Below are 72,089 nucleotides of genomic sequence, written 5' to 3'. Positions count from 1 at the left end.
AGAGATTGAAAGGCAGCTAGAGCAGAACGGAGTGACTATTTCCCGGGCGCGCTTGTGGCACGTACCTCTTCCTCCTGCACTTAAATGGGATACATTATGAAATCGAAGTCTACACGGCTATTTTTTTTTCTCTTAAAATGACTTGGAATATCCTTATTAAAGCATGTACCCTCTAAAGAAGGAAACACATTTCAGTCAGCTGAGAAAGAAGTCCCATTTATTGCACAATGTCAATGAAACAGAAATGCAGATTTTCATAAAATCAGAGGATATTGTTTTAAAAATTGAATAACACTTTCCTTATTGATGATTGTTGCTAACGGTTTGATTCTGATACATTAACTAATGAAAGAAGAGAGAATGCTGGTATCCAAATCTCATGAACCTTCATGAAATAATAGTAACAGGAGAGAGTGCTGTTTTGAAGTATTTCTAGAAAACCTCTATAAAGAGTTTTCTTTATCCTGCCCGCTCCTCTCTTTTGTCTGGGCTTAACACTTTTTTGGGGGGACTGCTAGATTTCAAGAGCTGCACAAAGGTGGGATAACAGGTAATAATTAAGGCTGTACCAGGTGTTTTGAGTGCCAGGTGCTTTTCTAAACGGTGGCAGGGCTACTCCACCCTTGTGTTTCGGCTGCTGCTGAGGCTTTCACCTGATTTTTTTTTTTTTTAAAGATTTTATTTATTTATTTGAGAGAGAGAATGAGATAGAGAGAGCGCATGAGAGGGGAGAGGGTCAGAGGGAGAAGCAGACTCCCCGCCGAGCAGGGAGCCTGATGTGGGACTCGATCCCAGGACTCCGGGATCATGACCTGAGCCGAAGGCAGTCGCCTAACCACCCAGGCGCCCGAGGCTTTCACCTGGTTAAGTGGGCCTGCTGGCGATGGCATGTTGCAGAGCTTCTGCAGTGCTCAGACCGGGCTTGGTGCAAGAGCCAAGGGAACGCGACGGTGCCAGGAAGGCCTTGCTCACCTCTTTTCCCAGTTTCAAAATTCTTAGCCTGTGTTCGTTTGTATGGCTGATTTGTGGGTGATGAGTTCTAGAAAGAGCTTTGATCATCTCGGTAAGGACCTTTGATGTCATCTGTTAAAATTGAGGTTTTCCCCATCAGGAGTGAGGGCAAAATTACTTGATAAATGTTTCTGCCCTTTAAGGAGAGCAGCATCATAGATCTGGAAACAAATGAATTTGCAGAGACTAGCAGTTTGGTTCACAGTGTGAGTCTGTGGACTTGGACAAGTTCCTTAAACTTTAGCCTCTTCATCTTTTAAATGTATGTACTAACCCCCATTGGGTTGTTTTAGGGATTAACTAAACTGTTACATGCAGATTGCTTAGCATAGTATCTAATGGATTCGTAAGCACTCATCTGTTACACATGAAAGGCATAGTTATTTAAGCCTTGGTAACCTATGGGAGGAGTGATTTAAATGAGTAAAATTTGACAAATGCTAAGAATGAAGTCATATTCTTTTTCTGTTGAATTTCAGATGTACTGGCGAAGAATTTTTGCTAAACCAGGGCATCGATCTCTCCCCTTGGGGCCTGTGGAAGAATCACGTAGCCTTGGCATGTATGATTGTTATCTTCCTTATAATTGCCTACCTAAAATTGTTATTTCTTAAAAAATATTCTTAAATTCCTCTTTAATTTACATGATTGATCCACACATTAAAAAGGGAGGATCTTGATTTTTTTTAAATATTCCGAAGTGTTTTTGTTGTCTTTTCTTTTGGCATCATACTGTTCAGCAAGAATTATTTTCAGCAAAGACATTCACAGAAACCATGATGAACTGAATTACACACGAAAGAACCCAAGTCATAAACTAGTGCTCTTATGAACTGCGTATTAGTTCATCTAGTCATACAGTAACCCTGGGGGAGGCATCTAGTTTAATTTATTGACCTAAAAAAGAATTGAATTCTAGGAACTTGTGACAAGTTCTGAACATCTCTGATAGCAGTTTCCTCATCTTTAAAAGGAGTAGAGGGTTTGTTGCCCTCCAGCTCCAGTATCATAAGAATCTACGATCTGCCATTATTTAGTAAATAATAACAACAACTATACAGATGCAGTAGTGGAAGTACGAAATCTAAACCATGTTGGAAAAACCCAGTGTGATTCATAGGGTAAAAAAAGCCATTCTGAGAGAAGAAGCTTTGCTGGGCCTTTTAAGGTTATTAGAACTTACTGAGATTTCTCTGTTGTGGACTCAGAACACCACAGGGGGTCTGCTGGCCTCTGGACGAGGTGTGGAGGGTGCTTAGCTGCGCTGGGGCATTCAGGGGTCTGTGGTCTGGATGCGCGTCACAACCTCCCGGGGCACTTGGCTCCAATGCACAGTGCGCCCGGCTGCGTCAGCATCTCCAGGGCTGCTTCAGAAAGAATGGGCCACGCCAGGACCCAGGAACTAACAAGATGCTTCCTGGCTCCGAACACTTAGATCTGTGATACTGTAACTGTCACAACTGCCCCCATACAGACGTCTTTGCTCCTACATAGACATCTCTTATTGACAGATTTTCTCTTCGTTCTAACCTTTATCGGAACTAGGGAAGTATTTCTTAACTTCTTTTTTTAATTTAAGGGTAATGCAGGGGAAAGTCTAGTCCAGTGAATTATCGTAAAAGAAACATGCCGGTGCAACTACCGACCTAGGGGCAGAAACAGGACATGACCAGCACATGGGAGCCCCCCTGGTGCCCGCTCCCCATCACTACTTCCTTCTCTCTGGGTTGTTTCTGAAATGACGCTTGCATAACTCCTCTCTGTTGCTGTTATCACACATCACAACAGCTGAGTTTTGTGTTCCCGTGTGCATAGATAACATCCTGAAAATTTAAGTCCCTCCTGCCCCCTTTTAATGAAGTATTTATTAATATGGAAAAGTTGCAAAGACAGTATTTGCCCAACTTTCCTTAACAGGAAATTGTTAACATTTATAGGCCACGGTACATATCAGAAGTAAGAGATTAACACTGTACATTAAACTATGCACTTTATTCAGATTTCACCACTTTCACACTAACATGCTTTATTCCAGGATCCATTTCGGGAGATCACATTGCAATTAATCCCCCTTTTTATAAAAGTAAACACTTTTCAGTATTAATAGGAATTAAGTGAGCCTGAGGATCACCAGTGTAGACTCCTTGTGACTGCTTATCTTGGAGTATCATTTAGTGTCAGTGGGTGCCCTGCCATTTTGGTGTGACATCAGTCATGGGACATAGCATTATATTTTTAAGAAACTTTTTTTAGATGACATTGGATTAATGCATCCTCTTGTAACGTGTTATCACACACTCTTTTTACCTGATTATTATGTGACCATCAGGGTTAATCAGTTTTTCCTGTTCTTGGTATATAACCCTGGCTTCCTTAGAGTTCTCTGTATACACTCTTCCCTCATTATATATATATATGTATATATATATGTAAAGTGTGTATACACACACACACTTTACACACAAAATACACTTAAAGAAGAAACAGAACAGCCAAATATATTAATACCTACTTTTGAAAAGAATTTAAATATATCCTGTTACAATTATCATCCCTTTATATTAGAATATCCTTTTTTACACAATTGTTTTTAATTATTATGGTAAGAAACACATAACATAAAATTTGCCATCTTCATCATTTTTGAGTTAAGGAATGTTTTTTAAAGTATAAGTAAATGTAAGTCCTATAAAGTAGAAAATGTTAATTTATAGAAATTTACTTCAGACTATGTCTATATGCTTTTGAATTTTGTTTTTATTTTCTTGGATGTCAAAAGAACCAATCTATAATGGAGAGGATGAATTAATTTGGTTTAAAATAAAAGAAACCTCAGGAATAAATGAAAAGTGTTAGCTACTACTATATTCCTTCCATTGCTCTCATGGTGGCTTGAAGTGAGTTGTTGAAGAGGCAGCGTATGTACTCATCTCTTTTCTCCATCTTGGAAGCCATTCCTCATGGTCTTTAGATTTGAACTGTATTAACCTCAGTACCTCAATATCTACATATATTTGAAAAGTGGCATTATTCATATTTATGACATCTTTAGACCACCCCAGTGCCTGCTCAATGGGCCTCAGATGAGATGAGTTGAGGTAGCTGGGACAGATACCATTCATGGGTCCAAGAGCTTGGGCTCTCACCAACACTGATGTATTAGCGGCCCCTATGGATGCCTGAGCTGTCTGAGCTCTCCATATGGTCCTGTCCTTTGACGAGAGCAGCAGGCCACTTGGTGACAAGTTGATAATATACAATAACTTTATGGTTGTCCCAGAAATCTGTGAGGATCAGTGTCTTAAGAGTATGAGTCCACTGGAGGCCTTAAATTTGTAGAAATTCTGTACTTTGTGTTTTATTTTGCATTCCCTCATGGAAGAACTGTATAGTGTTTTATGATACCTCTTGCTCTACTGTGTCTAAGGAATTTTCCTTTTGGCTGTGGCAGTAGAATTATTAGAAAGTCATCAGCTTGAGAGTACTTCCAAGTCATTGCAATGTTAAAACTTTTGGCTAGTATCCATGGTAAAAAGTATATTTCATTTTAACAACGCATTGCTTGTGTGCACACAGGTAATCCAAACAGGTTTCATGGGGTGCATTTCGAAAGTTATTTTTGAAAATAGAGTTTGAGTAAAATGATTTTATAGGCCCACCGGTATAATACAGTGAATATGTAATCAATAAATATTTTCAAAGTTATACAATTTTATATGCCCTTTACTTATTTTTAGTGTCCTGGTTTGATCAATTATATGTTTATGATGGTAATATTGCTTTACCTCCTTCAGAAAGAATTCATAAAGATTAAGTAATTCTTGATACTTATTTTTCATTTTGTTTTTTTTGTTTTCATACCTCCTTACATTCTCTGAATTCCTTCTTGCATTTGTAAAATGAGAATTTCTTTTAGCTTTAGCATTTTTTTTTTAAAGATTTTATTTATTTGACAGATAGAGACATAGCAAGAGAGGGAACACAAGCAGGCTTCCCGTGGAGCAGGGAGCCCGATGCAGGGCTTGATCCCAGGACCCTGGGACCATGACCTGAGCCGAAGGCAGAGGCTTAACGACTGAGCCACCCAGGTGCCCCTAGCTTTAGCATTTTAGGTTACATGGTTGTTTATATTGAATTGCCCATTTTTCAGCTAGCTTCAAGAAGAGCAGCCACCCAGCTTGACTTTTCAACTTCAGCTATGTGCTTTTGGTATAATCCTGTAATTTCTTTCATTAGAATTGTTATCAAAATAACTGGAATCTTATTTATGCGGATTTAGACTCAGAGTTGCTAAAATCAAGGAGGACCCTCTCTGTTTGAAAGACTGGCCTTTGACTTGTACATCTGGTTAGTTTTAAGTATTTTCTTTTTACATTCCACTTTGGTTGGTAGGGGTAGGACCGAGCAGAGTTCTTTCTTCCTGTAGACCAGGGGTTGACAGACTTTATCTGTGAAGGGATCCAAGAAATATTTTGTAGTCTTTCCCTGTTTTTTCTTTTTAAATGACCTCTTAAAAATGTAAAAATCATTCTTGAAAAATGTAAAAACTATTCTTAGCTTGATGCTATACAACTCAGTGTGAGTCAGATTTGGCCCACAGGCCATAGTTTGCAGAGACCCTTGGTGTAAACAGTTGTCACTCCTGCTTCATGTGAAACCATACTTAAAATGTTGGTGAACCAGATTTCTAAGAAATTTGCTGGTAATTTTACTAAGATATTTTTCAAGGTATTATATTGAAACCCTGTTTCTGCATAATAGAACAAATATATTGCTTCCTAATACTTGACTCTTCCTTAAGAGATCTGGCTACCACTTGAGGTCAGGCCTCATGGGGTTTGTGGGAGAGCCTGCTTTGCATGTTCAGGAATTGCACTTTTTTTTTTCCCCCAGTGCTTGTAAGGGGCATTGCTATGCTCTGAGGAATTAGTTCAAACCAGCCATCCTCAGAAGGGCGTTGGTAAGCCAGAGCACTGATTCACTAATTTAAACAGTAAAATGTTACAATAGCCATTTACTTGTGACATTCTCTCAGGTGTGAAACTAAGATCAGAGGATTCCTTGATAAAGACAAAATTAGGATTTCAGATTAATTCAGACGAGATCGAGCGTGTTCAGGGTGGTATGGCTGTAGACTCAGATTAATTCAAATAATGTCTACTACATCCATAGGAATTTGTGTCAAGCTAAGCTGAATAGTTGCAAGAGCTCATCATCACCAGGCCAGTGTAGGAGATGATCAGTACCATCCTCACCCTCACAGGTTTGGGTTTATTCTCTGTGGAATAAAGATACCAAAGGAAAGAAAACCCGGAGCCCCACCAAACCTAGTTCTACCATCTTGTTGTACCTCCTGGCCTTCTGTCTCATGGTATATACATTTAAAAAAAACAGGTGACTCACATGTTGCAGCCTACTTTTTGTCCCCACCGAGCACGATGAACACAAGATAACTTACATTCTAAGTTGAAGTAACTCTTGTTTTCTAGACTGTGAGCTTCCACATTTCTTTGCTGTTATCTAGGGTTTCCCAAGCTTCCCTGGTAAGAATCAATGATCAGCTGGGATGCTTATGTGAGGAAGGAAGGCAAGGAAAGGCTATTTTTTTCCCTCCATCTGTTGAGAAATCTCTGAGGACTGAGTCTGGGAATTCCAGGTGATTCTTTGGGATACACTGATTTAGGATTGTAATAACCAGGTAAGGCCATTTTAATTTCATTATAATTTGATCTTGATCCAATCACTGTGACAACTGCATTTCAAAGCCATATATTTTGTACGCGCCAACACATTGGAATCACATTTAGAACTAAGTGAGCTCGTTAACATCACCCGATCTTCAAACCCTTTCTAACCTGCGGGATCGTTCTTCCCCTGGCAGCCCCACATGACAGCACTGTGGGTCTCTGAGAGGGGATAGTTGGCAGAGCTGCCGCTCCACTCAAGTGAGGGTTTGGCCTCCTTTCCTTGCCAGGCAGCAGAAGCCCAGGCATCATCTCAGGAACAGAGGGCTTGGCGATACAACGTTTTTGAAAACCTCAAGCTGCTCCATCTTTTTCATTTTGCAGACGAGGAAACGAGTTTCAGAGGCAGTGACCCGCCAAAGGCCACAGGCTATTTTCTTTCTAAGATTTGGAACATACTGCACTATTCCTAGGGTAACTTGACAAATCACCTGTGGCGGGTCACTTGGGCAAATGTGCAGAAGCCAAGATGGGCACAGTGGTCTCCAGTAGAAACCAGGGAGTTGTACTTTAAAAAAGTGTTTCAGGAGCTGTGAAGCAAATATGGGGTCTTTTTATTTCTACAGTTACTCAGGCAGATGTCCCCCCTCCCCTCTTTGTCATGTTGTCATGTTCCACTCACCAGGTTTGTGGCCTTGATTAACTTACTTAGCTTCATCTGTATGTAACTTAGTCTCTTAGGCATGAAATAGGGACTCTATTAGTATCTCCCTCTGTGGAGGTGTGACGATGAAATAAGGCAATGCATGTAAAGTGCCTGGAAGTACCTGGCTTATAGGATGCCCTCAATACATTTTAGCTATTACTGCTACATCCCACAGGACATCAACACAGGTTATTAGCATCATCCTAGTGCCAGTTCATGGATGACACCCTTGGCCGGGATGAGAACACCATCCTTCCAAACCAGGGTTTGGCAAACTATGGCCTGCAGGCCAAATCCGGCCCACTGCCTGGTTTTGTAAATAAAACTTTATTGGAACATAGTCACACGCGTTTGTATTTGTATTGTCTATGGCTGCTTTTGTATTATGATGGCCAAGGAGTTGTGACAGAGACCATTATGGCCCATAAAGCCTAAAATATTTACTATCTGGCCCTTTATGGAAAGTTTGCAAGCCCCTGTAGTAAACCAAGAGTTCTTGTTCCCAGCAGTGACGGTATACAGTTATAGTATACAGGTCTACACGCCAGTGATCTTGGCCTCTCTCAGTATTATTCCCTTTAACCCAGTTGCAGAATCGATGTGTCCTGTCCGCAGCTGTTGGCTCTACTGCAGTGGGGCTCCCAGATCCTCAAGAGTTGGGGGGTGCGCGCGCGCGCGCGCGCGCACACACACACACACACACACACCTGATAATACAGTGAGGGTTCCACTGAGCCTGAAACTGTCTGCCACATACACACTTTGAGATTTGCACACCGGGGAAAGAAAGGGATCACACTGGTTATCTGTGTTAGGAGAGGCTAGACTTTACTGCTGCCTAATGGGGCAGAGAATTCACAGAGGTAGTAACCTGGTGTCTCCATGCTCAGTGGTTACCCTCAGCAGGCGGGCAGAACCACCACAGCCTGATAATGGACGAGGGCTTTGAGCCCTCAGCAATGAGGGTGTGAGCACTGTACCAAACCGGCAACGCAGCACAGCTGAAGTATTGGCCAAGACTGAGGAAACTCTAGAAAGGATGGGAGCGGAGATAAGAAATCGTTATGGCTTTGTGAGCAGCCCCAGCAATGGGGACTAGCAAGTTCCACTAACCCTCCTGAATTATACTCTCTAGAGATGCTAGCTGGCCTCCCTCAAAAAGTCCAGAGTGGACTTAATGTGGGCATGAGTGGATCTGAGTGGTACCAAGGGTGGATGAAGGAGGTGCGTTTGGTGCTCTGTGGCCCATCTCCTCTGCACCTCTGATTTTGGCGGCAGCTGTGGTGGCCAGTTCCACGTGAGCTTGGATCATGATGACAGCATCCCACCTCAAGCCTGCACCACAGATCTCTTCGCTTTGCTGCTGTGAGGTCCTCCAAAGCTGAAAGAACCTGCTTGGCCCAAGTGCAAGCATAGCCTGAAAGTGTGGGGGTGTCTAGCCCTCCAACAGGGACCAGGGCCGATGGATGAAACTGTGGCCTTACGTTATTCAGATGGAATTATGGGAGGCATTCTGTACTGTCCTCAGAGGTGGAACTGAGCTCCCGTTGCCTCCAGAGGCATCTTCCATAACACACCTGTGTACTGGCATTTCCTCCTCTCCTGGCTCACTCTCCATCTCCGGCTCCAGTTGCCTAATATCACCTCCCAAATAAACTATCTGGATTCAAGTCCTTGTTTTGGCTTTTCTTTCAGGACACTGAAACACATTCCCATTAATACCAGAAACAAAATAAGCATGTCTACTCTCACTGCTACTCCCCAACACAGTACTGTCCTTACTTACAAATGAGCTCCTCCTCTTCCCAGAAAACGCAAAGAACCAATACAGAATCTATTAGAGTTAGTAAAGGAGTTCAACATGTGTGATATATGTAAGATTAATTTATAGAACATTTGTAATTTCCCTTTATTTCAGCAATAACCAACTAGAAAATAGATTCTGTTCACAGTACCAATAAAACTATATTAAAAATGCATAAGAGGGAGGTGGGGGGATGGGTTAGCCTGGTGATGGGTATTAAAGAGGGCACGTTCTGCACGGAGCACTGGGTGTTATAACAATGAATCATGGAACACTACATCAAAAACTAATGATGTAATGTATGGTGATTAACATAACATAATAAAATAAAAAATAAAAATAAAATCTAAAAAAAAAGATAGCAGGAAGGGTAAAATGAAGGGGGTGGGAATCAAGAGGGGGAGACGAACCATGAGAGACTATGGACTCTGAGAAACAAACTGAGGGTTCTGGCGGGGGAGGGGTGGGGGGATGGTTAGCCTGGTGATGGGTATTAAAGAGGGCATGTATTGAATGGAACACTGGGTGTTATGCACAAACAATGAATCATGGAACACTACATCAAAAACTAATGATGTACTGTATGGTGATTAACATAACATTAAAAAAATAATAAAAAAATGCATGTCTTTAAGAAATTTTAAGAAACACTTAAAGGACATTAAGGAAGTTCTGAATAAAGGAAGAATTGTTTCTGATAGTGTTAAGATGTCAGTTCTCCCTAAACTTACCAGTAAATTCAATGCAATTCCAATAAAATTCCAGTGGGACCTTTTTCTCTCTGTCCACTCCTGCCCCTATAGGAACCCACTAAATTTGTTTGGACACTTGCATGGAAAAATAAAGTTTCACAAAAATAGCATAGTCAATTTAGGGGGAAAAAAAAAGACCTTACCACATACTGAACACGTACTATAAAGTCATAATAATAGAAGTTGTGCAAGAACATTCATAGATTAGTATGTAAAAGGCTAAAGAGTTAAAAAAAACACATTTATACATGAAACGGAAATGACATCATAAACTAATAAGGTAAAGTAACTTATTTAATAGAGAATATTGGCAAAACTGGCTGACTGTGTGGAGAAAATACCTGTGGGCCTTACACAAGGTTACTCTCACACAGGGTATTAAATGTGAAAGGTAAAACTGTAAGTTTAATAAATAAAAGTTTTTGACCGTACAAAGGTCTCAAAACCCCAAACACAATAAGGCAAAATAAATCGATGGATTCTTTTATATAAAAACCAAGGAAATATTGACAAACTTATCAGTTGGATGAGCGATACTAACAAGAGTCCAAACTGATAAGGGATTAATAATACTTAAACCATACAAGGAACTTGATTTGTTCATTCGCAAATCAACAAAAAAGGCCATGACCCAGTAGAAAAATAAGCAATGAACAAAAACATACGTGTTTCCCAGTAGATCAAAGTGTAAGATTTTAAAGGTTTGGACAGGCAACTTACCAAAAGGGAAACCCAAATGTTGAACAATTATATGAGGGGATGTCCAACCTTAGGAATTAGGAATCAGAGAAATGCAAAATAAGATGAAACCTTACTTTCAAACCATGCCATTAACAGAGTAGGCAGCTGCGTGGTACTGATGCCGGTGGGGGTGTGCATAAGACTGGTGATCTCACGCACACAGTGGGGCTGCAGACTGGTGTGGTTTTCCCGGAGGGCAATCTGACAATCTGAATCAAACTAAATATTCAGAGGGGCGCCTGGGTGGCTCAGGCGGTTAAGTGTCCAACTTGATTTCGGCTCGGGTCATGATCTCAGGGTCCTGGGATCAAGCCCCACCATTGGGCTCAGTGCGGAGTCTGCTTGAGATTCTCTCTCTCTGCCCCTCCCCCCTGCTCACACACACTCTCTCTGTAAAATAAATAAGTAAAATTAAAAAAATTTAAATATTTATAAACCTGGCATTCAGCACTCTGACTCCTGTTATATACCCATGGAGGAACTCATGGAAAGCCAACGAGGGAATTATGTTCAAAGATTTTGAGATAACAGAACTATCAGAGCCAGCTCTTCACTTTAGAAAACTATAAGTAAAATGTGGTGGCTGCACGGTAGGAAACTCTACACAATCCTCAGAATAACCTCCTAGAGGTACATATTGCAGAAGAAGTAATGTGTCAATCATATTGTTCTTTGGACATAAAAAAAGAAGATGCCTTTTTCAAAGTGTAAGCCTTTACTAATGAGTCTCATGATAACAAATTGCCCAGCTCCTTCTCCTTAGGAAATAGACAACTATAACATCTGTTGTTATCCCAAGTCTTTATTGAGAAGTAAAGAGCTCAATATTACACATTAATGAAATTCTCGATTGTCAAGAGCCTTGCATATGTAACATCTTCTTAATAATACAAATATAGAGGGGAAGGTGACAGGACAGGGATGAGAAGGAGTTCTCCATGACTAAAGAGAAAAAATGTAACTTACGGGTAAAAAAAGAATGTTGTAAAGTCTTCCAGGTGGAATGAGAAACAGTATAATAATAAGTATACAGAAAGACTTTCTAGTGACCATAATTGATATATGGCACGTGGTCAATACACATGGATACCACATAATGGCTGCACTTCAAATTGAAGTTTGTTTACAGGTAACAACACGGTACACAAATATAAATACATACACTCAATATCCCTGGAATGCAAACTGTAGTACCTAGTAATAAAGAACTTTGTGTAGCATATTCAAAAGAAAGTAAAGATGGAAAGAAAGCCGTGAGAAATACTGTGAAAGAAACCCAATGTGTACTTCTATAGAAGCCAGCTTAAAAAGTTCGTTTGCTCATGTTTTCATTGAAGATTTGACTGACATATTCTACCAATTACATGAACAACATGTGAATTCAGAACAAGGCACTAAAACACAGGCCTCTCTTCTATTGTTCTCCGAGTCAGAGTTAATTCACCAACACTGCATTCTCCCTTGCTCGTCCCATTAGCTCTCAAAAGGTTACCTCATTCAACACTTTTGAAAAATAAGATCAAATTGAGAAATAGATTTCTTCTCCATAAATTTGGTGAGACCCTCTCCTAAAAAAAAATCTGCTGCAAATTCAAACTTTGGCTGATACATTCTGATAATGAATTTTCAATACCAGAAACTCCTTTTGATTAAACTGAGCTCCATTTAGGTTATAAATTCTAGTTTTGAAATGCAGGATCAAGAGTATCTGAGTTCTCAGAGTGCCTGGGTGGCTCAGCTGGTTAAGTCTCCAACTCTTGATTTCGGCTCAGGCCATGATCTCAGGGTCAAGAGATCGAGCCTCATGTTGGGCTCTGTGCTGAGCATGGAGCCTGCTTAAGGTTGTCTCTCTCCCTCTTCCTCTGCCCCTCCCTCTCATAAAAAAAAAAAAGTATTTGAGTTCTATATTCTCAAAATGGCATAAAACTCAAACTTTAGTCTCACAATATTTATATGTGAATTTCAAAACTTTAAATTCTTGTGTAAAATGAACATATTTGCTGAGTTAAAACCTTCAGTACATACTTAAAACATTTAGTAAGTTGGCCTTCCCAGATTAGTTACATTAAAATCAGTTGCAAATAAGTTGGGCCACCTGGGAAGAGAATATATGGACAAATCTTTATACTAAACTAATTATTAGAGTAAGTCAAACTTAGTGATAGGGCTCCTTCCAATTTTCCCATGTTATGGTTGGAGATGACATTTTAATCCACAATCAATCTTCGGTGGCTTCATGCAGTTCAGAGCAAAAATAGTTTGAATTAAGTGAAACAGTTATTCCCACAGACATTAGATATGATACAATACCCAAAGAAAAGCACAGTATCCAACATTTATCTTAACCATTCATACAAATTCTAGCATAATGACTACATACCCATTCTATGGTTTGGAGTTCTTTTCGAGTTTATCTTTTAGAAAAGTTTACCCCGGGGAAGGTAGTTGAAACAAAAGGCTCCTTTCTTAAAAGAAAGCTATGTATTACGTCCGTGAGCTCAGCCTGCATGGGAAGGAATGCCCCTACTTTCCCTTCACACACTGGGCAAAAATGACAATACTGATTTTCATGATTGGAAATAAAACTCAGAAGCCTTTTGACGCTTCTCTCCTCACTTTAAAGGCTACTTCATTGTCAACTGAGAAGACTCATCCATGGTAGCAAGTGGGCATACCACTCCATATACTTTACAAAGACTTTTTTTCTAGACTCAATATTTACACCTAGATTTCTTACATGAGAAAAAAAAAAATCTTCTTTGATCCATGGGCAAGGTTTATCTAAAATAAATTAAAGTGCAGAAGACTTAATGGCTGGTCACAAAGACCGGCATCCTACGGTGGTCAGGGCATATAAAGAGTGTACCTGCCCTGGCAATGCAGGACACGTCAGCCCCTTTCTCACCGATTAGGAACACATACTAGCACACATCCTAGACGTGGATATTGGAACTCCCGTTTGCACCTACACCTTCCATTCCTTCTGTAGACTGGGAGGAAGAAGGGCGGGAGCTTCTGGGGCGAGCCTGACCGTTCAGTCCCATGGGTGTGCCTAGACCATGACTAGTTTGGGAAGCTGCATCATCGGATTCGCAGCGTCCCAGTTCCTCCCGTACTAGCCGCTCCATCTGCTCCCTGTGGATTTCACTGTCACGACCCAGTCTTTCATCCTAATAAAGGAAAAAGAGACCATGATGTTGGGGGTCGGGCGAGGCATACTTCTGTACTTAGAAGTTGCCCTAGGAAATTAAGGGGCCAAATTATCTGTCAGTAAGTGACTCTGGCGATTTATAGCATATACAGCAATTCTCTGAGCTACTGGAGTAACTTTTTTGCTTAATTGTACCATTCAGTTGAAGGCCGAAGCATCAGTGCATGCAGTATTACATAACACCTCCAGATTATCATCTGATGGCACGGATCTGCAGTTACACAGACATTTTCAAAAAACGTCTCAGATTTAAGGTTATAAAATATGACTATCCTGATATTTTACTGAATCAGTGTTTCTGTGTCAGATGACCACTTACCTCCGCCACCCCATCCAGCAGCCTTCCCAACACTTCCCTTCTCTTCAGTTTGGCCCGCTCCATGATCTCCAGCTTCACAATCACAGCGTCAATCTTGGACACGATGCTGCCGATGGAGTGCTCCATGCGGTCCACTCGTCTCACCAGCCTGTTGGAAACCGCAGGTGAGAGGGGTCAAAGCCACCTTGTGCAGTTGGTTGCCTTTTCAGCCCAACTGGCTTTTCAAACGGAAGTGCTAAGATTTTTTTTCTTAAACAATATGATAATCTGAAACACATTCTAAGTAGTCTCAAACTTCAGTGATAAACTCATATATTGCTGATGGGAATGCTAACTGGCACAACTTCTCTGCAAGTCAGCATTGTATTACAAGTCTTAAAAACATATGCTTGGCTTTTATTCAGATATTCCATTTTTTGAAAAATTTCTAAGGGAAATATGTATATGTGTGATTTTTTGGGCTACCAGCATACTCATTAGAGTTCTGCTTATTAATAGTGGTTCATTGAAAAATGGTTACATTAGGGGTGCCTGGGTGGCTCAGTTGGTTAAGCGTCTGCCTTGGGACTCAGGTCATGATCTTGGGGTCCTGGGGTCGAGCCCTGCATTGGGCTCCTTGTTCAGTGGGGAGCCTGCTTCTCCCTCTCCCCCTTCCCCGGCCTGTACTCTCTTTCTCTCGTTCTCTCAAATAAATGAATGTTTTTTAAAAAAAGAAAAATGGTTATTTTTATAATTAACAGAAAATTATTCAAATATGTTATTGTTCATCTATATAATGGAATTCCAAGGAGACACCAGAAATTATATGGTGATGGAATATTTAATGAAATAGTAATGTTCACAATATATTAAGTAAATAAAGTAGTTAGAAAACACTGTTCCCTAATGAGTGAATGTTTTGAATAAAATAATTTTGAATAAAATTATTCAAATAATTTTGAATAAAAAATTATGTAAATGCTTTAAAAACACAGAAATGGGAGACAACCTCTGGGATGGTGGTTTGAGGGCTCTGTAGGCACTCTCCCCAGAGAAACAACCATAACTGTTAAAAATTATTTAAAAATTTTTTTTTAAATTCTATAAATCTTTTTTTTTTTCAAAGATTTTATTTATTTATTTGACAGAGAGAGAGAGAGACAGCACAAGCAGGGGGAGCAGCAGGGAGAGGGAGAAGCAGGCTCCCGGGGGCTCGATCCCAGGACCCCGGGATCATGACCTGACCTGAAAGCAGACGCTTAACCAACTGAGCCAGCCAGGCACCCCAATTCTGTAAATCTTCTTAAGAGTATACAGCAAATGAAGAAGCATTTATTTAAGAAAATTCACTGGATTTTAGTAAGAAGAGTGAGAGTCTATGACATGTGAGCTACGGTCTGCTCCCTCTCTGTCTCCCCTAGCTCATTGTGACAGAAGGGTCACTCCAGTTGGGTTCGGCAATGGACCCAGGGCCCCCACTCCCTCCAGCTCCCAGTGGGGGCCTATGGTATCTCCCAGGGAGGAGTGGGCTGCTGCATTTCTCATCTCTATGTCTCCACCTCCAAATCCATGTTGCAGAGGATCTAATCCAGGCAAGAGTGGCTGGGAGGAATGATGTTTTCCTCCACCCAGCTGCCCACTGTAGGCTGGAGTTTCCATGCCAGGAGAGGAAAACTGAGAAGACTGAAGGCTGCCCTCCTAGCCCAGTGGCTTATTCATGAAACAGGGGTATCACGTGGGTAAGTAGACCACTGTCCCTGCACCTAGCTCTGAAGGAGTGGCACAGAGGTTTTGCCCGGGAGGAGAGTCAGGCCACAGAACAGAGAGCTCCAAGGCTTCCTCCAAGAGAACTGGCTTTTTGGAACAAAGTGCTAAGCCTAAGAGTGCTCCTCAGAACAATGGGGATTGTGGTGATAAGCCGTTAAGACAAGGCCGGTCACCTCATGAGACAAAAAAGTTAAACTGTTTCCAGCTAGTTTATCAGAAAGAACCAGGAAAAGAGACAGCTAAGAAGACTGCTAAAGACTGGCTTCAAAAACTACCCCTGCAAAGGGGCATGAATTGAATTGGATCAGAGTGTGGAACAGTTTATATCCCGAGGCTTTACTGAAAACAACAGACCCATCAGCCAACAATTAGTGGAAGCCAAGAGGTGGAAGTAATATCAACAGAGGCGGAAGGCTTCCCAGAGAGAACAGGGAAAGACAATGAGAGCCCTGCTAAGAGCACTGTCTTTTCAAAGTGACTGTGGTGGTCATGTGGTCATGTGGTCAGGCCCGTGGCCTCTGAGAAGCAGAATCAGAGGCTTCACAATGTGGGGGAAACAGACTTCATTAAAAAACAAGCATGCAAACAGCAAACAGAACAAGCCTGGGGGATAGGGGAGGAAGAAAATTAGTATTCTAAATTGCTATAATATTTATTTAATATCTCCAGTTTTCAATAAAAAAATATGAGACATGCAAAAACACCAGAAAAAAATGTGACCCATAACACATAAAGGAGGCAACAGAACTTGCCTTTGAGGGGGCCCAGAGAGATTTAGTAGACAAAAAGCTCAAAGTAGCTATTATAAATATATTCAAAGAACTAAAGAAAATCAGGCTTTAAAAGATATAGGAGAGTATGAGGACACTGTCTCATCAAATAGAGAATATCAAGAAAGAGATGCAGATTATTTCAAAGAACCTAAGAGAAATTCTGGAGTTGGAAAGTACAATGAATGAAAGGAAAAAGTCCCTAACAGGGTCTCAACAGCAGATTTGAGCTGGCAGGAGAAAGAATCAGCACACTTGAAGATAGATGGACAGAAACTATGCAATCTGAAGAGCAGAGAGAAAAAAGAGTGAAGAAAGATGTGGGATATCAGTAAGCACCCCAACATATCTAGGATAGGAGTCCCAGAAGGAAAGGAGAGAAAGCAGCAAAAAAATATTTGAGGACATAATAGTTGAAAACTTCCCAAACTTGATGAAAATATTATATATCCCAGCAGCTTAATGAACTCCAGCTAGGATGACTGCAAAGAAATCCACATCCAGACAGATCATGGTCAAAATACTGAAACACAAAGACAAAGAAAATATCTTGCAAGCAGCAAGAGAAAAGTGACCCATCACATACAAGGGAACTTAAGTAAGATTAACAGCTATCTTCTCATCAGAAATAGTGGAGACAAGAAAAAAATGAAGGAAAAATAAAAATATTCCTAGATAAAGAAAAACAGGGAATTCAAGCTAGCGGGCCTGCTTTATTTTTTATTTTTATTGTTAAAGATTTTATTTATTTGAGAGAGAGAGAGAGCGTGCACAGGCTGGGGGGAGGGGTGGAGGGAGAGGGAGACGCAGACTCCCCGCTGAGCAGGGAGCCTGACATGGGGCTTGACCTGAGATCATGACCTGAGCTGAAGGCAGACGCCTAACCGACTGAGCCACCCAGGTGCCCCAGCAGGCCTGCTTCTATTAGAAGAGATACTAAAGGAAGTTCTTCAGGCTGAAAGCAAGTGATCCAGATAGTAATTGGAATCCACATGGAAAAAACAAATAGCACTGGAACATGTTATTATGTAACTGCAAAAGACAATACAAATGCATATACCTTTTCCTTTTTTTCTCTTCACTGATTTCAAAAGCAACTGTGTAAGACCATATGTACACAATTGTATTGTTGGGCCTATAACACATATAAATGTAATAATATATTTGACAATAGCAGGACAAAGGAGGTGGGTAAGATCAAAGTTGTATTGGAATACGGAAATGACACCAGATGGTAACTTGAATCCACAGGAACAAATGAGAAGCAGAAATGGTAAGAAAAAGAATATGCTGAATTCTATAAATATATACTTTCTCTTCTTTCTTGTCTCAGCTCTTTTAAGAGACAAAATTATTGAAGTGATCATTATAACATTGTGATACTGGATTTGTAACATATAATAATGGCACAAAAAGGGGAGGAGTTAACAGAGTTATATAGGAATGATATTTCTGTATCTCCTTGGATTAAATTAATATAAATCTGAGGTAGATTTTGATAAATTTCTTTGTATATGTTAAGTCCTAGAGCAACCACTAAAAACATAACTGAAAAATGTAATGAAAAAAACTATTAAAGGAATTAAAATGTTACATTAGAAAACACCCATTTTATTTTTTTTAAAGATTTTATTTATTTATTTGACAGAGAGAGACACAGCAAGACAGGGAACACAAGCAGGGGGAGTGGGCTTCTGCCGAGCAGGGAGCCTGATGTGCGGCCCAATCCCAGGACCCTGGGATTGTGACCTGAGCCAAAGGCAGACGCTTAACGACTAAGCCCTGAAAAGTATCCATTTTATGTAAAAGAAAGCAATAAAGGAGAAAAGGAGGAACAAAAAAGACATGAGACCTATAGAAAATGAAAAATAAAATGGTAGATATAAGTCCAACTATATCAATGATAACATTAAATGTAAATGAAGTAAACATTCTAATCAAAAGGCAGAGACTATCAGACTGGATAAAAAGACCAGATCCAACTAAATGGTGTCTACAGGTGACACACTTGAGATTCAAGGATACAAATAGGTTGGAAATGAAAGAATGGAAAAAGATGTATCATGCGAAAAGGAACAATAAAAACGCTGGAGTTGCTATAGTAATATCAGACAAAAAAAGACTTTAAAACAAAAAAAATCTTACTAGAGATAAAGTAGGACATTTTATAATGAAAACAGGGTCAATCTATTAGGAAGATGTACCAATTATAAACATATATACACCTAGCAGCAGAGTGCCAAAATACACAAAGCAAAACCTTACAGAAAGGAAGGAACAGACAATTTAATAATAATAGTTGGAGACTTTAATATCCCACTTCCAAAAGCAGAAAGAACAAATAGGCAGGATGACAGGAAATAGATTTAAATAACACTATAAACCAACCAGACCTAATAAATACCTATAGAACACTCCACTTAACAACAACAAAACATATATTCGTCTCAGGTATATCTTAGGATATACCATGTGCTAAGGCCATAAAAGCATAAAAAAAAAATAAACACATGTAAATGGAGATACAAACACCAAAATGTTAATTGGCATTTTGGTTTAGTGGGAATGGGAGAGATCTTAATGTTTTGTTTTTCTTTATTTGCTGATTTTCCTATAAGGAATATAATACTGTTATCAAAAGAAAAAAACACCATTAAAAGTTATAAAAAAAAAAGAACTGATGATTAGTAATGGAAAGGATCAAATTGTGAGAGGTAGAAGAAGTGGCTTGGTCTCATTTGAACTCATCAGCCCCAATTCTGCCAATTCCTTAATACTTACACTTGAAATTCTTCATAAGAAACCCCACTGGAGATGCTTCCCCTCCTTCTGGAGCTATGCCCACTGTCTTCATCATCATCCTCCTCAGAATCATCCAGGCTTCGTGGGAAACTTCGGCTACTCATGGGACGTGGTAAAGAGCTGTGGTCCAGATCCAGGTCCTCCTGAAGAACATGGGGTCACTGAGTGAGGAGCAAGAACACCTAGTCCCCACAGAACTTCACTGTGGGCTTGGGCAGATGGGAAATGGGCATGTACCATTTAACACCGACTGTGATTCCCACACTTCTAAATTTCATGGACTGGCAAATTTTCAAAACAGATTTTAATGACCAGCAAGGAATTGCTAACTTGTTTGGACAAGAAAGAACATTAAAAATAGAACAACAACAAAAAAAGTAAATGAAGAAATATATTCTCACCTTTTCATAAAAAAACACATTTAATAACTACAAAGTAGGAAGAATATAATCTTAGAAGAAATACAGACTTGTGTAAGGTGATTTTACTCACTGTCTTCTTGTTCACATTTCACTATACCTGGTAAAATTTCCCACCTACCGACACAGTTCTGTGCAGTTTAGCGACCGCTGTTCTCTACTATCTCCTTATAGAAAAGAGATTTTTGTAGAGTATTCACCTATATTCTCTACCTCAATTACCATGGATATTTTTTGGTTTGTTTAACCATTTATTTTTAAAGTTAATGTTAAAAGCTTTTAATTATCCTTTCTGATTATAAAAGACCATTTCATAAGTATTCAAATGGAAGGCAGCTGCTAGTTTTGTTTTACTATAAATGTTAATTTATAGAGCAACTAACTTTATATCCCCTGAGAAATCTTTTCCCCACTCTCATGGACACTGTGAAGTGTGTAACTCCTAGGTTTCCCTTTTCAAGCTGATGACCAAAAAGCTTAGGGCCAAATTTGTAGCTCAGTCTTTAACAAGCATGTATATATTTTTATGGAATGCATTTTTAGCTTCACAGTCTATTTTATATTTCACTTTTGTTTTACCTCATTTTTTCATTTTGATTTTTTTACATTTATGCCAATATATATGTATTTTTACATAATGTTGTTATATATCCTTTTTGGAATATGCTGGGTACTACTACATAAATTGACGGAGACAGAGACAGAGAAAGAGGCAGAAAGACAGAGAGAGACTCTCAGTAATCCACTACTTAGCATGGTGTCTGAAACACAGGCTGAATCAAATCACGTTCTCCTACACTAGACCCACCCTCTCTTTTTCCAAGTCGTCTCTCATCTGCTGATGTTCATGTTCGGTCAGTTCTTGATCTCCATCTTGGTCATATTTTGTGAATATTGCCTCGATCTCTGCATCAGTATGGCCCTTCCTGAAATTATTGAGAGGTTACAGATGAAATCATTCATACACATGGTCTAGTGCAAACACAGAGACATCAAGATGCAGGAAGAAAGGAGAAACTGCTGAATCATCCCTCCTCTTGGGATATGTTCCAGAAAGACACCTCCTCTGAAAAAATAGTGTCTCTCTGAGTACTTGGGCCAGAAATATCCTTATCACCAAGAACTTATCTTTACATAGGAATTTCACAGGGTCTCAGAAAGTGATTCTCACCCTTTGAGATCTTGTCGAAGTTCATCAAAGTTTAACTTGCCTCCCCCTTGCCTCAGACTCTCAGAAATGTCATCCACAGCATTTTTTTTCAGTTTTAGTTTGACCAAGGCTTTATGGTAGCCCTGTTGAAATGAAAAGATTGGGTTTAGTTTACTCTCTTTTTAGTTAGTCTCTTTTTGTATGTGTTTACCATCCATTTACACGGTAGTGCAGGGCTGTCAAAATGACCTTGCAAGCCCGAACTGCGCAAGTGATGTTAATAATCAACAGGAAAAATTATGATTGCTCTGCGACCTTTAAAACATCTTATCAGGGGCGCCTGTCTGACTCAGTCAGAAAAGCATGTGACTCTTGATCTCGAGGTCATGAGTCTGAGCCCATGTTAGGTGTAGAGATTACTTAAATAAACTTAAAAAAAAACCTTTTAATCAAAGCATTAAAAACTCCCTTGGTATTGGTTATAAGTTTACAGGGAAGTTTAAAAAAACAGTAAAATGAATATTTATTTGTAAAAATTTTATCCAGGGTAGTTTGAATAGTGCTTCCCTCCTTCTTGTATAACGGATATGGAGGAAGCCTCTTTTCTATGTCTTCAGGAACTTTGATAATCCTTTCTTTATATGGATCAGCTCCAACATTTTATCCTTTGCCCTTCCAATGCTGTAAAATATTCCCAGAGTTCCTTGAATGTGACGTTGTTTGCCAGCGTCACTTCCTTGGAGACACTGTCGGTACTTTCCATCACAACCACTACCCTCATTCATGTTGATAAACTTGCCTTCACTAAGTTCTTTGACTGCATATCTATCTTTCCACAGATATTCAAGATCTTGAAGGGTAGCAGCGCCGACATTCCCACGGCCATCTACCTATTCTAGAACTCTTACATTTGTTTTGAACTTCACTTTCAGTGTTATCAGTCTTTGTTTCTTTGCTCAGCTTTCATCTTTGCTGGCCCATTCTCCCTTTCAGATATGCACTCTTGTGACACATCATGTGGGGGTTTCTCACAGGGAGAGAGAGAAGCAACACAACTACATGTTTTGTGTCTGCACTAAACAGCGGGTGCTCGGTGACCTAGCCTAGACTCTGTAAGAAGGGATGTTATTGCTCACGGGTCAGGGTACACATCAGTTATTTATGTAACGATTTATAGCCTGAAGAGCTAGCGTGAAGTTTATATGTTATGCTATTACAGTTAATATACTGTGATAACTGAAATGTTCTGTGACAACTGGAAGTTTGTACTTTATATTCTTTTTTTTTTTTTAAAGATTTTATTTATTTATTTGAGAGAGAGAGAATGAGAGATAGAAAGCCCGAGAGGGAAGAGGGTCAGAGGGAGAAGCAGACTCCCTGCTGGGCAGGGAGCCCGATGTGGGACTCAATCCCGGGACTCCAGGATCATGACCTGAGCCGAAGGCAGTCGCTTAACCAACTGAGCCACCCAGATTATTCTTAGTCAAGATACTGTGACAACTGAAATAGGAACTGTGTGGAGAGGCTGGTGTTATTTAACATGAAATAACTGAAATCTGTGCATCTCAGAACCAAAGTGCAATGTAAGGATTGCTTGTATACACCTTGGAGATTTGCTAACATGTAAGAAACTGTTTTGCAAAATTCAGGATAACCCAAATCTTAAGGCCCCATCCAGGGTTTTTTTTTTTCCTTTAAATTTTTTTATTGTTATGTTAATCACCATACATTCCATCATTAGTTTTGGATATAGCGTTCTATGATTCATTGTTTGTGCATAACACCCCGTGCTCCACGCAGAACGTGCCCTCTTGAATACCCATCACCGGGCTAACCCATGCCCCCACCCCCCTTCCCCCAAGGGGTTTTGTTTTAAGAACTGGAAGTTCTCTGTTCCTACATGATTCACAGACAACACAGTCTTAGGACTTGAACCAACAGAAAAAGATCACACAGTCAAGGAGCCACCGGTATCTTAGTAAAATGATGTTAGGGAACAGGCTGTGTACTTTAGATGTAGTTATTTGTTGTTGCTTAAGTTTTATACTTTAAACCAAATAAAGAAGTCACATGGAGAAGAACAAAGCTACCCAACTTTCCTGTCCTGCCCTTCCATTTATTTAACAACTTCCTGAGAAGGTGCGTAAGTGAAAGTTCTCAGGCCCTTACTCTGTGGCCTTTTTCCTTTGACTATTTTAAAACTTCCTTGGAAGGACAAGGATAAAGGGTGAACTACAAAATATTTGCTTCTAAAACTTTTTTTTTCTTTTTTAAAATTGTATTTGAGATAGAAAAAATGGAAATGTCTTTATATTCTTCCCTTTCAGTTTATTCTGAACTCTGGATCTGCAAGTGGCCGCCCACTAGCGGTGTCCTCAAAATAAGTAAAGGTAAAACCAGCAGCTCAGCTCTTAAGAGTCAAAAGAGATTGTGGAGAATTTAATTCTAGGGCATTAAATGATTTCCAGAATTGAAGTCCAGGCTAGCAACATACCCATCTCTAGCTCTAAGACAGAGAACATTTAAATTATTCCTGAAATGTAGCAATCTACTCTTTACTTTACACCGTAACAGTGGATCAGTGTTGATGTGTAAATCTGGCTGAAACAATGCTCACTTTATGTAGAAAATAAAACAATTCTGAGAATTAGGGCTTGTCATACCTTTTTGATAAGATCTGAGAGTTCCATTTCAGCTTTCTGCTGGGCCAAATCAGATTTAACTTCAGAGTAAGTATCATTGATGATGGCCAAAAACATATTCTGTTTGTAAATCAAAGGAAAGTTGAGATTAAAGAAGAAACCTAAATATACTTCCTAAACATCAACCCGAAATTTGACATACGCATTTTTGTTCATTTTTTTTTAATGATCTGATTTCTTAAGAAGACATAAATTAATAGTTTTGCTACTATACTCTTTGGGAAAGTTATTTTTTCCCTTAAATCATGCCAAAGGAAAAGGCAATATATTTTCTTATTTACAAACCATATATTGTGATATATTTTGCAAAAAGAGACAAGAATGAAATACAACAAAATATTGATGTATTTACCTATGGATGGTGGGATTATTTTATTTTATTATTTTTGTTTGTCTACACTTTTTTCATTTGACAGAAATTATTAGAAGTGTAGAACTCTACATAGCTCTTCAAATTTCAACAGTCAATACAGACAAGTGGAATTCTATGCTTCTTCCAAATATTGCTATACAATATTATTTGAGATTTACAGGAGCATATTTTGAAGAGTTGAAAAGATCTCTGCAAATGGGAATACAGTAGGCTTCACAGAAGATAGTCAAGAGAAGCTTAGTGAAAAGACAGACTTTGGAGTCAAGCATACTTGGGTTTCAGTCTTAGCACTGCCAAGACTATATTGTTTAAATGTTCTAATCTTTATTTTAAAATTTATTTGTTCTTACATTAACAAAATGGGAGAAATAATAGTTCCTCCCCTACAGATTTGTTGTAAGAATTAATGAGATAATCTATGTTAAGTGCTTAGGACAGGGCCTCATGCATGGTTAAGTGCTACATAATTTATAGCTATTATCATTCAGTAAAGGTTAGTTCATTTTCCTAACTTTCCCCTCCCCAAGATAATGGTTTGTATTTCCAATTTCCAACACCTGTTTCCCACAGGTTTTTTTTTTTTTTTTAAGATTTTATTTCTTTATTTGACAGAGAGAGACACAGTGAGAGAGGGAACACAAGCAGGGGGAGGGGGAGAGGGAGAGGACCCTGGGATCATGACCTGAGTCGAAGGTAGACACTTAACGACTGAGCCACCCAGGTGCGGCCCCCTCCTCCCAGGTTTTCTTGAAACGCCACACCCAACTGATCAGGTCCTTTAACACATTCCTTTCTGGCATATAGCTCTGGTTTGTGACTACAGTTATGCATTTTTTTTAAGATTTTATTTATTTATTTGAGAGAGAGACAGAGCACAAGCAGGGGGAGTGGCAGAGGGAGAGGGATGAGCAGGCTCCCCGCTGAGCAGGGAGCCGAATACGGGGCTGGATCCCAGGACCCTGAGATCATGACCCGAGCCAAAGGCAGACGCTTAACTGACTGAGCTACCCAGGCGCCCCCAGAGTTATGTATCTGATTATGTCTGTTTTCCCCACAAGTTTGTGGAACCTCTCTGAGGGCAGGGCTGGTCTGGACCCCCAGTACCTAGCACCTTGCCTGGAATATAGTGGTTCAGTAAATATTTATTGAATGATGGGGGAATGAACAAAAAGAGAGCTCTATTATTTTATTTTATTTATTTTTTTAAAGATTTTATTTATTTATTTGAGAGAGAGAGAATGAGAGATAGAGAGCACGAGAGGGAAGAGGGTCAGAGGGAGAAGCAGACTCCCCGCTGAGCAGGGAGCCCGATGTGGGACTCGATCCCGGGACTCCAGGATCATGACCTGAGCCGAAGGCAGTCGCTTAACCAACTGGGCCACCCAGGCGCCCGAGCTCTATTATTTTAATGGGCTATTAAATTGCTACAAATTAAGGAGGAATACTATTTAAGATTCTGTAGCAGAAATGAGAATAAAATATAAAACGCATGGAAGTTCCTGGCTTAATGCTCAATTCCAAGCACAGCTGGAGTAACATCTCCCACTTTCTCCCTCCCAACCCAGGCAATTACTGTTCTCTTTTTAAGTTCCCAAATGGCTGGTAGCTAACGCCTGCTAGTATCTTAGTTGTAGGATTAAAGTGTGGGTCCTCTGAAGAGATTTAAAAAAACTAAAAGTGGCTGAGAAAGGCTACTGAGGATGTGGGGAGAGGAAGCTCCCCCTCCTTCTCTCCATTCTGTCTCAGAAGGTTCGCTTGATTGTGTAATTGGAGGTCTTTCCCTGGTGATGATGGGCTTTTGCTTCCTGGCTCCACTGGACCACCTCACATTACTGCGGCTTCTTTTAAAGCCAGGACAGGGCCGCCTGGGTGGCTCAGTCGGTTAAGCGTCTGACTCTTGATTTCGGCTCAGGTCGTGATCTCAGAGTTGTGAGATCGGGCTCTGCGGTCGGCGTGAAGCCTGCTTGGGATTCTCTCTCCCTCTCCCTCTGTTCCTCCCCCCATTCGTGGGCGCGCTCTATCTGTACATAATAATAAATTGTAAAAAAATAAATAAAAATAATAAAAAAATAAGGTCGGGGCAATAAATTAACACCTGGCAGTCTTCTCAGACAAGTGGCCAACGCTGTACTTGGCTTGTCATTTCTTTAAAGAAAAGTTTGTATTGACAGTAGCTTCCTCCTCTCTCTCTGTGGGGTGCAGGGAGACCATTTCCTTTTTGTGTAATAGCACAAAAATTTACTTTAGTATAAAGACAGAAGCTAAAAGCTTCTTTTCATGTTCTAGTGATTGATTTGATGAAATGACTGAGTAGTTTCAGGTACTGTCTACTAAAAAACAACCTTCAAACAAGTCCACATTTGACCATTTCAAATTGCCACCAGGTCTGTCCCTCATTCGACAGACGGACACACAAAGAAAACTTAGGCGACCTGCAGCTAACTAAAGGGTCTGCTGCAGGGCTCTCAATTCCTGGTGTTTGTTTTCCTAGTAGAGATGCAGGGATTCAGGTGCTCCAGAATCCAAAGTACTACCAATATTAAAGATGAAAAAGGCTTACTGTTCCCTCTATGTTTTCCTTAACATATGACAGGAAAAAGAAACTAGAGAGGCTTAACTTTAAAACTAATGATACAGGGGTGCCTGGGTGGCTCAGTTGGTTGAGCGTCTGACTCTTGGTTTTGGCTCAGGTCATGATCTCAGGGGCATGTGATGGAGCCCTGTGTTGGGCTCCAGTGCTCAGTGAGGAGTCTGCTTGAGATTCTCTCTCTCCCTCTGCCCCTCCCCCTGCTCATACTCTCTCCCCCCTTTCTAAAATAAATAAATAAATCCTTAAAAAACCCAATAAAACTAATGATACATATGTATAAGATACAAACAGACTTGTTTGATATTCCTGACTCTTTCAATCCTACTAAAGTATATCTAATACTCAATCTGTAAATACTATATACATAACCACTAAATACTTGGACCAACTTTGGGGATATTACACTGAATTACTGAACTTTACACAAAGGATCTTATAACATCTATTGAAAATGGAGACAATTTTGTTTTCTTACGATCATGATTGATGTAAGGAAAGACTTAAATTAAGTATTAGTGTTTAGATAAAAAATACCCACTGCCTAGGTTACATTAACTTAATTGAATAATTTCTTGGTAGACAAATAAATGTGTAAATGTTAAGATGAAGAACAAAATGCCTTCTAAAAAATCTCAACTAACTTAGGGTGAGAATGTTAAAAATGTTAATTTGTACCAGATCAAGAGAATGAAAAAGTATTTTGAAAGTAATTTTTTTTTAAGATTTTATTTATTTATTTGACAGAGAGAGACACAGCAGAGAGGGAACACAAGCAGGGGAGTGGGAGAGGGAGAAGCAGGTTTCCCGCAGAGCAGGGAGCCCAACGCGAGGCTCGATCCTAGGACCCTGGGATCATGACCCGAGCCGAAGGCAGACGCTTAACAACTGAGCCACCCAGGCGCCCCGAAAGTAATTTTTAAAGCAATTTCCACTCATGGTTAGATTTAGTTTTATTTTGTATTTTTTGGAGCAAGAGCGGGGGTTGGCGGGGGAGAATCTCAGAATCTCAAGTATGCACTGAGCGTGGAGCCTGACACAGGGCTTGATCTCACGACCTTGAGATCATGACCTGAGCTGAAATCAAGAGTTGGATGCTTGTATAACACAAATTATATGACTGAACCACCCAGGTGTCCCTACATTTAGCTTTAAATTTAAAATCTGAATGTTCTTTGTAGGTAGTCTCTAGATGTGTTAAATATGAGTAAGTTAAAACAAAAATATCTTAATCTTCACAAGCAATAATTCACCCACATATTACTCTTGACATCCTGGATCTAGCTTGCTTTGTCAGGTCCAATTTTTTTTTTTTTTTTTAAAGAAAAGAAGAAAAAGAGGAATGAAAAGTCATGCTAGCAAGTGATCATAAAAGTGCCAACATCTGTGTTAAACAAGCATGTAAACACGTAAGCATTCTACTTTTTCGGCAAAGCACTATTTTAGGTGACTTTATAAATCTGCATGTGAACTAATTTTTTTTTTTTTTTTACATTGAAGAGACACTTATATATGGATAAATGAAAGACCATGGAAAAGATATTTGGTGAAGACTTAAAACTGAATCAGTGAGAAGTAAAATATGTCTTCTGGTATCTACAGTTATTCCTGGGTCTTTTAAAAAATGATAGAGCGTGAGAGAAAAAGGAAGATGGTGATTTTATGATGGTGATTTATGAAGTTTAAATCACCTCACTATAAACAAAAGTGTACATACCAAAAGAATGAAGAACATAAAGAACACAAATGTAGTGAAATAAATTGGTCCCAAAACTCGATTAGCTTCCTCAATCTCTGCGAAGTTGATATCACCCAAAATGATACGGAATTGAGTGAAACTATAAAAACAAAACAAAACAAAACACCACAATACAAAAACAAAGAATGTCCAGCATTGATGTAACATTCCTTAAAGATGATTTCACACTTTTGGACCTTTTATTCAGTACAGATAGCTGCCAAATAGTAGAAAATTGTCAATCCCTTTGGAAAATTCTTGCTACTTATACGACCAATTGAAAGTTCTGGAATAAAAATAACATGTTTTCATGCTAAATATGTTATTTCCACTTGGTTAAAAAGAAAATATAATAATATTATTAGATGACATAAAGCAATTAGCTATAGGAATTTAACACATAATCTGGCTAAAACATGGTTAATTCTAAACTTCACCACGGTTACCCTCTTAAAAAACCTCTTAAAAAAGACTTGAAGGATAGCCAAACTTGTATGCATTCAAAGATCCAATATCCTCACATGCACTCAAAGTGGTGTTGAGTGGCCATGTCTTGCCAACTCTGGGTCTTAATCAGTAAAATCATTTCCGTTCCTGACTTCCATCAGTGACATTAATTAGCTGTCCTTCAGTACAAAGCCTTTTTAACTTCTATTATCATAATTCTCTTCTTTCCTAACTCCTTTCTAAATGGCATGGAAATCTAATACTGGTTATTATTATTTTTTTTTAGTCTTCATATCATATCTGAGAACTTTGGAAAAGACTGAAAATTCCTGTACTGATTTGAATTTCTCTTAGAATATTAGAAATATTATTTTTTCTTAGAAAATAACTCCAAGTTTAAAACATGTGGCAACAATACTGAATAAGAATGAAAATATAGGCAAACGTCTCTTAAAAGCTGCCATGTGCACTGAGTGCTAAGAAGCCCTCTGTCTTTGTAACAGTATTGCTTTACTACAGCTGTTCTACTATGTCTCATTAATCTAGAGCTGCTATCTTAAGCTTATCAGCATTATGCATTACCCTCTTTGCATCGGTGGGTCATCGCTTCTGGGAAAGATAATTAATTCTTATTTTTAAATAACTATTTTAAAATACTTGTTGATTAAATAGCAACTGTGAAGACTTCTCTATCCTTAAGAAGGCAGTGACATCTCTAATTAAATTTTTCTTTTTAATTTCATATATACTTACATACACTCTTGGAAAGTACTGAAGTCATCAACTTGAGTGCCAAAGACGAGGTAGGCCAACTGAGCATACGCTAAGAAAATAATGAAGAACATAATTGCAAAGCCAAAGAGGTCTTTGGCACACCGAGACATGGTTGTGGAGAGCTGACTCATGGTCCTGTTAAAGTTGATGAATTTGAAGAGCTGTAACAGAGGGAAGATATCAACAGATGAATGGGTGAACAAAACGTGGTAGATACGCACAATGAAATGTTATCCAGCCTTACCAAGGAATGAAATTTTGATATAGGCCACAACATGGATGAACCCTGAAAACATTATGCTAAGTGAAATAAGCCAGACACACACACACAAAACAACTATTATATGATTGCACTAACATGGAGTAGCTAGAATATGGAAATTCATTGAGATAGACGAGGTTACCAGGGCCTGGGGTGAGGGGGGAATTTGGAATTAGTGTTTACTGGATACAGAGTTCAGCTGGGATGATGAAAAAGTTCTGGAAATGCATATGGTGATTGTTGGCAACAATGTGAATGTAATTAATGTCACTGACTTGTACACTTAAAAATAGTGAAAGTTATAAATTTTATGTTATGTGTATTTTACAACAACATTTTTAGCAGAGAGAGGATAATGACTTGCTTTTTTCCCTAAACCCAGCAACTTCTATTTTCTCATTCAAAGAGTATTTGTTGAGTGCCTAACATGTGCCAGGCCCTGTTCTTGGAGCTGGGAACAGCAGAGAACAGAACAAAGCTCCTGTTCTGATGTTGCTAAAATTTTACGTGATGGTTGCAATACAGTAAAAACAGGTTCAAATCATAATTAAGAGGATTAGGGATATTCTTCCCCCAAGAAAGATTAAAAGAGGGGGGAAAAAAAGCCACAAATGAAAACTAGTGAAGAAAAACAAAAAAAGAACCCTCCAGGAAATACTTACTGCATGTTATTAACTGTCATTCATTGTTTAGCGACTATGTGCCAGGCATTATGGGAAGGGCTATGTATACTGACTCAGATCTTTGCAATGAGATTGAAATATTGGTGTCCTGCCCTCAGGAGGCAGCCAGGGCTCAGAGCCAGCAGCTGAACTCCGCTTTGTCCGACAGCAAAGCCATACTGAACATTTCTATAGGCAACACACTAAGGATGGCTGTTCAGGTTGCTTATCCCAGCCCAGACGCATGACAACCTGCATAGCTCTAGCTCAAAGTCCCGATGGAAAACCATTAGGGGGATACATCAGAAGTCAAGTCACAGTCCCTGCCCTAAAGAACTTTAATGGTTCTTTAAGTTTCGGAAGCAGAATAGTTACAAGGAAAACACTAAATAAAACACTCAGCCTGAGGCACAAATTGAAAGGAAATCTCTAGAATTTACTCTTATACGCTGTTTTGGGCCACAATAAACGTTTTTTTGAGGGTTGTTGTAATCACATTACTTAATTCCTATTGGATTTGGATTATTTATTACTATTTTATGATAAAGGTTTGGTGTGTGAGTGGTAGTTTTTCCTGACCAAGCATGTAACTAAATAAATAGCAAGAGAGATATAGGATGAGGCCTACACCCTCTGATAAATCTCAGGCCTTCCAGGTGTGAGTACCAATTCAGGAAAAAAAATAACTGTTGGTGAGTAGCTTCTAGAACAGTGCTGTTTAATAAAACTTTCTGTGACGATGGAAATGTTCTTTATTTCCACTGTCCAGTACAGTAGCCATCAGCCACATACAGACATTGAGGCCTTAAAATGTGGCTAGAGGGACAGAAAAACTGAATGTTCAATGGCATGTAATTTGATTAATTAAAATTTCAATTTCAATAGCCACTTGGGGCTGGTGGTTACCATCTGGATAGCAGAGTGACATGCAGGTAGCTGCCTCATTACTACTAAAATTTCCTGCATCTCCAGAATTGAGGCTCATTTGTATATGAAATGCCCTAACCTTTCACATACATGGAAATGTACACTATGTTTCAGAAAAGAAGGAAACAAATAATTAAGGTACTACTTGGAAGAGTATGGATCTGTCCCAACCTTAATTCTAGGTAAAGTTTCCGTATGGCCTCCACCCAGAAAAGAGGCAATCCTTCTGCAGATCATTTCCAATACATCTTTCCATCCCTTCCCATCCGCACCCCTCATTCTTGGTTCCTCTTCCTTCACCTGGTCACACCATAACAGGTGAAACCCAGACCGGTCCTTGTGTTAGTGTAGCCGAGGGCCCCAGGCCCAAATGACATTGAAAAGGGCTCTTAAGTGCATTTGGTAAACAAACCTGCAGGGACAGGTCTTGCAAGAGTGCAGGTCAGGTCATAGGAAGCACCATTCACACTGAGAGGAAGGATCACATGGGTCCTGCTAGTTTACTTACAAAATATGAAGCGGCTATGGCTGGCTATTTGAATTTGGCCACAAAAAGCAAACTCAAGTCCTCCAGCATTTTGTGTGACTCATGTTAGTAAAAAGAAGAGAAAAATATTAAAAACCCAGACCATGAAATTTGTAAATTACCTTAATCCAGACAAAAAATACGATGACAGCAGCTATATTGTTGAACTGTATTTGCCAGTATGCCAGATGCTCAAAGTTGGGGAAAGTATTTTGATCTTCTCGAAACTGTAGTAGCACCTCCACATTGGATGTTCTATATATGTTAATTCCTATAGCTACCACTGACAGCTGGAAAACAAAAGATTTATATATTATTACAGTGTTTTAGAAACATGTAACTTACCTTAAAACGACTATTTTTCCTTACCCATGTATTACTCCTAGGGCTCACCAATCTACTTATCTAAATCACTCATACAAATGACAAGTGTTGAGCACATCCATAAAACAGGTATAACAATAAACCACTTGCATTCCCTTAGCTAGGAAGAGAAATCCAGTGAGTACATGTGTACGTGTGTGCACGCATGCATGCGTACACACACACACACACACACACACACACACACACACAGATATGGTGCTATATTACAAAATCAAACTCAAACAGGAATGCCTTGTTTTTCCTGCCACCCTCATTTAAATCACTTTCCACACTTTCTCAGCCTCATCTTGCTTTGTTTTTGTTTTTTTTTTTCAATTGCCAGCCATACATTCTTTCTACTATTCAACAAATACGAGTGGATGTCTATGTATACAGTACTGTGCCAGGGGCTAAGAGGAACAAGTAGAAGTAAAATGCACAAATTCTGTTCTCAAGAAACTTCTACTCTGGTTCAAGACCAGATATACACACAAAAATAACTAGTAACACAAAAACCTAGTAAGGAGTTGGCATCATACAACATAAGGTGAAGGATGAACAAGACATATCTAAAAAGAGCGCTCTTAAGAGGAAAGAAGATGCTTGGTCTTAAAAGATGGTATGGATGAGGGTCAGAGAGGGCTCAAGAAGACTTGCAGTGGGAATATATGTGAGCCAAGGGCTTCCCTCCTGCTCGTTTCTGTCCCTTAACTCATGACCATGCAACTTTTCACATCAGCTTCAGTTCTGGGCTCTAAAACCAGATCTGAGGAGAACATTGGGCCCTACTTGCATCCATCATCACTGGATTAAGGCGTAGGTGTGGAAAGTGCCAGAGGTTAACCATTACAACCTGGGCCTCCTGTGGGGTCTGAAGCCACAGCAGGTGGGTTGTCACAGGTGCTGAGACCTTTGCTGTCCATTCCCTTTCTCTTCCCATGCATGACAGTCAAAGACCACTTCATTAGCCCTTCTTAAGATGGCTGTCCTGATCACGGCTCCAGGTGCTTATCATAGCAAAGACCTGCCTGGCTACCAACCACAGCTGAAAAAGCCATCGTCACCACCTTTTCTTTGTCTGTGAAGGATTCCCAGAACAAATCTTGTATTTTTGTGCTGGTGGTGGGAATATTTTCTTTGAGTTCTCTGGAATACACTGAAAAATATGTCTCTATGTTGACTTAGTTGAGAGGGAAAGGTTGACTGACTGAACAGTAACTCTTTACCCAACTCTCACTAAGGACAATTGCTTTGTACCCAGGGTGTGGTCGTTTATACAATGTCAATATCATATCAATACACTGAATTTCCTAGAGAATTTTTCTTGAATGAGAGAAAAGAGATGAGGGAAAGAGATTTTGTAAGCACTTGAGTTATGTTCTCCTGAGTTTTCTTTGGGATTCTCATCCCCATCTACAAAAGAACTTTCCTTCCTTAATGTAAGCTTCATAAAGGCAGGGGTTTGGGTTGTTTTGTTCAGTCCTATATCCCCAGTGCTTAGAACAATGCCAGGCACATAGCAGGTGCTCAGAAAATATTTCTTGAATAAATAAATTAATCATTTTCACCCTTGAAACCTACCAATCAACAAAATTATTTGAATTCAGACTTCTTTTTAAGATTTTATTTATTTGAGCGAGTGAGAGAGTGAGAGCCAGAGAGCAAGAGCATGAGTGGGGGGAGGAGCAGAGAGAGAGGGAGAAGCAGGTTCCCCATTGAGCAGGGAGCCTGATACGGGGCTCGATCCCTGGACTCTGGGATCATAACCTGAGCTGAAGGCAGACGCTCAACCGACTGAGCCACAAGGCATCCTGAATTTAGACTCCTTAACAGTCTTCTTTTTATCAGTAATTCTGCTAGAAAGACTGTTTAGGTCAAATAGGTTGACTAAAGCAAGCCCATAGATTTCAGAGTCTTTGTTAAAGAAACAAAAGGAAAACAGGGAAAATAATTTCAAAGTGATTCCAAGATGTTATATTTATATTTAGGGTAGAATTACTTTTCAAGTTTCAGGTGTGCCTTAGTCCGATAAAAATGCCTTTGCTTTTTTTCATGGCACTGAAGGTCCCATGGAGCATAGGGCTTATTTTGGAGGGTGAGCAGAAGGTGTGCCCTCATTTCTGCTGGGTCAGAGAAAGTTTCAAAGGAGAAGAATGATTCCAGTAGCCCTTCCTTATTCTTTACAAAAGCACACTGTCTGAATTGTTGTCTTGGCAGTACTTAGAGTTAAAAAAAAATAAGAACAATAGCACAATGAAGCAAGTTTTCAAAGAAATACTTGCAAAATGTTGTGGCTGCTGAGCCAAAGAAACTATCCTCAATTTCCATGATATCAACAGCTATTTTCTCCGAAGTGGGTACAAGGCCATTCCCTGGGGTGTGGAAATAAAATATGAAAATTTCTATCCAAGTGAAAAGAAAGTATTAGAATTCTATTTGTATTTTTTAACCCAATCTTTCAAATTCTCTGTTGTGTATGTTTTAACAAATGTACCTATTATGCCCCCCCCACACACTCACACAGAGTTTATAAATAAATGGACTATATTAGGGTGTGTTGTTAAAGTTTTCACTGATAGGTGTACATAATCCAAGAGGTTGATTGCCACTGACTATTCTTTTGCTGATAATGAAGGTATTTGGTTAAAATCCAAACAAACCTGCCATTAATGGGCATAATATCACACTCACACTCACCTTTTTACCGTTATTCTCAATGACTTAACTATAAATATATCCATATAAACTAAAAAGGCAGGGTTTGCAACCTTAGAGTTCCAAACAATAATTGTTTTCTAGAATAATTTTCAATGTATATGGACCCACACTCTTCCGTCATGCAGTTCAGAAATATTTTGAAAAATTACTTCCAGTATCCTTCCCTTTCCTGCCTCCTAAATGGTGAAATTCCTTTGTTACTGTTATTAATATACTGAGAATTTGGGGATCCACAGTTTGCCTACAGGCATTGTGTGATGTTACACAGTCATCGTGAAAGAAGGGATGCACTTCTAAATGCATCAGGGTCGAAAGGGTTCCACCCCGAATTCTATAGGGATTTTTATTTGAGGTAAAAGCTCTTTCTGAATTACATATGCATGTAGCCTGAGAGGCAATGGCAGAGTGGCTAAGGTTAGCTAAGGTTAACGTGAGAACTGAACGTACGTCTGGATATGAGAGGCACTCGGAACTGTGTTTGACACACATGATTTCTAAAGCTTTAGCAATTATATTATTGATCCAGTTAATATTACTGTCATGCAGTATAGATCTATATAGTTCTTTTCAATGTCTTAAGCATTCTTTTAGTCACATATGAATAACATTTTTCTGTATTTAAAACATCTTAATATTTTCTATATTTTGCCAACTAATTGTAGTGATGATCTGATAATGACTTGACGTAAATGCTTCACGAAGCCCAAATGAACTTTTGGTTGTTATGGGCAGGGGAAGAATAATGGCCAAGAAGTAGGGTAATGGAAGAGAGAATGCTGATAGGGTAATGCACCACCTACTGAGATTTCAGCAGGGGCTCTGTCAGCAGGCAATGGGCAGTGGAAAGGATGGGCTTTTAGGCACGTAACAGTTAAGCTGCTCTTACATGCTTTGATGTGTAACAGGACTCAGCAAAAGATCATGCATTCTTGCTGAAGGGGGAAAAATTGGCCAAAATGCGTTTCTCCAGGGAGGCCCCTAGAAGAAAGTGATGAGGATGAGGTGGAAGGGAAACCATGTTGAACAAGTGTAAAAATTATAACAGAGTCAAGGGCAGGCAGGGGGTCTACAAGGTGTCATAGTCTTGACTCTATCCTCACTGCCTTCTGATTTCTTGCACCTGATAACAGAAAACCTTGATGGTCCCTCACTGGTATTTTGTCTTTTTTTTTTTTAAGATTTTATTTATTTATCTGAGAGAGAGAGAAAGAGAGAGAGAGAGAGAGACCACAAGCAGGGGTAGAGGGAGAAGCAGGCTCTCCACTGAGCAGGGAACCCAATGCGGGGCTCCATCCCAGAAGTCCTGGGATCACAACCTAAGCCAAAGGCAGACGATTAACCAACTGAGCCACCCAGATACCCCCTCACTAGTATTTTGTACACTGAACTATTTGCAGGAAATTTTAAACTGCTACCCCAAATATTTTCAAGATGTTTCTTCTTGCTGTAACTTTACACATGTGCAGAAAAATACAAAATAATTTTTGCTAGTAGTTGAAGACAAATACCATTAACAATAACAAAAAAAGAATAAACAAAACAATAAACAAAACATTCTTTTCTCCCTCATGTCTCATATGGCATGCCAAAGCCAAATATGAATTACTAAGTTATTCTTTTTTTTTTTTTATGTCTTGGAACTCTTGCTGTATCAGCACAGATGGATCTCTTTCATTTTTTAAAAAAAATTATTTATTTATTTTTAAGTAATCTCTACACCCAACGTGGGGCTCAAACTCATGACCCCGAGATCAAGAGTCACATGCACTTCCAACTGAGCCAGCCAGGTGCCCCACTAAGTTTTTCTTGTTAGTAGTGTGGCTAATTGATAGCTTATCGTAAATACCTCTCTACTTCTATATTCAGAAGGGTTACTCATGCAAAATGAGATATCGATTAGTAACACTGAAGTTGAAATAGCAGAGGAGAATGTTTAGATTCTCCTTCAGGAATATCAGAATCCACAATACTGAGGAGATAGATCAAGGACTCTAATTAACACGTTTTTATAACAGAGTAGGGAATTTGGTGTTGTTCTCAAACCTACCACAATGATCACAACATCCAGACAATTCCAGAAACTCCTGAAATAGTGTAGCTTGTGAATGCGAATTTCCAGTATCTCTTCCACCACATAGTAAAGGATAAAAAAACAAAAGATAATCTCACAGGCTGCCAGGAAGAAATCAAAAGTTGTGACATATCGGATCAGCTTTACAGGCTGAAATTGCCAAGATGGAATCACACCGCCTGTTGCTGGGAATTCAACCAATAACCTGCGTTGCAATAAGAACAATTAAAACAGTAACAACAACAACACATGGATGCAGCCAGGAAGGACATCCATCTATTCTGTCCCTGCACTAATAAGGGATTAAAACGGCAACTACAAGTCACCCCAAAGTAGTGGCAGAGTACTCTTTATCACAGCTCGTAACTACATACTTGTACAATTCTGTGCCCCCAAAAGGAACAAGGCTTCCCAAGTCCTCCTAAAGAGATTACTCCTCCTCAGTCTCCCCTTTACTTTTCCAGTATTTATCCTGCTCAAAATGCTCTATAGTTTTGTTTTGTTTAATGTAGAAGTTAATCAACAAATAAGTCTTTCTAGGACTTCTATTAAATGCAAGTAATTCAACTAGGCAATGAAGAACATAAGAAATATAACTCATGCATTCAAACATGTATGGCCTGTCGAGAAGTAGGATGTGTGTGTATGTATATATATGTGTATGTGTATATATGTATGTATGTGTATATATACACAAACTGGGTTTCTCATTCATTCATTTGGTATCACCTAACTAGCACTGAATAATTTGCCCTAGGGGCTATTCTTGCTACCCTTCCCAGAGCCTACAGTTAATAGGTGTTCAGTAAATGTCTGACAGTCTAAAACAGTAACATATATTTTTTTACATTCACACTGATGGCACTGATGTTTAGTGTTTTAGCGTAAGTGAAGTGAGGATGCTTCTTGCCTAACTCCCATTTCATAGGTGTCACGGTGAGAAAATTAAATGATTCGTTTAATGGTACAACTTTCCTATCAAACTAGTAATAGAATACCTAGCTCCTTAACTTTAAGACTTTTAAAAAACCTTCAGTCAACTATTAGGTATAACTATCTCTCCCTTTCCAGGATCAGTAGCCACACCTAGAGCCTGAGCGTCTAGGACTCAAGCAAGAGCAATAATCAGGTCCAGGCAGAAACTATGGCAAATTAGAATTGGCCAAAGAAGAGTGAAAATTCTTCCTTCCTGTTCACTGTCAATCTCCTGTTTTTTGTTTGTTTTTTGTTTTCTTCCCATTCGATGCGTTGGAGAGTATGGGTAAGAACCAAAAACCCAGGAGAGCAATACTGAAATGAGGCGCCTCGTCACAGCTTCAGTGTGAACTTGGAAGGGCAGAAAGTAGCCTCTGTGCTGTCTTGCTCTGGCCCTGCATCTGTCAACCCTCCAGAAACGTAGACAGCAGCATAGAGAAATGAAATAATCGCCTTGACAATATTCACTCGTAAAGTATGGGGAGGAAGTAAAAGACATGCTCAAGGCCTTCTATAGATACTCCCTTCAATGTCAATCAGAGTTGAGTGCCTGTATTTATCCCCTCTCTATCCACGCTGAAATCATTAGGAAAAGTTCAATAATAACTGCAACCGATTTTCATTCATTTCTAGTAATAATTCATTTGATTCATGTGATATTATTTCCTTCAAAAGTTGTTAAATACATGGTCTGGAAGAATCTAACTGGCCATGTAAAGCTGACATGCATTGAGCCTCAAAAACGATCACAAAATGAGGATATTATGAGAATTTATCTCTCTTATTTGGCTGGTAAGTATATATGCAAGTAATTCATGCCAGTGATGCCTGGGTGTTGCTGACATGTTCACTGGGAGGATTAAAGGGGGTGAACTCTGGATCCCCCTTGCCTTGTTTTACTTTTTCTTTTTTATAGTACATATTACCTTCTAATATACTATTTAATTAATTTGTTTCTTTCATTTATTGTTTATCGTCTATCATCTGTCTCCTCCTGGTTGAGTGCAAGCTCTGCAAGAGCAAGGATCTTTATTTTATTCACTTATGTCCCAAGAGCCAAGAACAGTGCCTGGTACATATTAAGTGTCCAATAAATGTTTGCTGAATAAATGAATGTATGAACAAAACGCCCCAAACAAGCCCATAGGATTTTTGTCATTTTTCTCCCTGCTAGCCAAGTGATCATGATGGCAATGTCACAGGATCTCAGAAGGAACTTTATGTGCCTTTATGTGAATCTTGTGTGTAAGCAGATGCCTGGGTATTCTCCTGAACCCAGGCATAGCCCCTGACTGCCGTGCTTGTGTTCTTAAATAGCATGGGCCTCATCTGAGAGTGGGAAACTCAGGGAAATGAGTCAAGATTTGATGGCCAGAGGCCTTGGTAACAGAGCATATAGCACTGATCATTGTTATAATGAGTAAGAATAGATGTTAGCAAAATACGGTGCTTTTTCTGGGAAGGTTCCAGCTTTGGGATAAACTTGGACCAGACTTAAGTTTCTTCCCAACTCATAATATTCTAGGATCCTAACTCCCTTTCACCAAATATACTTATCCCATTAAGCCTTTGGTTTTCACCCTTCCCTTGCTATCGGCTCTGATCCTCGGCACTCTCTTTTAGCCAACTGCAGCGATGGTCTCCTGGTCTCTCTCAAGACTAGGATGTACCTACAAATACACAGACATGGGAGGGATCAGTGCCCTTGGTACACACCTGATCACACAGAACAGGTTAATGTTGGCGTTGTATACTGAAAAGTCAATAAAAGTTGCCCTGGTTCCTCGGTCCAGCCAGCCATTTTTCTTGAGGCTAGCAACCTGAGCAGCTGTCTCCTCTCTTGTTCTTGACAAATCCAGGTAATAGCCAGCTCCACTATAGGTTGCAATCATTCCCCAGTGGCTACTCCCATTCAAGTCTTTTTCACTTGTGTAGATCCAACTAATTAAAAAACAAAATGAAAAAACAAACAGATAAAATCAGTGGAACTCTTATGGCAAATACAAAGGCAGTTGGTTCCTGGTAAGACAGAGTATGTAATAAATCAATCTAAGTCTTATCAAGCTGGGTAATGTGCTTGGTGTGGTGCTTCGTGTTTTCTTATTTAATTCTCATATACTTATCATCCCCATTTTAGGAACGAGGGCCCTGAAGCTTAGTGAGGTCAACTCAGTCTCAAAGCTTTTGAGGTTACTGTCAGGAACCTACACCAGGACTGCCTGTCTCTAGAATCTGTGCTATTAGCCCTTAGTTTATACGGTTGCCTTCCCTGGGTAACTATACTCAGCGGCTAGATGACTCAAGGCTCTCAAGAGAAAACTGCAGCTAAGAGGTACAAGTTCATCAAGTACCACTGTCGGCAACTGAACTAAACAAGACTCCACAGGGCATCTGGGAATTAATTAATTGATTAATTAACTTGAGAGGGGGGAGAGACAGACAGTGGGGGGGGAGCAGAGGGAGAGGGAGAGAGAGCGAAAGGGAAAAAATCTTAAGCAGGCTCCATGACTAGTGCAGATCCCAACGTGGGGCTCGATCTCAGGACCTTGAGATCATGACCTGAGCCGAAATCAAGAGTTTGACACTAACTGACTGAGCCACCCAGGCACCTCAGGGCATTTGGGAATTTAATCCACAAATACTGACAGAGGTTCTCTTAGGAACCAGATGCTTCTTTGGCATTAATTAGGATATAAAGATATAAAGGGAAAGAACCAAGTTCCTTTCCTTCTCTAATTTACAGTAAATAGGGAGAGAAGAGTCATGAAACAATTAAAATACAAGGTAGATGGATGATATCCAATGGAGAAGTAAGAGAAATTTCTCGGGCAGATCAGAGGAAAGCTATCCTCATCCAGGGGTCCAGTGACAGGGAAGGTGCATCCGAGAAAGCTTCTGGAAGAAGCCGCAGTGGACCCGGGCTGTGAAAGGTAAATAGGATTCAGGCAGGCACCAGTGGATGCGAAGGGCATTTTCAAGCCTGGGCCTGGCGGGGCCGGAGAAGTACAAGGCACCCAGCTAGCCGCTGAGTTCAGCTCACATATGATCAAGAAAGAAGGCTGAAAGGTAGACTGTGATCAGATTGCGAAGAGCAAGCAGGAAGGGGTCACTGAGGGAAGGTTGCTGAGAGGCATGGAACAGGGTTCCTCCGGTGGCTGCAGGAAAGACTGGAGTGGTGAGAACAGGAGCCTCACATGTAGAAAAAAGTGGCCACAGCGGGTCCGAGACCACCTTTCCTTAGGAAGGCCTGCTTGCAAGGTCGCAAGGTTGCGCCTTGGCTGCCATCTGGAACTTGACTGCTAAATAGCTCCCTACGCTGATATAAAACTTGTCTGGCTGCTTCTCTCTCTCCCTCTGCCTCACCTCCCCCCACCCCCACCCCCTCAGCCCTGCTCACATGTGCCTACTCTCAAATAAATAACATCTTTAAAAAAAAAACCAACAAAAATGTTGTGTGACTGGGAAGAGTGGCTGTCTGTACAAACACGTGGCTTATGCCCAACACCTGCTTTCCTTCTGGACTGACTACCTTGGGCACTGAGTCTCTAACGAGCCTCTCTGACAGACAACATTTCATACATGTTGTTATGGTCTGTTACAGGTTGTAGCCCGTCATGGGGCCTGTGTGACTCCCACTGGGAGAGCACTTTTGGGAGCCTGCATTTTTTTTTTTTTCTCCAAACTCTACCCCATGTGCCTGTACCCTCTGCTGCATCTGCTTTTATCCTTCCGTGGCATTGAAGCTTAGCCATGAACACGACTGGGTTACGAATCTTGTGAATCCTTCCAGAACATCACTGAACCTGGGAGTGGCCCTGTGGGCTCTGACACAGCTCAGTTAGCAGCGCCTGCAATAACCCAGAGGTGATGATGAGGCCTGAACCAGAGCAATGATAGGAAGACAGGAAGACAGACAGGAAGGATGGACAGAGGACACTGCAGTGACTGTCAGCAGAACGTGGCCTCTGGTTTGGAAGTTGGAGCGAGGGAGAAGGGACATCTGAAAAATGACTGGAGACTCTTTTTGGATAATGCAAAGGAGCTGGTAGGACACAGGTAGGATCTGGATTTGTTTTTTGTTTCCTATCACTAGAACATAAGCTCTGTGAAGACAGTGGATTTGTTTCTATTTTGTTTCCTGCTGCTTTGTTACCCCAGCCAGCACCAAGGGTGTTTCTAGAAGAGGGAGACTTCACTGAGAAAATGCTGGCACATGTTAACACTCTGTATATTTGTTGAAGAAATGATAAATTATTAAACAGACATGAGAGAGGAAGCCACTGGAATGCCAAGGGAAAGAATGTAAAGAAAGAAAAGCTAGAGACCTGAATATAGAACCTAGGAATAAGAGAGAAGTGGGAGTTAAGAGGAAGATTACAGAATGAAGGGAACCCCAAGTTTAGTGTCTCTCTCAGAAGTCAAAAGAATGAGCAATCAACACAGCTGGGTTCTGCAGAGGTTGAATGGGATGAAGATCAAGAATTGGTCATTGGGTTGGCAAACTCAACAAATCCACTGGTGGCTTCCAAGAGAGACGTCAGAAGCACAGGGCTTAAGCTTTAAGGGGTGAATCAATGGTAAGGGAATGGAAGTGGCAAGCGAAGGCTAATCTTTCCTAAAGCTTGTGGAGTTCAAGGGAAGGAGAAATGGGAGTAGCTTGAGAATAGGGCAGCATCAAGGAGTGGTTTAGTTACATGGCGGTCCATCCTATAGTGGAAATCACCCATTCATCCATGCCTGTGGTTGGTCTTTACTGAGCAGCTTTACATACCATGTATGGTATGTAAACGGAGATGACATGTATTTCAGGTTGTTTTGTGAAAGCAGATGAGATAATGCATGAAATCACTTCTTTTTTTTTTTTTTTAAATATTTTATTTATTTATTCATGAGAGACAGAGGAGGAGAGAGAGAGAGGGAGAGAGAGAGATTGAGAAGCAGAGGGAGAAGCAGGCTCCCAAGGAGCAGGGAGCCCGATGCGGGACTCGATCCCAGGACCCTGGGATCATGACCTGAGCCAAAGGCAGACGCTTAACCATCTGAGCCACCCAGGCGCCCTGCATGAAATCACTTCTTAAATACCATCTGGTAGTGGCTGCATCCACTTCTCTTATTAATGATATGAGATAGAGTAAAATATTAAACCAGGTACTACAGTTTAAGGGCATGTTTATGCTGTGCAGGAACTAGAAAAAGGAGTAGAGCAAAATCATCATCAAAGCCAGACAAAATGTCTTTTGGGATGATTCAATCCCTTTATGCTAAATCTTCTGATCTTTACCTAGTGTGTTCCTTATGGATCCTGGTACTAAGTAAGGTATGCACTGGATGACAGACAAAGAATCTGATCATGGGAAGGCTGTCTGCCCCCACTATATATTAACAAATCTGGAGTCTGGGTGTCTCAGTTCAAGACAGGGATCTAGATGAACTGACAATTAGCTTAGTAAAGTCTAGAAGACAATTCTAACCATAGTGACTCACCCAGGGGCAGTGACCCTAAGAGGCCCACCTTGGGACAGCTTGAGAACTCTTCTTACTTCTTTATAATAACTACAGTAATTCTAAAAGTAATGATTATCCTCCCCCCCCTTTATTTTTTAAGATTTTATTTATTTATTTGACAGAGAGAGAAAGCACGAGCAGGGGGAGCGGGAGAGGGAGAAGCAGGCTCCCCACCAGGGAGGGAGCCCGATGCAGGACTCGATCCCAGGACCCTGGGATCATGACCTGAGCTGAAGGCAGATGCTTAACCATCTGAGCCACCCAGGCGCCCGATTATCCTCCCTTAATACATAAGATGTTTTAAGTATGGTTACGAAAGAACACCAAAAATCCCTGCAAATATGCACATGGACAATAACATACTCAAAATCATACACCCACACTTGAGAGGACAGTCTTTAAAGCAGACATGAAACTGCCTCACAAGCTTATTACACACTTTAAATACCTGTACTTTGAACCAAAATGTATTTGTAAATGCTAGTAAAATGAGAATTTCTGTACCAGAATAGTTCTCAGTAACAACCTAGAGAATGATGTCACTGGATCTAGAAAAAAAGGATCCAGCCATCTTCAAAAAAACCTCCAAAGGCCCAGGTCACTACTTTCTGGTGGGCCATGTGATCAATAATTTAGCCTTTTGAAAAATATGTATGCAGAAGCTGAAGGGGGTAAAAAGTAGAAAAAACTTGAGAGACCAAAGGCCAATTTGGCCACGGTCTTAACTCTAAGCACTGAAGATTCATTTAAAGCATCTTTTCCTTGGTTAAGGGGTTAGAGGATGAATGAATGAATGAATGAATGAGTGAATGAGAAGTCAGGGCGCGCATGGCCACTGGGGGCACAGACACTTACGCAGTTCCATTTCTTGGACCGAAAGGAGCTCTGTCTTCACTACTGACTGAGTAGACATCATAGCATTCTTTAATCTCATCTCTCAAGTCCTGGGGGATAGAACAGGATCCATTTCTGACTTTGAGTTGCCGGATACGTGGCACCCCTAACAGGAGGTTCTCGTAGTAGATGAAGCTTCGGTTGTCAGCTTCGGTTCTGTTGCTGGGCTGTGTCTTCCAGTACAGCCCATCCAATAAGGCACCTTCTGTGAACTGAAAGCAAAGGAAACATTTTTAAAAAAATTTTTGAAAAGCCCCAAGCTTAGCTTAGTAGCTGCTTTGCTCTTTCCTGGAATGTTTGCATGACCAACAGTTTGGCAACTCTGTAAACATGATAGAGTAACAAGGGTGGGTTTTGCCGTCAGAAAGATTTGGGTTGGATCTTGCTCCGTCACTTGTTCGCTGTGAGGCCTTGAGCAGGATCCAACTTTGAGCCAAGGTTCCTGCACCTATAATATCCATCCTTTGCATGGCTGCTACCCTGGTACCCAGTGGGTCCTTAATAAATGGCAACTCTGATTTTTGGCCTAGGACTAAAGGTCAGGGGTGTGGTTCACGTAAATCCACAACCATGATCAATTTTACTTTCCCTTATTGAAACAGCCTCCCACATAATCATGGTTCCAAACTTGTTTGGAGCGGGAACATCTAGTTTTGATTACCAGTCTGCCATCTGGTGGATCTTTTAAGTGTCTGGATTATTTTGGCATATGGTGAACTCTGTAACTGACCCCACCCCTGCCACTGCCCCTGCTTTTAGAGATTGGCATTCATTACCACGGAATTGTGTATATGGGAGCAGTCTCTCACTAGTTTGCCTATAGGGAAGAAGAAGCTGTTTCTCAGTGTCAGCTTATTAGACAATCAGTAGAGATGGACTGATTTGCTCTGTTGAGGAGGGGAGAGATTCCTACTTTACAAGCATGGTTTTGGATGCCAAGTGTTTTTAGGCATGAATATTAATGGGTTCATATGGTCCAGCTTCCTCTATCTTTACAACCACCAACTCTGACCCCGGGGTTTAATAAGAGTTTTAGAAAGCAGCTCCGCAGGAAGAAACAAGTCTTTCCTCTCCGGTTTCCCTTTCAGTTTTCTTAGGTTCTGAGCACCATACCTCCCAGATCAGTTTAACATTTCTCCTATGGTATCACTCATTGCTTATCCTCAGTTACTATGTTGGCTTTTGTGACAATCTGGGAAGGGGCTGGGTTGAATTTTACATTAGAGATCTCTGAAAGAATGTGCCTGCCTTGTATCAGGCGCTGCTCTAGGGCACATGCCATCATTAACAAAGAGACAAAAGACAAAAAAACAAAGCAAGACAAAACAACCAAATCTTGCCCTTATGGGCCATATATATCCTAGGAGATACTCAACAGACATTCAATGAATCATGAATGACTGAGTGAATTATAGACAAGGGTGAGGAAGTGTTTGTCAGGCTAGAAACAAGTCCATTTTTCTTACTCCCTAACCGTGTGTAAGCATGCTGATTCTTCGTCTCCTCATCTGCCACCCGGGTGTAATATTAGTTAGCCCTTACCTCATATGGTTACTATGGGATTAAAAAAGGGAAGGTATGAAACACTCTGCACAGTGCAAGGCACATACAAGGTTCTCAATAGAACCGTAACTTCTAACAACTCACCATAGCCTACACCTCATACAGTGTCAAACACAAAGTGGATCCTATAGATACCGCTGACTTGAATTTATGAAACCAAATGAACAATTTCCAATGGTAAAGAGGTACTTTGAAAGTCATTTGCAATACCTTCCAGAAGTCTTCCACTGAAGAAAGAGTTTTAAAGTTTGTTTTCTCTGTTTTGGACACTGGGGTGTCTAGGAAGAGTTGTGACATTATCCGGGTATAGTAGTACACACTGGAGCTCATCATCCCATAGGTCACTGGAACACAGAGAAAGCCACATGAACCTCGTGGGGGAACCCATGCACTCACTCACACACTCCCAGTGGATGGGCAGGTAACCACAAACATTCTTTACCATTCTTCTAAGATCTCTCCCTAGCTCTTGGGCCTATAAAAGAAATAAATTCACATTGGCTTATGTGAACCCAAACTGGCTTACTACAGAGTATCAAGTGAAGATCAAGCGCCTTTACTTGACATCGGGGACATGCCTATTTAACCTAACCCCCCTCCCGCCATCAGCCCCTCCACACAGTGAGGCCGCTCCTGGATTAGTCCCTCCAAGCAGTGAGGCTGCTCGGCACAGGCCCCTACAGAGGCCAGGCTGCACTCCCCGTCCTGTGGCTGGGCAGGCGCTGTCACTCTCCGTACGATAACATGGGCAGGCCGTTCTCTCTTCCGTATTAGTTCTCCATTCTTCTCTGCTCTGCACCATGAGGCCGACTTCTACAGACTGTACCACATGGGCTCCCTTGCCCTTTGATTTCCCATGCATTTGGCCCAGGGGAGGCTGAACAGGAAATCTGGGGGCCTGAGGAAAGAGAGGTTCGGTTTGCTCCCACCACCCTTACTCCTTTCCTTCACCACCTGGATGCAGCTTGGCAGGGCACCCTCTAACCTTGGCCATAGCTGCTGGGAGAATCTCCCTTCCCACAGCCACACTGGGTTGATGCCATGCCATTCCCTCCCCTTGTCCCCTCAGGTCTGGAGGTGGCATCTGTTCCGAGGGCCTCACTCCCCTTGCGGGTTCCCATAACCCTCCCCACTTGTGGAAATAGGCCCTTCATTAAATGTTCTTTAAATTTTGAGTTTTGAGTTTTCCATCTCTTTCCTTCCCAAATGCTCCCATCTGCCTCCCATTTACCTGTCAAATCTTCTAGGGAATCCTCTAAACCCAAGCTACAACCCTCTCATGAAGATTTGCTGATTATATCAGCCCATTCTGAATGGTCTTAGAGGGAGCTGGGAAGATAATTTATAGGCTTAGTAGGTTATAGGAGATGAGAGGTTGAATCTTGGCCATGCCTGCTACTTACAATGTGACCTGTGCAAGTTGCTCAAACTTTTTCTTTTCTTTTTTTTAAGTTGGGGCTTGAACTCAACAACCCTGAGATCAAGACCTGATCTGAAATCAAGAGTCAGATGCTTAAGTGACTGAGCCACCCAGGTGCCCCAAGCTGCTTAAACTTTTTTAGCTTCAGTTTCCTTTTCTGTAGGATGGGAATAATTAGCTATCCCATAGGAGTCTTTGGTGCTTACGTAAAAATAGTAACTAGGGGTGCCTGGGTGGCTGAGTTGGTTAAGCATCCGCCTTCGGCTCAGGTCATGATCCTGGGGTCCTGGGATCGAGTCCCACATTGGGCTCCTTGCTCAGCGGGGAGTCTGCTTCTCCCTCTGCCTGCCGCTCCCCCTGCTTGTGCACGCTCTGTCTCTGACAAATAAATAAATATTTAAAAAAAACAGTAACTAAAAATTACCCAGTACAGTGGCTGAAACTTAAATGCCCAATAATGATGTTCTTCCTCCTTAATCGACTTGCTATAACAAATCTATTAAAAATTTCAGTACTTAATGAGAGCTGTCTTACACTGGACTCTAATGATTGCATGTGCAATACGCTATAATTCTTACAACTGACAAAAAGCTTCAAGGGGAAACACTTCTCTCTCTTTTTTTTTAAGATTTTATTTATTTGACCAAGGGAGACACAGTGAAAGAGGGAACGCAAGTAGGGGTAATGGGAGAGGGAGAAGCAGGCTTCCCGTGGAGCAGCGAGACGGATGCGGGGCTCGATCCCAGGACCAGTCCTGGGATCATGACCTGAGCCGAAGGCAGACGCTTAACAACTGAGCCACCCAGGTGCCCCTCTTTTATACTTCTTTTGACTACAGAAGTTTTTCACTTCTTTTAGTCATGGTTCTCAATATCCAGCAGGTGATTAATACTCAGCTGACTCTAATAATCTTCAGGCATCACAAAATGCATTTAAAACCTGGTATTAAATGATTTGGGGATTAAGTGCTATTTAGTAAAATCTCGTCCTCATATAGCTCCCTTCCCCACCTGAGCAGCATAAAAAATTAAGATTAGTTAAAAAGAGGAGTATATAATGACTATTTGTTTCAGAGGTACAGGTCTGTGATTCAACAGTTTTACACAATTCACAGCGCTCACCATAGCACATACCCTCCCCAATGTCTATCACCCAGCCACCCCATCCCTCCCACCCCCCCACCACTCCAGCAACCCTCAGTGTGTTTCCTGAGATTAAGAATTCCTCATATCAGTGAGATCATATGATACATGTTAAAAAAAAAAAAGAAGATAGAAGGAAGGGAAAGATGAAGGGGGGGAAATCAGAGGGAGAGACAAACCATGAGAGACGATGGACTCTGAGAAACAAACTGAGGGTTCTAGAAGGGAGGGGGGTGGGGGGATGGGTTAGCCTGGTGATGGGTATTAAAGGGGGCACGTACTGAATGGGGCACCGGGTGTTATACGCAAACAATGAATCATGGAACACTACATCAAAAACTAATGATGTAATGTATGGTGATTAACATAATAAAAAAATTTTTCATAAATGTACAATAAAAGTGAATTTTTTCATAGGGCATTCAGTACTTGTTTGGTCCCACAATTAGTCCTTACAACAATTCTGTTAATTAGATACTACTAACCTCAAAACAAGTACTTCTAATCTTCAGTTTAATGACCAAGCATTATTTAGCATCTATTTTCTGAGAAGCTGTCTGCTAAATACCAACTCTGTGAGGGGCAAGGAACAAAACACTTGACAGTATTCCAGTATAGCGGGCCATGGCTTAAAATGAATACAACACTTTTTTCTATTGATCCTTCCTACTCCAGTACTGTCTTGACTTTTGCACAGCCACAGATATTGAAATAAACTGTTAAAGATTAAAAAAAAAGAGTAGATAACAGTGATTCAAACACAAGTGTGTTTTAAAGTCCACCTCAAGCAGTCAATGGATCAATAAATACACAGAGTTACGAGGCTTATGTGCTCTATCTGGAGGGGAAGGAACGTTTTTCCCATCCCCTTAGTTAGGCTCCCTCACCTGTCCTCCTACGACCCACAAATTAGCATAAGAAATTCCTCTTCAAGTGTTACATGACCTGCCACCTCTCAAAACTATATTGGGCCAGAGTTAAGGGTTTAGACTTTTAATCCATTCATATTTATGGGACAAAGTGCTTATGAAGACAAGCAAGGTGTGAACTCTGTCAAGAAGAAAAGCCAGTAAGTTTCCCTGAGACCAGCACTGCCCACTCAACTCCTACAGAGGAATGGACAAGGTACTATGAGCTCTAGGAAAGCTTTCTGTGGATCCAGAGACAGCTGAGGAAACAAAGCTGATACGATGCTAGAGGAGTAGTGAAGGAGTCCCCAGAACCTAATAAATAATTATGAAGCTGATTTTTTCAATTAACTTGAAATTAGAATTTGCTTTGGATTAATTAATATAGATCATTCTAAATTTTTCACCTGTGGGTTTTTTTTTTGTTTAAAAAGAATTATAACAAATGATTTAAATGTTTTGATTTATAAATATGCTAGTTCTATATGCATACATATAAAAATTTTAGCCACTGATTAAAAATTTAACTCTTAAACAAACCATGAGAGACTCTGGACTTCAGGAAACAAACTGAGGGTTACAGAAGATGGGTATTAAGGAGGGCACGTGTTGTGATGAGCACTGGGTATTATACACAGCTAAAGAATCGATGAACGATACATCAAAAACTAATGATGTACTATATGTTGGCTAATTGAACATAATAAAAAAATAAAATAAGATAAATTGTAACTCTTTTGTTTTCCTATATTTTTAATATCGATTGCTTTTGAAATTCTCAGGACCTGTATGAAATTTCATGGCTTCACTAAAAGGGAAGTGATGCATTCCCTTAGCTATTTAGCACCATCTGTTGGACATCCAGAGAAACGACGTCATCTAGCTTTGAAGGGATGATTATTCTAACACATTCAATCAGCAAATATTAACTCAGTCCCTCCCTTGGGCCAGGCCCTGGGCTAGTCCATGGGATATCTTTGAGTGGTAGCTCCTTACACTCCCGGAATCACCTACACCATGAGTCCACCTAGGTTGTAGCTAAAGGACCCCTGGGATTTGGAAGCAGAATGATTTGGGTTTGAGTTTCAGCTTTGCTTCACCTAGAATGTCTGCCTCCGTGGTCATGATAGTGGGTCTTGGTGTCTTGGGATCTCAGACAAATACTTATCTGAGCTTGAGTTTCATCAACAAGAAAGTGGGTATAATAACATCTAGAGCGGGATGCCTGGGTGGCTCAGTCAGTTAAGCAGCTGCCTTCGGCTCAGGTCATGATCCCAGGGTCCTGGGATTGAGTCCTGCATTACATCGGGCTCTTTGCTCAGCAGGGAGCCTGCTTCTCCCTCTGCCTCTGCCGTTCCCCCTACTTATGTGCTCGCTCTCTGACAAATAAATAAATAAATGAAATCTTAAAAATAACATCTAGGGCTTCTGCATAGTTCAGTGGGAGAAATGTATGTGAAGACATTCTGCACGATGTCAAATGCAATAGAAATACAAGACTGTATCATCATTTTCTCTTCAGTCCCTGATGGAGAAAGCCCACTTGGAAGGTAGCATTCATTCTTTAAATGAGCTGAATCATAAAGGAAAAAACTACAGGATTAAATAGATAACCTTAAATGAGGAACAGAAAGGAGAATGTTAAAAAATATGAGGTAAAGGACAGGTATATGTCTGTGTATATATTTCTTCTACTATATAGTCCTTGTCTTAACTTCCAAGTTCCCTTTTCCACAAAATAAGCCAGAACAAAAAATATTATCACAGCATCACCAACTAATCAGCATGAAATATATATAAAGCTATCTTAAAAACACTCATTTTAAAATGGCAATGGATACTATTTTATCCTTAATATTGTTGAAAAAATGTAGGCTCAAAGACTAAAAACAAATAAAGATGACTGTACTATAAAATCTCCAAATTGTTAGAATAAAAAGCAAAGAATTTTCCAATGTAACAAGACAAACAGAAACACAGAAAATAACAAAAAATCCCCCACAAAAACCAAAGAAGCAATATTTTAAAAACCACAAATGTAGAAAATTAAATATTTTTTTTAAGATTTTATTTATTTATTTGACAGAGAGAGAGTTAGAAAGAGCAGGAACACAAGCAGTGGGAGTGGGGGAGGGAGAAGCAGGCTTCCCGCTGAGCAGGGAGCCCGATGCGGGGCTCGATCCCAGGACCCTGGGATCATGACCGGAGCCAAAGGCAGACGCTTAACGGCTGAGCCACCCAGGCGCACCCAGAAAATTAATTTTAAAAGGATTAAGCAAACACAGATAAAACCAAGCCATCTCAAAATGAAAAATTGTTTTTCCTTTTCATAACTCTTGGGCCAAAGAGGAAATCAAAGCTGCCACACAAATATAAATACCAGATGTAAAGAGAGTAGAATCCAGTATTCCAAGGCCATCTGCCACAAAGGAAAGCCATCATCCTGACCAGGAAGTCGAACTCCTTTGCAGGCTCTGTGCTGTCCCACATCCTCACAGAAACACGGTAGAGATAAAATAAGATCAGATATTTGAATAGACTCTATAAATGAAAAGTGCCAAATGCAAAGCAATACACATAAATCAAAGAATGATTAGGCTTGAACTCTTGGAGTTGTCACACTAGGAACAGTTCTGGGTTAGTGAGCAAGAAGTACTAGTCAACAGAGAATGAGAATGGGCGAAGCTGTCAACATTTAGTAAGAACATCTATGTGGCATCTCTGAGATGTGCCCAACAGCACCCCTTTCTCCCTCCCTGTGCTGAGGGACACGGATGCATGAACTAGTCTGACAATCCAGGGTGAGGAGCGCAGTGACTGAGGTGGGCCCGGGACCTCAGCAGAGCTCAGGGGAAGCGTTGGCGGATAAAGGCTTCTCGATGGATCTGCCTCTTGAGCTGATCTTGAGGGTTGAGGAAGAACTGAACAGACCAAGAAGTGACAGCTAGGCCAAGGCCTTTTTGAGACTCACAGTGGCTTGATGTGGTTGAAATAACAGGTGTTCATAGGGAGTGGCAGGTCTGAAGAAGTAAGCAAAGACGGAGTAATGAAGTGCACTTTATTATGTAACGATTTTAAACTTAATCTTGAAAGTGAGGTGATGATAGTATGTTAAATGGGAGAGTGACCTGGGTTAATCTGGTTTCAGAGCAGCCTGGAGGCAGTGCCTGGGAGTACTACTAAAAGATCTAAAAAGATTCCAACCAATATGTGGTCTAATGGCGTTTGAGTCATCTTAAAATTTAAATAAATCTTGTCACTCCCCTACTTAAAATCCCAGGCTCCCCCTCTAAACCCCTAACCAAAGCCTACCAGACCTATAGGGTCTGGCCCCTGACCACCTTTCCATCCTCATCTGATGGCACTCTCTCTAGTAATTGTCTTCACTCAGCTTCCGGAATGTTCTGAGCTCTTTCCTGCCTCAGAAACTTCACTCATGCAGTTCTCTTCATCTGACGGGCTCCCACTCTTGATTTAGGCCTCAGAGAGGCCTTCTCTGTAGGGGAATTTCGTCCCCATCTGTTTTCTTTCATATCACTTCCACATTTCAGGGCAGGGCCTAAATCTGTTTTTAATTAACTTACTGAACAGTTGAATGTATGAATAAATGAATAATCCAGGATAGAGATGATAAAGGTTAAAATAGGGAAAAGAGCGATATATGAAGGAAGACAGATATGAGAGGCACCAAAGAGGAAGAAGTAGGTGGAATGACCATGCGAGAAGAATGAGGGAAAGCATCTAGAGTGATGCCCAGCTTTGGAGAGAGGCATCATGTGGGTGATGTTAACATGAGCCCAGAGAGAGAACATGAATGAAGCAAGTTTGGATGGGAAGGAAGATGAGTGTGGGGTTAGGAACGTTAAGGATGAGATGCCTGGGAGATACACCAGTGGAGATGCCTGGTAGAGGTTGGCACAAGGTTTGTAGTTCATGAGCTAGGTCTAGGGGCACTTGGAGTCACCAGCATCAAGTACCAGTTGAAGCTGTGGAAAAGACCACCTGAAGAGAAAACCGAAGACTCAATCGCGGAGAATACACTGGCTAAACACGTTTCATAAAGAAAAAAACTAAGAAAGTGAATAGAACAAGAAGAAACACAGGAATAGAGGGAGTCCTGGAAGCCAAAGAGAAGCTTCTAGAAAGCCAAATGCCATAGGAGCAAAGGCCAGAGAAAGCCTGAAAAGAGCCCATAAAATTTAGCAATTAAGAGGACCCTAAGCAACTCTGGTGAGGCCTTTCAAGAGGTAGAAGTGAGACAGCAGAATAAACAAGAGAGGTGAATTAAAGTTATTAAAACCTCCAAATATTTTAATCTAGTTTTGGTTAAAATTTGAAGGAAATTATAAGTAACACTGTGATGGAAATCTTTGAGGGATAAAGTCTGTTGACACAAGTGCTTTTGTGAGTGCCCATACTGAGCTGGTTATTACTTTGTCATCTGAAACAAGAGAGAAAGATGTGTAATATTTATATATGTTATCACAAAAACATAAAGAAGAGAAAGCTATGCACATGGAACGCAGGCCATGTTTAAATTAGTATTTATGCAAGAACATATATTTCTTGTCATTGTAGTTTTGTTCTATTGAAAAGGACAGAGAGCTTTCCAGCCACAGGCAGTCTTTAAAAGTTACTTTCCGTGGGCTGCAAGCTGTGATCTTCAGACTGAATGTGTTTGCTGTGGCAAGCTGTTGGAATGTTTGCCACCGGAAATTGAATTAGCTTCCCACCAATGTGATGATTAACCCACGGACTTTGACTTCCCTGATCTAGTTATCAACAGTTCATCTGCATGAATTCTCTTGCAATTAGGAAAACTACCTTTAGATTAGATAACCATCTTTGCAAGATTTTTACAAGTAAAATAAAATATTCATTTTTTATTGAGATATAATTGACTTGTCATATTTTATAAGTTTAAGGTATACAACATGTTGATTTGATACTATTCATTTCTTTTTTAGAATACAAAGCAAAGCCTTCTTCCAGAGATAAAGAGATGGAGACACATGGACTTCTTCATATAAGAGCTCTTCCTACCCTAGGACACATCATGCTGTATTATGATTGTGTTGTTCATTTCTCCAGTTTCATTACTTCTTTGGACACTGGTGAGTTTAAAGTTAAAGACTTTCTTAATCTAATTGATGACATTTTCTACTCTGTGAAATACGTTATATTTTCTACTCCGTAAAATATTTACTGAGGCCTTGGTATTTTTCCCAGTGCTTTGTGGGTTATATATGGGTTAAAATATTAATCCTTTGTAATGTTTCTTCTAAGTATTCTTGAGAATTTTCTGCCTTTTAATCTTGTCTGTTTTTTTTTTGACATATAGAAATACCAAATTTCTATGATGCTAACTCTACCAACTTTTCTTTATGATTTCCATTATTATGTTTAAACAGGAAACTTGAGAAATTTTAATGGAGAGAGCAGAAAAAAGAAGAGGCAATTGTATTTTTATCATAGATTCACCAAAGATTTCATTTGGTTTTTCCAAAGATCTTTAACAATACCATTAATCCCCTTCTTTAAGTTCAGCATCTAAGTCACACAAAGGAATTCTGTGGCTCTTTATAACTGTAACCCATAATATAAGTACGTACTTTGATGGTGGATTCATAGCAACCTCAGGTTTCAAGTGAGAATAAATTCTAAATTATAGAGAAAGTGGGATTACCTAGTTCCCATGTCATTTCTCTCCTCTGGGTTAAGTAGACTAATTTTAAAGACATAGGGGCTGAGAACTAACACTGATAAGATAGAAAATAGGTCTTGATGGGCACTTAGATGCTTCAAATGAATGTCCAAACAATTCGAACCTATAGTTTTTAGAACCTACTGATGAAACAATTCAACCATTGTCAACTATCTCTGGGAAGAATTTTGCTCTTACTATTCTTTACATGACAGACAGTATCCTAGGATTTTTTGGTATATTAATCCCAATCGTCAGAAAATATTTCTTTTCTTTCTTTTTTTAAGATTTTATTTATTTATTTGAGAGAGAGAGAATGAGTGAGAGCACGGGCAGGGGGAGGAGAAGAGGCAGAGGGAGAGGGAGATGCAGACTCCCCGCTGAGCAGGGAGCCCGACAACTCAGGGCTCGATCCCAGGACCCTGAGATCATGATCTGAGCTGAAGGCAGACCCATAACTGATTGAGCCACCCAGGCGTTCCACAAAATCTTTCAAAATAAGTATTTCACAGATGAGAAAACAAGGGCTCAGAAAGGCTAAATAACTTGCTCAAGCTTACCTAGTATACAAGTAGTGGAGCTGGGATTTGAACTCAGATCTCTGCTGATGCAAAAAAATCTATACTTTTCCTACTATGCCAACTGCCTTCCAGAACCCTATCTACTTCATATCAAGAGCTTCCAATATGCAAGGCATACGGCTAAGTACATTATCTCATTTACCCACAGAGTAATACGCTTGATATTATTGGTCATTTGATATTGATATTGCTGGCAAGATTTTAAAACTAGTAGTTAAAAAGATGGTTTTTGAGCAATGGGAAAGGGCTCAATCACTAGGAGCCAGTAAGGCTTTGTTAGGAGTAAATCATGTCCGCTTATCCTCATAATGTTCATTTTTAATTCGGTCACCAGCTAAGAGCAGAGGAATGGTGGAGTTATTCTGACAGGCATTTGAAAAAGTCTTTCTTATTATCCTATTTCTTTCTTTTTTTTTTTTTAAAGATTTTATTTATTCATTTGACAGACAGAGAGACAGCGAGAGAGGGAACACAAGCAGGTGGGGTGGGAGAGGGAGAAGCAGGCTTCCCGCTGAGCAGGGAGCCCGACGCGGGGTTCGATCCCAGGACCCCGGGATCATGACCTGAGCCGAAGGCAGACGCTTAATGACGAAGCCACCCAGGCGTTATTTCCTATTTATTATCCTTATTATCCTATTTCTTGAACAGTCTGAGCTAGATGATAATATAATTCAGTGAACTCAGAGAACTCTTGACTAATGGAAGATGTTGTTAGACCAATCTTTTTTGATTTATTAATTAATCAGGATAAGGACATGGATGGTATCAACTCTGTTGATCCAGTGAAGAAGCCAAGAGGAACAACTGATACGTAAGATGAATGAATCTAGATCCAAAAAAATTTCAACAGATGAACTGAATGAGATGAAATTTAACACAGCTGAAAGGGAAGTTCTCTAATATGTTCCAGGAAAAAGTGTTCATGTATTAGTTGGGGGACACATTGCTTTATAGTTTTTTGTGAAGAGACTGAAGAATCATTTATGTGAAGAATCAGGTGATGGGAGGAGGCATGAACCACCGCTGTGTATCTGACTGAGGACACCTATGGTGCCCCTTTCCCACTCTTTCATCATGAGGCCCCTACTGTGCCTTCAAAGGGACCTGATAAACGGAACATGTGCTGGAGGGAGTTTCTATCACATGGGGACTCAAATGCATGTCTCCAATTACATGATCAACAGTGAAAGAAACCAGAAAGGTTTAACCTGGAGAAGACTTAAGGAAGACTGAATGTCTGTCTCCAAACTTCTGATGGGCTAAATTGGAGAAGAACATGGAAAAGGTACTTGGTATAGGTGGGCTTGGAGGGGGAGAGCTAGGGGAGGAAATCTGACAGGTTAGACTTGGCCCCATATAAGGAAGAACTTTCTAACATAGCCATAGAGAAACAGAATGAACTATTTCAAAGAAGTCAGTCCTTTAACCTGGAACTCTTGCTCAATCAGACACAAGAGTACTGACCATTTGAGAGGGATGCTGCAGGGGGAATTTTAGCATTCCATGGAGGTTTGATCATATGGTTGCTAAGATCCCTTCCTAGCCAGAGATTCTACAGTATTCTGAAATTAAAACTTGGCCTCTGTAAAATATGCAGCTACTGATATAAGAAAAAAGTGGTTAGTGTGAAAAAGAACAGAAAGCATTAAATTCCAAAATCAATAAGAAAACACTAATTATATGACTTAAGTAAGGCATGTTTCCTAGAACTCTAGCTATTCAGTTTATTTATCTGGCCTAGTTCCCAAACTTGTCAGCGCATAGGAACACTCGCTTCCCTGGGCCACCTCTGGAAGGCTCGGATTTAGCAGATCTGGGCAAACTGTAATTTTAAAAAAATTCTCTTGGTGATTCTGATGCTCAAGCAATTTGGGGGGGCCACCGAAAACCTAAACGTACTTATAGGGGTACTTATATTTTGCATAAGAAATATATACGTATGTATGTGTCTGTGTCATGCTTGAAAAAATCTTAATAATGATTCTAATCAATCTGTTAATATTTAAGGCCAGTGTAGTTTAATATTTAAGCGCCTACGCAGGGAGCAAACTCTACTTCAGTATTCTAAGCTCTAACAGCTTAGAACATAAAAAAAATATCACATCTCTGGCTTTACAACTTTTAACATAATGAATAGATCTTTTCTACTTTTTCAGCATTTCTATCTTAGATAGAATGTTGTAAAAAGTAATGACATTCCCTCTTAAACAAATAACAGAAAAAAAATAAAGAAAACGGACATTACTCACACATACATACATTCTAGCTTAAATATCTTTTTTTTCCTTAAGTTCCCACGTGGATTGGCAAAGTCTCAGAAAATGCAAAAAGTCGTCATTCCCTGTTAAAGCTCATTAAGAGCTTACTAGTATTAATAAAAAACTGTGTGTGGGGATAGTAAACAAATCAATATTCAATTTCTTAAAATTATAAATATGGAAATGTGTTTCCTCAATCCTTTATGTTCAACTTACAAGTTTAAAAAAATTTTTTTTATAAATCTAATAAATTTTAAAAATGTTTTTCAGAGAGCTTTTTGTACCTAGTCAGTTAAATTCAAGGTGGTCAATTTTAATGTAATGAGAATGGCCTTATTAAATCATTGATAAATTTTGATTCTCTCCATAAACAAAGAAGGGGACTCTTTTTAAGATTGGTGTTAGTTTTTTAAGCCTTTCTAAGTGTACACTATATGAAGGAAGTCCTTTCCCAGGAGTATCGTAAGAGGTCGTGGTTGTCATAAAGCTGCTTCCTTGCCTGTTCTCACAAAGACCTTTCGAGAGAAGAGGACAGAACTCCCATCACCCAGTACCCTTTGATTCAGAACATCAATCCGTTGTCTAAGACTTTCTGGACTTCAAAGCAAATGATTTTTAAGACTTGTCCTGGCTAAGGCTTGAGTCCCCTCCCCTCCCAGGGGATGCACAGACATACTGAAAGAAGAGAGGAAGAAGAAACAGATGAGTCTGCCCTAAGTTTCCTATAGAGTACAAGGCCGGTGATTACCGAAGATTTGGAAGACATAAGGAATTTGAAGGAACCCACACAGGAAACACATCCAGATCCAAAAGAATGGGACTTTTATATATATATATCCATAAAAGCAATATTAGGAGACATTATTTGTATTTCCTGAACGTTAAACTTTGAACGTCATTTTGCTGAAAATAATTTCTACATTAGATAGATAGACTTCACGTTAATTGATGTAAAAATAGTGACTGTATTTTTCAGAAAATCTTTTTTTTTTTCTTAAAGATTTTATTTATTTATTTGACAGAGAGAGACAGCGAGAGAGGGAACACAAGCAGGTGGGGTGGGAGAGGGAGAAGCAGGCTTCCCGCCAAGCAGCGAGCCCGATGTGGGGCTTGATCCTAGGACCCCGGGATCATGACCTGAGCTGAAGGCAGACACTTAATGACCGAGCCACCCAGGCGCCCCTTTATCAGGAAATCTAATAAAAAAAATCCTTTTACTTGGTTTTTTGATATCTGGCAGGTTGCCACATGCATCTCATAGTGAAAATGGTCATGGCTGACAATGAACTGGTCAATCAGATAACGCTGAATTTTAATGAATTTTTACCAGAGGAGAGAGGAGAGCTTTACCAAATTCTAAACTGAAATTGAAAACAGAGAGCTTCTGAATGAACCCCTCTGATGCATATACAATTCCTTTCAATTACAGTTTTGACAGGTCAAATATTTTCAAAACTTTTCCTTTAGTAGGAGGAAATGTTCTACTTACAAATGCACAAGACTATGAGAAAAAGGAGGTATGTGGCCAGCTCCCGTAAAACACTTTTAAGATACTTCTCTCGGTTAGTGTTGCTTTCTTCCATGAGTCTTGTTCCCCAGAGACCTTTAAAATAATAATGAAAAGTATGACACTTTATTTTTAAAAATCTCATGAATGGCAAAGAAGAAACATTAAATGGTATAACCTTTAGGGGGAATTCTGTGTATATATATATATATATATGTGTGTGTGTGTGTGTGTATATATATATATATATTTTTTTTTAGCATGCTCTGAATGTAACTAAGAAACTGTTTTAGCAGGAGTGCCTTTTATTTAAGAATACATCAGCCTCTACTGTCCCCCCAGATGTACAAAACACAAGGCGACAATCTGATCATTGTCTAAACTCCAAATCCCATCAGAAAATGTCTTAGTAAAAATTTATAAAGAGAACAGGAAATGAGGGCACCCCAGAAGAACATATTAAATAACTGTGCACACACACATCTGCTCTTCCTGTGTGGGGGAGGACACAATCTGGCAATTATCCTCTTACTAAACCTAGTTAGGACATGATGTAACTCTATGGCACATGACACCTTTTGGATCACCCCTGATGAAAAGAAAGCCTGGATGGAGCATCATTTCACTATGGAAATGTCCGCTGGCACAAAATCTTGCTACTCTGTACCATCTCTCTCCTTTAAGAAACTCAATGCTGACTGACTACTCTAAACATGCTTAGCTTAACAGATTTGAAAAATGCTAACTGACATATCGTCTTTAAGTTAAAAGCAACAATCGTTCAACTTCTTTCTCTCTTTGGAGAAAGAATAAAATCAGCAGCCATGTTCCATATTTTAGCAGATGGAAAAAGTGTTGGGCTGGCTGAGTGGGGATGACATAACCCTCCGCGAGCTTGCTGGAGGCAGTGACCACAGTTTTGGACTCGCTCAGCAGACAGACATGGTGGCCATCCAAAACCCCCATTAATGAACAGTGTGGTAAAATCACATTGCTGGCTACTTGGAAGAGCCTTCATATTTGCCAAAAAGGACAAACTTCTCAATCCTTTCAGTTAGATTAGGTCGGCTTGTGAATGGCAGCCAACCTGGCCCCGGCATTCTGCCTCACACGTTTATTCCACAGACTTCAACGCCATCAATCACTGAAACTCACATAGCCACTTAAGCCACCATCAAGCCACACAGAGGACAGAGGAAAATGGCATCGAGGCTTTTACTTCACGGAAATGACTCCATCACCAGTGTTTATGTATTTTTTAAGTCTTATAATAATACATTAATTCTACTCCTAAATTTGGGTATTTCATTTCCTTTTCTTTTTTTTCTCCCAAATTTCCTTTAGGAAAATCAGCATCTGAATTCAAAGACACTGTGTTACGTATCATAGGTTTCAGCACATGGAAAGTGGAGCATGACTTATGACCAGGTCTGCTTCTGCCAAGATCTGGTAGTGGTCAGGGAATTACTCACGCAGAAGAAATGCGGCAACCAGAATGTTTGTTCACTGAAACTCTATCATATTTAAAAATTATTACAAATTTAGATGACATGGAAAATTACAATCAGAATAACACAGAGGCAGCCAAGTATTAGGCTCAGTAGCCCTGGATGCAATCACACTATTTCTTTGGTTATATTTCTTTTGGAGACCAGGCCTAAAACATACACGTAAGTGGAGATGACTAGTCTCTTTATCATCAGGAAAGATTGTTGTCTTGCCTCAGTCAGTGATTTCACTCTTTCCCATGGTTTATAAACAATTATGCACTAAGGAGTAGTCATGGTTCTTAATATTTACGAATGGTATTGCTTGACCTATCAATAGAAAAACCAAACTCCCATCAACTTTTATTCAAGCTAAACGTGCAATGGTCTATGGCAATTTAATTCTAGCCCTCGAATGAAACATTTCAAGTAAAAAGAAACAAAGTTCCCTTATTTATATTTTTATATAATATACTTTATGATTTCATTGACTTTCTAAATTATCTACTTCCTCAAATATTTATCACCTTCAAAATTTCATCCAATTTCCCCACTGGGTGTATATGTAGGTCTGTCTTAGGACACGGGGACCTCTTTACATTCTGCTGAGTGAGAAATAGCTATGTCTACAAATAGAAAAAATTGCTGTCCTATGGCTAACTACTTCCCATGTTTAGCAGAGCTGATGGAATAAGAATGGATACAAAATGGCAGCATGCTTCAAAATCAACTGTTGTCTTTTCCCACAACTGTCCTCACTGTGGAGGGAGTACATGCTCAGCATTTCAGGCACTCACACTCAGTACATAAAGTGTCTCCAGCTATTAGGGAGAACATGCTATGAGGGGGACACCAGATGATATCCAGCTTCTCTCATATTTAAGAGGGTGTTTGGTCAATGCCAGAGCCCAAAGTTGGAGTACTTCATCTAAACAGTGTATATTCCCATAGGCAGTGGTACTTATGAATATGAATATAGAGGGACTCTGAGATGGATAATCTGAAACACAAAAGATGTCTCAAACATAAATAATTGTGAAAAATGCCATTTTTGCAACTATCTCGTTCAAATACTTCCAAGACTACTTTGCAATACACAAAAAACATCACAAAGAGAATGATATAATGAATTCCTACGTATCTCTTGCCTGGCTTCAACAATTATCAACTCAGCACCAACCCTGATTCATCTAAACCCTCACCCACTTCTTCTCAATTTTGAAACAAATTCCAGCTATCGTTATCATTTCATCCTGAATATTTTAGTTCCATGGTCAAAAGATTGCGTGTGGATCATTTGCCTCATACCAACCCTGTCTCATCTGATGTACACTAAATCCCCATGACTCATTGATCATGACAAGGTGCAATGTGGAATTTCGGAGTCAGCTGTGATCAACTGAGGGCTCAGTCACATATGAACAGTGGGACCTTATCGAACGTCATGAGCCTCCCTTTCCTCAGCTGACAATGGGATAAAAGTACCTCTTGGTGGGGTTCCTTGGGGAATTAGAAATATTATATGTAAAGCACATAAAGTACTTGGAAGAGGCTTGTCCATAGCTCCAGAAACAGGTGCAACGCTGAAAAATGTCCTACTTCTGACATCTAGTTGGTCTAAATCTCACAACAGTGTAAACACCCAAATCCATATGAACTTCGATTTTACTGTGAATAGCCTAACCAAATTCTCATTGTATTTCTACCATGAAAGAATTCGGGGTTTTTGTGCTCAGACACATGTGGGCCTTGTTTAGGAAGACAAATACAATCCTTCCAAATACTTATTTGAACTGCAGGCCCAACTTTACAAAGGGAAGTGACTTTTTACTACTATTGGCCCATTTAATATAGAATATTCAGTTGCTTCCTTATATGTTATTGACTCCTGAATCTTAAATTCTCAGTCGGCCCTCTCCTGAGGTACTGACAAGCAGATGCCACAGCTAACAGTCAGTTCTACATGCATATTCCTCAGACAGTTAATACTAGCACGCCCCACACTGAGATTTCTTCTTTCTTTGTCTAGAAACCTACTTGCCCGGTATGGGTTAGTGGTACAAGCCAGAAACATGGGTTTCATCCTCGAACAGGCCCTTTTCTTAACCCTCACACGGAGCTGGTCCACAATTCTGATGGCTTCTGTCTGTCTCCAGTCCAGCTTCCTTCTAACCCAGTGCACATGCCCTGGTTGCAGTCCGTTGTTACCCCTGTCTCTTAGTTACCCTCTCCTAACCTAGTCTCCCACCAACCAGTACTATCTGCCTCACTCCATTCTCTGCATTCTTGCTAGAATCATCTTCAGCTTGATATGTGACCATATCAGCCCCCTCCTTGAGGCCTCCACGAGCTCTAACTTTCTAGGGGAAAAAGGACCAACAAGCAATAGGCTTGCATGGTCTTACTTCTGCTACTTTCCCCTCCTTAAATTCCCTCTTCATCCTTCAAAATGTTAACTCAAGTTTCACTTCCTCCGACCTCCTCCCATACAGCTGGTCCTCTCTTCTTTGGGTCCCTGCAATCCCGAGACCTCACGTTGCAGTTATTTACTTATACCTGTTTTCCCTACGAAGCTGAACTCCTTGAGAGTTGGGACCTTGTATTATTCATCTCTGTATCCCTAGCGTCCACCACAAAGGAGACTCTCACAAATGTTTGCTGACTGCACAAATTCTGTTACTAGCATAACCTTAACCACATACCTCACAGTAGCAACGCTACCTCAAAAAAATGCCCACAGCTACAGGAATACAAAATCTTGTTTGTTCAAAATCATAATGCAACCAAAAATGTGTTGCAGACATACAATGGAGCATTATTCATCAAAGGGAACGAAATTTGGATACATGCTACAACATGGATAAACCTTGAAAAATTATGCTAAGTGAAATAGGCCAGACACTAAAGGACAAACACTGTATGATTCCACTAATATAATGTACCTAGATTAGAAAAAGTCACAGAGACAGAAAGTAGAATAGAAGATACCAGGAAAAGGGGAACGTGGTAATGGGGAGAGTTTCTATTTGAAATGATGAAGTTTCTGGAAATGGGCAGTGATGATACAACAAGTGAATGGGAGAGAAGGGATCTATTTGTTATAGCAGCCCAGCCCACCCTGACCAATACAGCCAGTACTTTAGGATTTCTCCAGGAAAACAAAACCCCCAAACCCCAAGCATAGATGTTTAAAATAACAGGAGATGACTTTACCACGTTGATACATCCACAGAACACATTCAATTCTGGAAATTCAGAAAATTTGATAACTTACGTAAAGTGTCAAATTTTATTTTTGCACTAAAAAGAGTTTGCTAAGAAAAAAGCAAACAAGATTATTGGGGATGTCTTTAAGTTTGAGGGCAGTCTTTACATCTTTTGGCCATCCTTCACTTTCTTTGGTCCAGACCTTCACCACTTCTTCACTGGCTGCCTGCTACATGGTCCTTCCGCCTCTCTGCCTCCCTGTGCGAGCTTTTCTGCACAGCACACTGCCTACCAATACTACCTTTCGGCATGTTTCTGGTCCTGTTAACAACTTGCAACTGCTTCCTAATATTTAGGGATAAATTCTCAGTTCCTTGGTTGGACACATGTTTCCCACAACCAGACCTCAAACGTTTCTTCTTTACCATCTTACTCCTGCTAAGGAGATAGATCTATCTACTGTACAAAAAGCAAAAAGGACCATTTGTTGTCCATCTTGGATTCATGTCATTAAAGAACATCACAGAGTATGTGGAAGCTAGAAAAGACTTTGGAGATTAGGTTCAAGTCCTCCGTTTTATAAATGAGGAACAGAGGCTAGGGGAATCCTAGTGAGTTGTACAAAATCACGAAGGCAGGAGACCTCCAGGGAAGCTCCTGACCACTCCAAGCTTGAGAAATCTTTCCTACCTTTAGAAATTGCAAGTTACTTTTTGTTCTGATCCTAGGGTACTACTTACATAATGCATGTCAGATTTTTGTCACTGGTATCCTATGAGGGAAAAAAATCACAACTCGTTCATGGTTATTTATTTTACTTTTCTTGGTTTCTACCCATAGGAAAATGGTGATGGTGCTATTTTACCTCTTTTTTTTTTTTTGGTGGTGGTGGTGGGGGAGCACCTAGTTCAGTACTAATTTCATAGGAGGTGCTAATTATTCAACAAATGTCACTTATTTAATAAGTGATAAGTATATGTTTAATTTTTAATATATTTAATAAAATAAAATTTATTATAAAATTTTCTAAGATTAACATTTTCCTGCGTCTCTTGCCCTACTAATTAGACCATTGATAAGGTTTGACTAGAAGTTCCCTATGAGCCTATACATTGTAAATTTTTTGATAAAAAATTAGTGAAGAACTACACTTGTATATAAACTCATATAAGGATATGTATTTCATTTCATTATATTCCATTATTGAGTTTATTCAAAGAAGGCTAAAGGATCATGATTTATTATTATTCACTAACTTGTAAAAAACTTCTCTTACTTCAGTGAATATTTTTTAAAGCACACTTAAAACAATGTAAAATAATTTGTTTGGATACAGTTTTGAACCTTAAAAAGCTTTACTAACTTACATAGGTTGTTCAAAAAGGGTCTTTTATGGAACACTACATCAAAAACTAATGATGTAACGTATGGTGATTAGCATAACAATAAAAAATTTTAAAGAGGAAAAAAAAAGGGTCTTTTGTTCCCCATCATGACATGAATCAAAGTAACAGATTAAGCACTTACATAAAAGAAGTACAAAAGTGCACACTGTTGAAAACTTATGATTCAATTTGTATTTATGAAGCACTCACATGTCAGAGACATGCTATGCATTTCACATGTTTCACCTCATTTAATTCTCCCCACTCAAGAACAAAGTATTATGATTATCTCTTTTTAAGAAAAGCAAACATTGGGGATCAGAGAGATTAAGCAATTTGCCACTGTGTGGTAGAACTGGAATTTGGGTGTAGGGCTGACTTGGTCTTAATCACACTGCTACATAAAACCAGCTGGATTTTTTGTACAAGATTTGCAAAACTGACAGGGAGGAGCAGGGAAGGGAAACTTTCAAAAGAATGGAGAATGGAAACTCTTAAAAAAGTGGAGATTAAAATAATTCGAATGTGAGAGCAAATGCAACTCTTTTCCAAGGATGCCTCGGACAAAACTTCGCAAAACAGGATCCTCTCTGCTCCTGGAAAATCTGGGTCCTCTAAATAGGCCCTGGCAAATTTGAAAATTCCTTTCCTGCCTCTGGAAAGTTGGGTGCACTGAACTCTGACACATGTACACACAGCTGGTATCTGGTGACTTCACTGTTTTGTTGGAATTTCAAAGAACATTAAGTTAGCTATTTAAAACCATACTACCGAGTTTTTTAAACAATGTTAACTTTTTCTTTGCAACTGTTTTAGAAAAACGCCTAGATTAGAAATGGCTAAATAACTGTCTTCATAGACACTATTTTATTCTATTTGTGGTGTTCTCAACAGCTCACTCTCCCCAAAACCACCACACACATCACCAAAACAACACCCGTGATAACTCAATGACCCTTCTCCCACAACTTGGATAACACTACAGTTACCCTTTCCAGAATGGAATGAGGGGTAAGAGGGCATCCAGACCAACGGAAGACCCGATACACAGGCGCAACTACCTTCAGTTGTATTAGAATATTCTTTCTTTTTTTCCCCCTACAAGAAAAAAAATCTTCAGAGGTACCCTTTCATTCTAATACGGCTTTCACTTATATACAGAGGTAAAAATATGCTGACCCATCTTCTTCTGTTAGAAGAAGGAGGTATCCCATAAATTTGCACAAACAAGGGCGCAGTGGAATTCCGCATGGGTACCGGAAGTAGAGCACAATTAGCAGAGGTGGGGTACGCGCTTGCAAGGGAGACGGGGACACAGGAGGGATGCGAGGTGGAGCCCCGGAAAGCTGCCCACAGCGGGCGATGGCTCTGGCCGGCGCCCGCAGCTCTGGTTTGTGCATCAGCCGCTGCGGGTCGCGCGCTCTTACCTCGCAGCCCACGAACCAGCCTCTCGGCCCAGGCCACTCGGGGCGGCTGCCCGTCCAGGGGGAGGTGGCGATGCAGCGGGTCCCCGCCGCCGGCCGGGCTGGGACTCGGCGGGCCCTGGTCCTCTCGCCGGCGCCGCCTCCCGCTCGGGTGGCCAGTGCCGTGGTAACCCCCCAGCCCCCGGCCCCGGGCGCCCACGGAGCTCACGGCGGAGGAGGCGGCCGACCTCCGGCTGCCCGGGCGCCACTCCACGTCCATCTCCACCACCATTCCTCCTTCCTCTCCTTCCACCTCCTCTTCCTCCTCCTCCTCCTCGGCCTCGAAGCCTGGGTTGTCACGGCTCCAAGCCTGCCGCGAGCACGACGAGAGCGGAGGAGAGGGGGACGCTGAGGCTCCGGCCGGGGGGTCCCGCGCGGCCGCCTGCCGGATACGCTCCATCTCGATCTCCAGGCCCCTCTGCTCGCGGAGGCCGCTTGGAGCCCCCAGGCCGGCGCCCACGGCCGCGCCGCCCGCCATCAGCCGGCCGGGGCCGGCCGCTCGGGACGCTGGCGACCGCTTCGGGGCCCCGGGCTGCTGCGGCTGCACGCGACTCGAGTTCACCATCGCGGTCACTGGCGCCCCGCGCGCCTTCGCCCTTCGCCGCGCCTGGCGCAGCGCGCTGCAGGAGCCATGTTCTTTTCTTCCCGGGGCCCGCCGCCTCCTGCTCCCCGCCCCCGACCTCCCCGCAGTCCCGCGTCCCTCGCCCGCCCCCTCGGCCCGCCTCCCCCTCGTCTCGCGTCTCCCAGCCGCCGCGGCGCGCTGCAGGGGGAGGTGCGAGGAATCCGCCCCCGCGGGCCGCGCGGTCGGCTAGCTGCGCCCAGGCTCGTGTTCCAAGTGAGGCGGGAGCCCAGGAGCGGGCGCCCACGTTCCGTTCGGGTAGAGGGGCTCCGGCAGGGAGGGGTTCGCTGCCCCGCCCGCTCGCCTGCGGGGAAGGGGCTTGTGGAGCTGTCACTGCCTGCGTGACCCCGACATAATGCTTGGGTCCCTGTTCACCGCCAGCCCCTTCTGCCTCTCCCAAAGTGCAGAGAGAGAGAGAGAGAGAGAGAGAAAACCATTTTGTGGGATGGTGTGTACTAGCGAAATCCAGCCTGCGCTGATATGCAGCAGGGGTAAAGAAATCTTAACTTCGTTTTGAAAACTACAACTAATGCTGACTTCTTTGGCCTCTGGCGGCCCCCTTGTTCCCGCTTCTGCTTTTTGGATGGTTTCTTCAGCCTCTGGTCGGCTCCTCTCTCCACACATTGTGAGGACCCCAAAGAGTCCGTCCTGGAACGTTCAGATCGCTGGTGCTCTGAGCTCGAGCTCATCCTCTCCCGTCCCCGCTGCCGCGGGCTCAGGCTCTGGCTTCCGAGTAACAGTCCCACGTCGGCCCCGGGGCCAGAACTTTATTCCCACTCTACGGTGAGCTCATCCAACTGGAGGATCTGCAGTTGTCTCAGACTTAACCTATCCCAAATTAAATATCCGTTCCCCTCCTCTTTTAAGCATGCGTCACCTCCTGTTCCCCCAGTTGAAATTTGAGGCATGGCTGTCCTCCCTACTTCTCAAGCTATGCTTCTCCGTGATACCCTCTTCTGTCTGCTCTTCTCCTCCTACACCTCATCTCCCCAAATCTTGTTACTTTTGCCCCATAAATCTCTCTGATAGGACCTCTGTTTCTCATCCCTGTTGTCAGTGATTTCGCCCAGGGCCCTTGGTCTATGTTTTGTTTTATCCCTCATTGGAACAACTAATCTGTCAATTCCATCTCCATCCGCCACTCCAGGGTCCCCGCGTTCCCAAATTGTATTCAGAACCAAAACTGCTCCTGTCACATTGATGCTTAGATACTTCTGGGGGCTTCCTACAACTTAAAACATAAAATTTAATTTCCTTAGGTTAGGTTAGTAAATTTGTTTGCTAGGGCATCTGCCCTTGTATTTATTTGTTTGCTAGGGCTGCCATAATCAAGTACCACAGACTGCGTGGCTTAAACAACAGAAATTTATTTTTTCACAATTCTAGAGGTTGAAAGTCAGATCAAGATGTTGGCAGGATTGGCTTCTCCTGAGGCTCCTCCCTTGGCTTGTAGATGGTGGTTTTCCGCTAGTGTCTTCACGTGGTGGGCTCTTTGGGGGTGTCTGTGTCCTAATCTCATCGGGACACCCGTCACATTGGATTAGGGCCTATTCTAGTGACCTCTCTTTAATTTAATTACCTTAAAAAACAAAACAAAACAACAACCCTGTCTCCAAATACAGTCACATTCTGTGTTGTTGGAGATTAGGACTTCAACAGATGAATTTTTGAGGGGGACACAACGTGCGCATAATATCCTGATTTTATTCAGGTAATCATGGCCACCTATCATCAATTCTACAGTTTACCTTGTTACTTACCTGTATCCTTTTCCTAACTTTGAGCTTCTTAAAGACAGGGTGTGTTTTTCTTATCTACTACCTCAGCCCAAATTCCACTTAGAATTCTTATTAATTAACACTCTCAAACATCTGTTTTCTTTATGCCGGTCAATTCCTCACAAATTTATTCTCTTTGTCTAAAAAATATGAAAACTGCCTGCCTTGGTCATTTGTTTAGGCCTCAGTTTCATTATTAGGCCTCTGTGTGCACAAAAGAAAACTTTGGGGTTTTTTTCCCCTTTTTAATCTCTCTTGTGTAAATTTAATTCTAAGTTCAGCTAGAAGATCTCGAAGGGTAGAGGAACAACTTCACTTCCCTACAATACTGAATTATATTCTCCCATCTGCTGTTATTTAGCCTTAAGGTATATTATCTCACCAATGAGATAACTCCCTGCAGTTATGTCCCAAGAGTATTTTGTTTTATCTTGTACGTTTTATTAAAATAATAATGTTACCTACTATACATAGTGAAAGCGCAGAACTTGAACCCAATAAATAAATAGTAATCGAATTAATTCTATTATTCTATTATTCCTTGGTATTATTGTTTTTCCATTCAGTATTCTCTTCCTTATATCTCTGGACTATAGACTTGCTAGCAAAAAAAAAAAAAAGTAAGAACAAAGAAGAAATGGATAAACTAAGGAGTAATCTGCTATGTTCTAAACCTTGAGCTGTGGAAAATCAAAACATCCTTGGGAAACAAGTATCACAAAACTGAAAATAGCATTTTGAATAGTGACTAAATAATGGCTTCATGTGGGGAAACTTGGGGGGCTCAGTCAGTCAAACATCTGCCTTCAGCTCAGGTCATGATCTCCAGGTCCTAAGATCGAGCCCCGAGTTACTGGGCAGGGAGTCTACTTCTCCCTCTCCCTCTGCACCACCCTCCTGCTCATGTTCTCTCTCTCTCTCAGATAAATAAATAAAATCTTAAAAAAAAAAATTGTTTTCTGTGTGCATAAGCTATTCCAAGGCCCTTGCACCTCAGAGGAGAAATGGTAGCACGTGAAGTTTAAAAAGGGCTCTACGTGAAGAATTAGGAAACCCCAGTCTTAACCAAAGATCTAACAGTATGATTATGACGCCTGACTAGGCTCATGCAGTCCCTCAACAATTCCACAGGGAATGAAAACTCCTTAAGGGCTGGGCTTTTTGCCCGTTGCAGTGATTGTGTTCTTTCATAGTGTTGTGCCCAGCACATAGCAGGTGCTCAACAAGTATTTGTTGTAGAATCCTCTGTGCTAGGTGGGGAGTGTCTGACCTTCAGAAGCTCATAATCCAAAAATTAAGAAAAAAGAAGTAGAAGCTCATAATCCAGTTGTGACACTAAACAAAAACCACATAAGTTATTGTAACAGATGGAAATATTTAACATAATTAATATAGAAGAGCACGGGGCACCTGGGTGGCTCAGTCAGTTAAGCATCCGACTCTTGATTTAAGCTCAGGTTATGATCTCAGGGTTTTTTTTCTACAGCTTTTCTCAGCTTTAAAGTTCCTATCTCTGGTGATAAGGATATCTTTGTACTTCTTAGTACAGGAAGGGTACCTTTCATATGGGAAATTGATTTCTTGCTGGAGGGGGACGGAGGTGGTTCTGAGTATCCTTATACCAACTGTTTCTTAAGTAACTTTTATTTAAAATAATCAGTATGCTGAAGTGCACTTTTTGGGGTGGCTTGCCCTTGGCCTCTATGGCGTCAAGTCAGTATGAAGTCTTTCAACACAAGAAGGGGTTGAGGAGAGAAACTACTCAGGCTGGCACGGGAGGAGAAGGTAGGGCTAGATCCTGGAAGCCCTGAGATGCATGTTAAAAAGTATAGCCTTTATTTAATAATAATAATAATAATAATAATAATAATGTACCTTCTTTGTCAATGATTTAAAACAAAATCTGAAGCATTCTTTTTAAGACTATACCATTGTCTCCAAAAGAATTTGGACTGACCAAAAATGTGTCCACACATACATAATTCAGAATTAAATATGTGCTTACCCAAAGTTTTAATTACAAATCTTCACAGGTAATGTGATTTTAAAAAAATTCCGAGAAATATTTTTGTAACATTATGGTGGATAGTATTTAATGCACCGCATCCTAAATCTTACATTCCAAGAATTTCACTACCAGTTTCAATCTTAGTTTTCATAAACCCATCACCAGCCACGCAATATATTTCCTGTTCAAATACCTAGTCATTCTTTCTGGCTTCCTAATGTTCTCTCTTGTGCTTTTACCTTGGCATGTTTTCCGCCTTGGGAGTGCCTCACTTTTCCTCAAGTAGGCCTTGAAGCTGTAAATTTCTCTCCCTTCCCACAGAATTCCTTCCTTTAATATTCATCTTACAAACCTATTTCTCATAGGAAGTGTTCTCTTATTAAATAAATGAGATGCAAAATTCATATTCTTCTTCAC

General features: G+C 40.6%; 2 protein-coding genes across 8 annotated transcripts in view; one reads left to right on the top strand and one right to left on the bottom strand.

The window, feature by feature from the left end:
* ABCG2 (ATP binding cassette subfamily G member 2 (JR blood group)) overlaps window positions 1-1,705 on the top strand; it is a 138,028-nt gene extending 136,323 nt beyond the window's left edge. For all 6 annotated transcript variants that reach the window (XR_012377973.1, XM_025873410.2, XM_025873411.2 and 3 more), the window contains one exon: window positions 1,491-1,705. Coding sequence is in view for 5 of the 6 variants with exons in the window: in XM_025873410.2 (XP_025729195.1) it covers window positions 1,491-1,638 (148 nt within the window). In the remaining variant the exon portion in view is untranslated. The remainder of the gene's footprint in view (window positions 1-1,490) is intronic.
* Window positions 1,706-11,480: 9,775 nt separating this feature from the next.
* Window positions 11,481-67,953, bottom strand: PKD2 (polycystin 2, transient receptor potential cation channel). Of its 2 annotated transcripts, none has more exons than XM_073891931.1 (15): window positions 67,232-67,953; window positions 59,708-59,821; window positions 46,416-46,549; window positions 44,604-44,854; window positions 39,960-40,184; window positions 37,245-37,473; window positions 32,236-32,403; window positions 29,716-29,897; window positions 28,495-28,615; window positions 23,779-23,877; window positions 21,137-21,258; window positions 20,774-20,891; window positions 19,526-19,686; window positions 14,229-14,376; window positions 11,481-13,868 (listed from the first exon to the last, which is right to left on the bottom strand). In XM_073891931.1, exons 1-15 carry the CDS (start codon window positions 67,830-67,832, stop codon window positions 13,632-13,634), a joined length of 2,910 nt encoding a protein of 969 aa, XP_073748032.1. In that variant the 5' UTR covers window positions 67,833-67,953; the 3' UTR covers window positions 11,481-13,631. The 2 variants fall into 2 exon arrangements, with proteins under 2 accessions (XP_073748032.1, XP_073748031.1); XM_073891930.1 differs by having other exon boundaries at window positions 19,526-19,689; window positions 67,232-67,951.
* Between the last annotated feature and the right edge of the window lie 4,136 nt (window positions 67,954-72,089).

The sequence above is a fragment of the Callorhinus ursinus genome, unplaced genomic scaffold (assembly GCF_003265705.2).
Source record: "Callorhinus ursinus isolate GAN/ISIS: 27379988/994484 unplaced genomic scaffold, GSC_fseal_2.0 scaffold4, whole genome shotgun sequence".
Lineage (NCBI taxonomy): Eukaryota > Metazoa > Chordata > Mammalia > Carnivora > Otariidae > Callorhinus > Callorhinus ursinus.
This window is presented reverse-complemented; position numbering and strand designations above follow the sequence as displayed.

Excerpts from the sequence above, each read along its gene's own strand:
- PKD2 (XM_073891930.1), bottom strand. The coding sequence starts at position 67,832 with ATGGTGAACTCGAGTCGCGTGCAGCCGCAGCAGCCCGGGGCCCCGAAG. Across the intron at positions 40,185-44,603 it reads GGTCCAAGAAATGGAACTGC|TTGGATCTACACAAGTGAAA; the intron begins GTAAGTGTCTGT and ends TTTTTTAATTAG. Across the intron at positions 32,404-37,244 it reads TGGATGTTGTGATCATTGTG|CTGTCAGTGGTAGCTATAGG; the intron begins GTAGGTTTGAGA and ends TTTGTTTTCCAG.